Source organism: Lichenostomus cassidix, chromosome Z (genome assembly GCF_008360975.1).
Source record: "Lichenostomus cassidix isolate B80296 chromosome Z, HeHo_3.0, whole genome shotgun sequence".
NCBI lineage: Eukaryota > Metazoa > Chordata > Aves > Passeriformes > Meliphagidae > Lichenostomus > Lichenostomus cassidix.
Window position 1 is genome coordinate 36,058,633 of NC_139511.1, and position 52,917 is coordinate 36,111,549.

At 39.0% G+C, this 52,917-nt stretch overlaps 1 protein-coding gene and 1 long non-coding RNA gene across 3 annotated transcripts; both read left to right on the forward strand.

Annotated features, from left to right (window-relative positions):
• The first annotated feature begins 16,396 nt into the window (after positions 1-16,396).
• On the forward strand, positions 16,397-25,605 carry LOC146424699 (protein FAM240B-like). Of its 2 annotated transcripts, none has more exons than XM_085043154.1 (3): positions 16,397-16,484; positions 23,715-23,859; positions 25,147-25,603. In XM_085043154.1, the coding sequence occupies exons 2-3, from the start codon at positions 23,720-23,722 to the stop codon at positions 25,223-25,225; spliced, it is 219 nt and encodes a 72-aa protein (XP_084899280.1). In that variant the 5' UTR covers positions 16,397-16,484; positions 23,715-23,719; the 3' UTR covers positions 25,226-25,603. The 2 variants fall into 2 exon arrangements, with proteins under 2 accessions (XP_084899280.1, XP_084899281.1); XM_085043155.1 differs by lacking the exon at positions 16,397-16,484 and adding an exon at positions 20,763-21,039 and having other exon boundaries at positions 25,147-25,605.
• Positions 25,606-39,273: 13,668 nt separating this feature from the next.
• On the forward strand, positions 39,274-47,640 carry LOC146424700 (uncharacterized). The gene is made up of 4 exons (XR_014847053.1): positions 39,274-39,335; positions 42,110-42,195; positions 45,114-45,221; positions 47,253-47,640. It is a non-coding gene; the product is annotated as an uncharacterized LOC146424700 (long non-coding RNA).
• Positions 47,641-52,917: the final 5,277 nt, after the last annotated feature.

Genomic DNA, 52,917 nt, shown 5'->3' on the forward strand with positions numbered 1-52,917 from the left:
TGGCACATCCCAGCAAAGTAGACATCTGTCGCTACAAGTTCATGCATGTGCCTTCTCTGTATGCAGCCACATTTGGGCAGGGGGAAGACCCTCAAAGAGAAGTATTTATCAGATGATCCACAGGGCCCCAGAGCCCTAGATCTTTCGCTCCTCTCAGTTGACTCCAGAACTAAAACAAATGGTGCTGCCCGCAGCTGGCCTTCGTGGTTTCACCCTCGCAATTGCTCCAGCTTCCATCACTTCTAGGGGCATGCCACAGCTGATAAGAGCCAGACTGGGGAGCAGTGTGGTGGAGAGGCTGTGTTCTCAGAGGCCAAGAGCCCTGGAGCTGGAGCTCTGCTGCTAGGCACAGACCTGCAGGGGGATGCTGCCATCTGCTCTTAACATGCTGCCTGTTTAAAGGAAGGGATTCATTTTGCATAAGGCCATGTAGTGCACCAAGGTGCACATACGAGCATGGAAAGATAACTTTCAGGTACCAGATACTGAGAAACTGTCACTTATCTGTCTCCTTGAGTATCTGATGGCTATCTCTTGAGGTGACTTTATTCCCAGCCCAGGAGATCCGAATTTCTGTAGCCCCTGAGAAGTGTTAATGGTACCTATAGGTGCCAATAGCCTTCCCTCACCTAGAGAAAAAGCCAGCCAAAACAGAATTAGAAGTCACTTCCCACACTTGTTTATCCAGAGTTATTTGTTTGGTTTCTTTTTTTTTTTTTTTTTTAATTGGCATATTTGAGATTGCTAAGGTTGGATTTTGCTATTCATCTTTTATTGATTCTAACAGTGTGTCAGCAGGCTGTACATCTGGGTCATTACACCCACAAATTTCACATGCCTGAGCAACTATACAGTAACTTTATATTTTGTCTTCCATCCATTGGAAGGGTAATATAGTACAGCAGGCTGACTCATGCATTGAGCAGCCCTGTGAATCAGAATCACATAATCATAGAATATCCTGACTTAGAATGTACCCACAAGGGTCATCAAGTCTGACTCCTGTATCCATGCAGGGGAACCTAAAGTTTAAACCATATATTTAAGAACATTGTACAAAGATGTAGGTGTATGTCTTGTGTGGGCCTATCTAGACACCCTGAAATCATCACCTGTAATTCACTGTCTGCCTCATCTCTTACAGTTTGGTCATGTACAAGCATGGGAGACTTAACGACAACACAGCAGCTGTACACTTGCCCTCTGCAAAATTACCCAGTGTTGTGAGTACTCCCTGTGATTGCTAAACACCTTCTTGGTCAGATAAGATATTAAAACATGTAATTCCCTCTACATCTGGCTGATTGACCTTGCCCTTGGCTGATGCTGCTGTGAGGGTGACTTCTTGATAAGGTCATGAAGTTGCCGTATGTCACTGGAATAAAACCAGATGCCTTATGCATGTTGGGTCTAGCATTTGTCTTCAGGTACATGCTGGCACAGAACTCACTTTCATTAGCAGCTGGCTTCATCTGCTGTACTCCAACCATATCTTTACAAAACTACGATTGATAATACAGCCTGTGAGGCTTCAGTTCAGATACTGTTTGTTTGATAATGTCTGGCTGAGATGCTGGGAATGTACTACCAGGACAGAAGCACTGTTAGAGGCTCGAAAGCAAACAGCCAGAAAGGCATTGGCATTAGAATTAAAGGAAGCACATTGTCCAGCTGAGCCTCCAGCAGCTGGTCCCATGGACTCAGATCTCTTTCTCTGACAGCTGAGACACTTCTCTGAGCTTCACACATTGCCTGGGGCATAGCTTGTCACCTTTCACTGGCTTTCTGTGAGCAGAAATAGGTATAGAACCTGTGAAGCTCCAAATCAAAAGACTGGTTCTGGCAGGACTGTGAGAGACATTTTCAACTCAACCATACAGAGTTTTCTGTCATTGGACAGCAAATTGGACATTAAATTCCTTTATGGGCATGACACATAACATCCTGCATCTCTTATCAGCAATGCGTCTTTTTGCCTGTTTTCTACAATGTTTTTTCTTCCCGATAAACAGAAAGCTTCATGTGATTCATCCTACTTATAAATCACTACAAAAGGTTTCAAATAAGAATAAATCTCATATATATACACTAAAGAAACAGATAGTTCTGTCTCCTGTGCTGACATAAAAGCTCTAGTCAAATTATATAAAGTTTTGTGGGGAAAATTGTGCTTCATGTTTTTGTATCACCAAGATTATGTGCATTCAAAAAGTATGAAAAGGAGTATAAGAAAATTAATTAAAGATAAAGAAGTGGTACAATGCTGAAAAGCCCATTTTTTGCAAGAGCATCTTTAAATAGTACAAGCAGAGAGTCAGGATCAAAAAGAAAAATTGGTGTCAAGGAATCTTCCCACCTAACTCTGTACATGAACTCTAACTCTGTACATGTGGAGTGCTTCTTAGACCAAAAACATTTTTTAAAAGACAAAACATTATCAAACATGTCTCATCCTGTGCTTACATGTCGGTCTTGTTCTTCCAGTCCCAGCATCATGCTTCCTCACCTCAAATCTCTTTAATACAGCACCAGTACTGAAGCTGCTTCTTGTACATGGAGGAAATCTCTCCTGGAAAACAAAGTGCCAGTACTCCTTAATTAGTTTTGAAGGTACATTATGGAGGCCATGTGATGTTAAAATGAATTGAGTTCTGTTTTCCTGTTTGCCAGGCTGGTGTTGGTTTGCTAAATTGTGTCAATCACATTTATGCCACATATTGGTAACAGAGCTGGAAATTTTTTATTACTTTTAACATCAGTCTTTAGGGGAAATAAGAAATACAGAAACGTGCTCCCTGCTCTGTGTCTCTGCTTTTCACTGTTGTTCACAGAGGGTATACCCCAGCACTCTGTGTGAATACGTGAGAAGCATCTCTGTGGAGAAACAGACTTGTGCAGATACACTGGGCAGTACATCTCCAGCAGTACAATAACACGCAACAAAAGCCAATTAAGTACACTCCTATGCTGTGCTCTTCTTTTATCTGAACACATGCAATATGCCTATCATTAGCTATGCTTACCAAAAACAACTGCAGAAGTTCAACAGCGCTAAAATATGTGTAGGCAGAACTCCAGTTCAACAGCTAGAACAGGGAATCAGCTATGCAGGTAAAACTAAGGAGCAAATGTGAATTCCAGAAGCCAAGTGTATACTCAATGCTGCAACTTTTTCAAGTAGTTTGAGCTGATAACAAGACCACAAGGGCGTGTACCCTTTGCGCTGGTATCATCCCCGGTCAGAGAGGTCCACTCACTTATGTATCCAAAGTGTTCTTTTCTCATTCTATTGGCCTGATTTCCAGATAGACCATCTTTGCTGACAGAGGGATGTAGCAGAGACATGCAGCAAAAGTGAAGGAGAGCCGACAGTTAGACAAACCAAAACTGCTTTAATGTTAACAGCTTAGTTAGTTAGAGAGATCATCGGTCTTAGTTTTGTGAGAAAACATCAACATGCAGAGATAATGTAAAAACTAAACTCCAATGGGCTGAAAATCTGCTCATGAATTTCCATTATAGTATCTAAACAGAACAAAATCCCAAGAGAAAAATACCATTATTTACTTGGCAGTAGTGACACCATGGAATATTATATTTTGTCATCTTCACTTTCAACGTCCTGTAAAGGATATTGAAATTTGTAGAAGTTTCAGGGGAAAAAAATAGGCATCTTTTAAGATATAAAAAATAGACACTACAATGAAAAACAGAGCAAATTCAGTTCATTATGAAGCCAAAATTATGAGTGACTTGTTCCCTCAGAGAATCACATGGGAAGATACTCTGTCCCATGGCTTTGTTGAACTGACAGAGCCATTCTCACTGTTTTACACAAAATACCCCGGTGCAGACAGTGTAGCTTTCCCCAGGAGACAAACATGCCGGTGTTAACACCAGTGTTAAGAATTTAGATTCACCCAGTATTGCAGAAAGACTGCTTGTTAAAAGTCTATGAAGCCAATTAAATGACACTGTGGCATTCATGTTGGTGTGTGCATGTATGTGTCCAGGAAATTAGGGCAATTCTGGAGCAGGCTTTGGTGTCACAACCACTGGAGGTTCCACAAGTGAAGAAAGAGAAATCCCAAAGAAAACAAGCGAAGAAGATGAGGCATTATTAGCTAGCTGTCCACTGATTCATTGTGAGCAATAACATTAAAAGCCCTGTACGTGAATTGCAATCAACTTCACTGATCGCATTAAAACACAGCTATTATTATTTGCAGTGTGTAGTCTTTTGTGTGCCTACAAGCCCTCACCAAGACTGAGATTTTGCAGTGCTGGGCATTGTACAAGTGCACAGGAAGAATGAACCTGTCCTCATCTCCTGACACACTGATGGATTATTTTCTGACAGGTAACAAAGTATCTGCCACCACAGTCTGGCTCCCTACTCCAAGGCAAAGCCCTTAGTGCGCACACACTCCTACTTCAGTCGTGTTTTCATCAGTTCCTGTTGGTTTTACTGTTTATTTTCCATCTCCTCTGTACTGCTCCTCAATAATCACATCAGCACAGGCGCCAGTCACCAGGAGATGGCATCATTAGAAGTTAATAACACTGACTCCTAAACTTTGCAGTCAGATACAAGTGTGACACTGAGTATAGCACTAATGACTGAATTCCTGAGCCTCACGGTATTGATAAAAGCTAACATTCCCAAAGCAAACCATAGCAAGTCTTTGAATTCAAGGTGTGAGTTTTTAAACATGATTTTCAAAAGGTGAAGCTTTGGCTACAAGCCGTGTATCTCTCTGTATGAGCTAATGCTTAGCATATTGTCAGCACTCAGCAAAGACTATTCTTACATTTACTATAGAATCAATGAGAGACAGTTTTTCCCAGACAATAAAGAGAAAGAAAAATCTTAGGCTGGTAAAAGGAACACACAATTACATAAGTGTTTTCACAGATAACATTTATAAAACTTCTAGGAAATAATAATTTTTTTTTCAAGTGGTTTTCATATCACCATTCTACTCATGTTAAATCAAACTTGCAGCGAGTGAGTAAGTTTGATCTGACCTACTGCAGGGATGAGTAGTGATTCTTGTATCACTGTGCAAAGACTTAGAGAAAGTGAAATAATTACCCTTAATCTTACTGTTCTATCAAAGAGACTGAGGAACCCACTTGCTGGGTTAAGTGTGTCAGAAAGACAAATTATACCAGCTCTGTGTGCATGGATTCCAAGGTGTTGAATACTAATTTTAAAGGAATTTTATCAGATAGGCAGATGAAAAGAAGTAACGGAGACTTGTTACTTTTCAAGAGTATATGCTTAGCCTGGCTGCTGGCAATTAAAGTTTGACAGCTTTTCAAGATAAACATATAAAATAGGCTTGGAAATATTTGTTTGTAAAATATTTGGATCTTAGGATATTTTATAGAGTGGGGGTAGAAAAAAAAACTATTGTATTTTGATAGCATCATTTGGAGACACCATAAATAAGTACATGATGATAGGTTAATTAAAGCACTTCACAGAACTCAGTCTTATAGATTGATGATAAAGAGGAAAATGTGTCAGTGTGTGAAATAACATTCCCAAGAGATAAATTAGTTATCTGTGGCATTTATTGTTTTTCCTTAACACTCTCATGCACTGACCTTGATATTCTGCATATGTGAGTATCTTAGCTACAATAAAAATATTTCTTTAATAATTCAAAATGTAGTGAAACAGGCACTGTCATATACGCTGGTTGGTCTCTTTTATTGTCTCTTTCTGCTCCTGAATACTGATGAGAGCTGCTGCTGGGCACACTAAATGGTTGCTTTAACCTTATAAAAACCTATGAGTAAATAGCTCTGCCTATGATCACACTTAAAGGAATTAAGAGTAAAATAGACTGGTACATTAGTTATGCCAGTGTACCCCAAATCACAGAAACATTAAGATGAGGAAAAATTGTATTATACTCTGGGTGGTGAATTTTCTACAGTGAGCTGATGAAAAATCTATGCAGGATGCCCATTTTCCAACTTCATACAATATCTTTAAGGGTACAGCTAGGCTAACATCACACCTGTGCACCCATTGAAAAGAAGGCAGTACAAAAGCCCACAGTGTTATCTCTTCTTCCAAGAATCTTTCATATACTGCTCTAATGTTGTCTCACTACCTATTTGTTCTCTTCTTGCCGTAGTCTACCTGCAAATCTACATACATCCCACAAGTGCTACCCGTTCATTTCCAAATAGCATAGTCAACTCATCTTCAATTTTGATATATAAAAGTGTTTTCTGCCCAAAGTGTTTCTGGCTGTCACATGGAGCTGACACTCTCACAGATCTGTGAAGGATCATCTCCCACAGCGTATACTCTCTCCTACAAATTCAGATTAAACTCAAAAGATCCCAGATCTGAATTCTACTCCTTCTGTAAAGAAAAAGTACCAAGGGAGCCAAGGGAGCTGAGTTTCAGGAACAGACTGAAGATAAAGTAGGCAAAGATCAGCTCTAAGAGACAGTTGATCAAAGAAGGAATTGAGTAAATTTTCTTTTAAAGTCAGGTTTAAGAGGTAATTTAGAGGAAAAAAAAGGAAGGAGCAGTAACATATTTCTAAGCCTGGTAAATGCTACTCCTCATCCTTAATCCAGCCAACAGAATTGTACCATAACAGGAAGGAATTTTTCAGTTATGGCTGAAAAGATCAACAGATGATTTTATGGATAGTGGGTAGGATTTCATTTTGGTTGAAGGGTCTATACTTCTCCATAGACTGGCTTGCAGGACATTTCTTTGGTCCCCTTTTTATTCTCTGCCAGCATTTGTGTTTCAGGAAGGAATAACAACCCAGAATCTACAACTAATATGTTTTTAACCATTTCTGCTGTAACCTGGTTAAAAAATCGCCCCAAATTTCTCCCTGCTGAAGTGGTTGCGGCAACCACAAGCCTGGAAATTCATTCCAGAAGATAAATCTGGAAAGGAAAGGCCAGTTTCTTCATAAAGAGGATGTACTGCCAATCAAATTCCCCAAAAAGGCTCAATGTCCTTGAAAATAATTTGTGAGCTCCCTTAAAATATTTTAAAATTTTAGTTTCAAAATAGTGGCAGGACTATTGAAAAACACCTACAAATGATGAACATAAACAAGATCTGGTTTTGTGATGAGAATCACATATGTCTCCCAAAAGCCTACACAAGATTGTAAGCATGAAGTCAAATGGGGGAGTAACAGGAGATTCATGCCGCCCTCTTGCCACTGGCAGCCTTCTTGCCAGGATCAGAGAAACCACTGGTACTGATTTCATGGGGCTTATTTTATATTGAAGGAGGTTACTATTTCAGGCCTATTTCTTTTATAGGGTCATTGATTTATTTAGTTACCTTAACACCAGCACGTAAGAGGGATTTTTTGCACTTTTTGCATTAACAGTCTCCTTGGTCCATGTGGTTTTTCATTTTTAGAGCTGCTAAGCACTCATGACTCACCAAAGTGAGTTCTGGTTGCTGATCCCAAGGTCCCAAAAATAGCCACATAACTTGTGGCACAATTTGAAAAAGGAGTAGATGCAACAGGAGAACAACCCACTTACTGACTTCTCTCAGAGATTTCCACACTTTCTTGTCTTCACCCTACTAGCCCAAACTACTCAAGTTAATGCACTTCTACTAGGAACTTATACAATCATCCAGCGCTTCATCTGTGAGGCAGCTGTCTGACAAGAAAATCAGTGACTAATTCAGATGCCGGACATGGATTTGAAAGACAGGTACAGCATGTACAGAAAATGTACAGCATTAATGGTATTCACAGCCAGAAGGCAACTGATATATAATTCAGTCCAATGGGGTCAGGTTCTCTCATCCCTTAGTTTCCCAGAAGAGTTTGACATGGTAAACCTTTATGTATATGTACAGCATAATAGCCAGAATCTTCGAACAGTTAGAGACCACTGGAGAGAGAGAGGGGGGAAAAAAGAAATAAAAAACTTGCTTTGCACATGAAGTAGTACAGCAAACATATTTGCTGGGTGGTGAAGTCCCATGGGTACTGTGTTGTCCTGATCAGAAGTGACAATGACACAAATGCTGACAAGAGTAATCTTCCCTTCAGGACAAAAATTTCTAAACACAGGTGGAAAGTAAAAAATATATTTCTTCCTGCTACTTACAGGTCTTGTTCCAGACATAAAACCCTTTAAACACCTAGAATTTCCTAATTTTGCTGGTTCATTTAATGAAGTTATTAATTCTGCAAACCTTCTTCCGCTAACCTGGCAGAAGAAGGTTGTCCTTATCCTCTTCTGTCAGATGGAATCACAGAATATTAGAATACTTTACATTGGAAGGGATTTTCAAAGCCATCTAATCCTATGCCCCTGCCATAAGCAGTGACACCTTCCACTAGTTCAGGTTGCTCAGAACCCTGTCCAACCTGATCTTGAATGTTTCCAGGGATAAATCATCTACCATGTACCTGGACAATCGGTTCCAGTGTTTCACTAGCCTCACCATAAAAGAATTCTTCCTTGCATTTAGTTTGAATACACTCTCTTTCAGTTTAAAACCATTGCCCCTTGCCCTACCACAATATGTCCTACTACAAAGGCATTAAGATAGATGACATCCATGGTCCACGGATGGAGTCACTCCATCATAGAAGGCCACTGGATTGCTCAGATAGGACTTGTCCTTGGTGAAGGTGCGCTGGTTGCCTTGAATCACCTTCCCTTTCTCCACATGCTTTAGCACAGCTTCCAGGAGGATCTGTTCTGTGGTCTTCCCAGGCACAGAGGTGATGCTGACCGGTCAGTATCTCCCAGCATCTTCCTTTCTACCCATTTTAAAGATAGGTACATTGTCTCCCTTCTTCCAGTTACCTGGGACTATATCAGACTGCCACAACTTTTCAAATATCATGGAGACTGGCTTGGTGCCTACATCAGCCAGTTTCCTCAGGACTCTGGGATACATCATGTCAGGTCACAAAAACTAATATATGTTCAGGTTTCTCATGTGGTCATAAACCTGAACCTTACATACATTGGAAGGGACACTGCTCCCACAGTCCCTGTCTTAAAATCCATTTGTGGCAGAGGTGCGGGAAGAGAGATGCCTGTTGAAAACTGAGGCAAAAAGCTTGCTGATTACCTTAGCTGCCATTTCCCAGTCATGCCAGTCCTGTCAGGACAGGATGCATCCAGACTTGTAACTAGAATAATAAAAGGCAGACTGGTCTCTCCTGTCAGAGGTATTCTTGGGCCACCTCCTGGTGGCTTTCTCCATATGTGAACCCTGTGCTTCATCCATCAAGATCCATTAATGTACACTATGCAGCAAAGTGCTTAGCCTGAGAGTAGCAGTGGACACAAGAGGGACACAAACACAGGCTGGGAACAGGATGTTCAGTGTCCGCCACACATGCCTCTCCACTAACACTTCTGTGTACACAAGGAATAGGAAGGAAGTAATCCAGAGAGCAGAACTAAGTATGGGGATGTTCTTTGAGAACACACCTACACACTGACATAGCTAGCTCTGAAGAATTTTCTGAGACTATTCAATCATTATTCAGTTCCTGGAAAGAGAGATTATTTCTGGGTAAACCAACTCTGGATCAAGCTTCAGCTTAGGTCAAACCTATACTGAAGAAATTTTGTCTTCAAGTTAAAGACTTTGTAAAACACATCCTGTGAAGGTTCTTTTGGAAATCACTCGGGATAAAATAACTCCTTACATGAATTTGATTTATATGTCTGACACATTAAATATTTTAAAATTTTATCAGCAATACATGTGTATACAAGAGACAAGGAAAGAATTTATTCTGTTCGTGTTCAGAAAAACGTTCATCGCTGATGCAAAATATAATTCCTTTTTTATTGCATTTAAAGTTACTGTGGTCCTCTTTCAACAACTACAAACAAAAGATTAAACTTCTGATACATAATAGTATACATTTAAACCATACTTAGGAAATTGTCTAAGTGGTCTAATTTGCCCTAGGACTCATACTTAAAACTATTTATTTTCTAATCCAGTTTGCATCAACTATACACCTTCATGCAAAGGGAAAGAAATAGAAAAAACCCAACATTTCTGTTGGCTTTCATCCCTCCTTAAAATTTGGCTGTTTCACAGATGGCAAGTCTGTCTCAAAACTGGTCACACAGCACGTCTTGGCAACTAAACAAGCAAAAATTTTGTGTTGCTGGGCATGCCAAAGTCTGCTATTTTGTAATGGCCCGGGCCACTTGTTGCTCGGGTGTAGTTACATGATCTTAATCTGCCATGACTTAGATTTTATTTAACACATACCTGGCACCTTTGTAATCTTGCCAGCAATCTTTGCCCGCTGAGGATTGTTTTAGCAAGAGGCTTTTATAATAGCAGGTTCTGGGAGCTAACGACCAGTTTGGGTCTCAGTGTTTACAAGTAACATATTGGTGACAACCTTTCATATCCAATACTACTTTTCTTTACTGAATTGAGTTCAAGAGTTAAATCAGACTTCTTCCAGGAAGCACACAAAAGGCAGAATGGGCCCTCAGACCTCATACTGGTGCTCAGATTCGAAGGCCATCCAGAATAAAGTCTGGTCTGTTTTTTTAATGCTGATAGAGTCCCAACAGGAGCCAAGAAGCAGCAAAAGACAGCCTGCTTATCATCTCAGTTAATTGATGTGGTAAAGCCCTGAGATGCAGTGCCGCCAGATCCCTTCCCTCTGTCACATTGGTGGAAGCAAAGTGAGTACATCTGAGTACATCCATGCTTGGTTCTGAGTTGGAGTTGCATTAAAACTGAGGTTCAGCTGGTACACAGCAGGCATGCAGTCACACTATTCTTGAGGTATGTACAAAGGAATTGCAACCACAGATCTACCCATGACCAAGAAATTTACTTTTAAAAGCAAATAGGAATGTATAGGAGCTTTTATCATCCTTTTTACCTTACCTTCTTCCCAAGTAAAATAGTTCAAACTTATCCAAAGATGATTTGAGCTGCCATAAAGAAAACAGTGAAGTAGCATTTGCTTCTATCAGAGTGCTTGAATGAATTCTACAGAATGCTTGAACACTTAAAATCTATGGGATAGTGAAAGAAGATAAAAAGTCATGCAATTAATACACTGTCTTAACTCTCTAATTCCCTATCACCAAAATATCTGACATCATCCCATGGAAATTAACACCAATAGCAAAGCCTCTTGTGGACTTTCGCTAATTTTTTAGCAGCAAGTGTGATACCTCCAAAAGCTCTAGTTCAACCCATTTAACTTTTCCTAACTGAAACACCTAAAATTTGGATATATATGAACTACAATGCTATTAGAAAAAACAAAACATAAGATGCTGATTTACTCCATAGAGACAGTGTTTCTCACTACAATTTTTATGCCCCAACCCCAGCTCAAACTCTATATGCACTGGATCAGGATCTGCATTGGCTGATTTTAACAGAGGATCAAAAACCTCTTTCCTACACTCATTAAACTGATGCCTGAGGGTGTCTAGAGCAATTTTATTCCTAATTCCAGTGCCATAAAAGGGTGGAAAAACATTCATGTTGGAATTGCAAGCAAATTCAACGCATCATAGAAGCCTTTCTGGACAGGTCACTATAGAAATTCATTTGGACTCTAACATAGTGTCAAACACATAGAAATGCTAGGAGAGAGCAGGTGACACCAGAGGTTTTTCCTTTCTTTGCAGCAAAATTCTCCCCTGCAGTGCACAGAGCCTGGCTAATTACACTTCCATGGGGAAGCATCTGTGTGTCTAACAGCTCCAGTGTGTAAATTTAAGCTTGATGCAATTTAAACTGCTTGAAAACTTTACAGTCCTGGAAAAAACAGAATCATGAAAAAGCTGCAAGCAGGCAACAAACAAGAGAATTACAAAAAGGTACTAGAGGATCTTACATATCTAATTTTTCTGATTGCACAAAGACAATACCATGATTATAATAAACACTAAGCACTCTCTGCAAATGTTTTGGGTGCCATGTAACTAGTGTCAATAAGCTTCATTCTGCTAATAAAATATGTCAGGTCTTCAATCTGCTACTTTACTGGCCTTGAGATTATCTTATAAGAGGTATTTATAAAGAAAACAATTGTGTGTCATACGCATGGATGATGTGATGTATGCACCATTGAGAATGCACTCAGAGGGAAAATCCAGTTTAGATAAACGGTATTCTTGTAAGCAAAGTGGAATTCCAGCTCCTACTTAGTCCTGATTCTTTTGGTGTTATTTACACAAGTCCCCACCACCCAGTCCAGGGCCTGGCCCAAGAGAGGAAAAATAAGTTTATAAATCTCATTTTATATGAGTTTATAAATATGAGGTTTTAGATATACATAAACCTTATTTAAACCTCAGTGAAATTAAATGACCCCTTCATTTGTCCAGTCATGACAATTTTTTTCATATACTCTAGTCCAACACTCAGTGTCGTATCCAGCAGGCAGGGCTAAAACCTTTAAAGCAGGTGTGTACTCCAGACGTATTCTCAGAGGTATCAACACAACACAGCAGGGTTCAAATCAATCCGTGTGCAACAGGGGACGGGAAACACCATGCCCCCAGCATGGTATTGGCTGCAGGACACTCCATCAAGGAACCTCCTGCTGACTTTTTCATCCTGAAGTACTAGACCTACTAAAGAACTACTACTGGTTTCCCAAGACAGATTTTAAAAACCTCACACTGCAAATATTTACAGAAGCATGGAAACCAGTTAACAATCAGCTTTCCTGTGAAGGTAGTGTGTTGGGTTTCTGTGGCCAGGTTTTGGTATCAGGGAGGGACACAGGGGTGGCTTTTATGAGAAGCTCTGTTTCCAGCAGAGCAAATCTCTGGCAGCTTCAAAGATGGATGTGCCACTGGCCAAGGTTGAGCCAATTACAAACGGTGGTAACACATCTGAGATAACATATTTAAAGGAGAAAAATTCGTTGTACAGATGTAATTGTGGCCAGAGAAGAGCAGAGCGACAATATGCAAAAACGCTGCAGACACCAAGGTCAGTGGAGAAGGAGGGGGAGGAGGTGCTCCAGGCACCAGAGCTGAGATTCCCCTGCAGCCCCTGGTGCAGCCCATGGTGAGGCAGCTGTGCCCTGCAGCCCATGGAGGTCCATAGGGATTCAGCCCGTGGAGGAGACTCATGACGGAGCAGGTGCATGCCTGAGAGAAAGCTGTGAACCCACAGGAGGCCCATGCTGGAGCAAGGTCCTGGCACACCTGTTAAGGGAGCAATCCACACTGGAGCAGATTGTCTTGTAGTACCTGTGACCCCATGGGGGAGCTTGTCCTTGAAGGACTGCACCCTGTGATCCACATTGGAGCAGTTTGTGGAGAACTGTTGTCCATGGGATGGACTCACATTGGAGAAGTTTGTGGAGAAATCTCTCCTGTGGGTGTGACCCCTCACTGGGGCAGGGGAAGGACTACTGTCCCTGAGCAGCAGCAGGAATGTGTGATGAACTGACTGTAACCCCAATTCCCTGTCTCCCCATATTGCTGGAGGGGAGGAGATAAAGCTCATGAAGAAGGGAGGAGTAGGGAGAAGGTGTTTTTAAAATTTATTTTACTTCTCATTATCCTGCTCTGATTTTGTGGGTCATAAATTCAATTAATATCCACAATTCAAGTCTGTTTTTCCTGTGATGCTATTCAGTAAGTGATCTTGTGCAGTCCTTATCTCAGCTCATGAACCTTAATTATACTTTTTTCTCCCCATCCTTTTTTGAAGGAGTGTGGTAAAGAGGCTTTGATAGGTGTCTGGAATCCTGACAAGGTCCAACTACAGGTAGACACCTAAACTAGTCAGAATCCTACTTACCGTCTAAGTAACCTGCTCCATTCTGGAACTTGTGAAGTCTGGAGAGGGCTGCTAAAACTGCTGTGACCTGTGCTGCTCCTTGAATAGAAAAGACATAATCCAGTATTGACAGAAATCCCCCTTCACGACTTTCTAATGGCCACTGCATCCATCCAGAACAAGAAAGATGTGAATAGCACATGGACAGTGAGTACCAAAGGAAGCTGTACCCAATCTGTACTGTACCCAATCAACATGGTACAGTATTTGCTTTAAAAACTTACCCCTCTGGATTCTATTTTCTCTTGCATCAAAGAAAAGAGGCACGAGATATTTACCTAATTGGCAAGATTCAGTGAAATACTTTCTCCTTTCACATCCTCTTCTTCAGCATCCTGTCTAAGAACACCCACAGAGTGAAGGGGCCAGGCTGACAAAATATAGGATAAATGTACCAGGATTACTGGTGTAAGACCTGACTGCTACATCTGTTTCCAACTCTCCCAGACAAGAACAGCACACAGTCAGAACACCAAGGCAGAACTGGATTTCTGTGGGTAAGTAACACCTCAGGACCTCCCAAAGGTTTACATTCCATCAATTATTTTGCAGATTCTTCTGTGGTCTCTGCCAATGACATTAAGCAGGTGTTAACAAGAACTTTTGCAAACTAGAGATGGGAGCTGTTACACAAGCAGGTTCTGGTAAGTGGCTCCGAGGTTTGCTTATGAAGTAAACAAGGGCTGAGGTGCACAAAGAGTCTGAATAGTTTTCAGTATGTAAAAGCTTACTTGACAGCTGCCCTGCTTTTGAGAGCAAACTATGTCTTTCCAGTCACCTGTCACCTGACCTTTTTTTCAAATATGGGTAGCCCAGCAGGGTACTAGTTCTGTCCAGGATTTCTGGATGCACCATTTGTCTTGCACAAGAGGTCACTGTGAATGCACAAATGAAATGTTCTTTGTAAATATGGTCAGTAAGTATAATAAACAATGTGTGTAATCTACTGCAGATGACCAAAGCATGTGCAATGTCTTATCACATTTGGCGTGTCCTTTATATCTAAACTGCACAAATGTCAAAGGTTCTACAGAATATCTGACCAGAAATACATGTTTGGGTTTGATGAAGCCTGGCCATTGAAGTTCCCTCCTGAAATTAGGCCTTTGCAAATGTTTATGGAGGGCATTGCCTCATTGCCTACATTATAACATTAAAAACAAATCAAACCCTTAAATTCATTTCAAATTTAGCTAGATGGGTTTAATAAGAAGGGAATGTTGCAAGCTCTGAGTCAAAGTGCACAGAAGCAGTTCTGTTGCTTTGCAGCACCATGGTGGTTAGCACCACTGCTGTGTCAAGCCTGGGCTTCAACTTCTTTTAATAATACCATATTATTTTAATATTCACCCAGCAGATTTTATTTGTCTGTGATTTCCAAAGCTAGATAGAATCTGAGCTGGTTTTCCAAAAATAAAGCAATCAATTCTACCTATGATATGTTGTTTTTTCCTTTTTTCAGTGCCACATATGTATAATAGTCCTAAAGCTCTGAGACTATATTACCTTTGTTATCACATGTGGAGGGAAGAGTTGATTTCTGTGTGCTTATATGATATGAAGTGGAATGGCACACTCATTTCTCTTTCAGAGGAGAAAGTTAACCGGTACTGTTTCTAAGGAGTTAAATGAATTGACCAGTTTTTGGAAATAGCTTGAATTTTCCTTCACAGAGAAAGGCAGCAGCTGCTAGTTTTTACACAGGGTTTTCTGCTGCAAAGAAAACTGCAGAAAAAAATAAGTAAATATGAACTACAGAAAGCATCCATCTAATGGCTGTTGCTTTTGCTACTTGGGGTCTGAAAAATTACAGCAAGGGAAGGTTAAAATAATCAGCAGTTGTATAAGAGCTACTTAAGCCAGCAGACACATATGGTATATTAGCAATGTAGATGGATTTAATGAAAACTGAGATAAGTGCATGCATCTGTCATCAGCCAAACCTACCAAACATTTTCCTCAGAAAATGAAATGTAATGACATAAGCATTCATCTGTAATAGAGTTATAACAACCCCAAATGGTAAAGCTAGTGCTGCTTTAATGCATTCCGTCAGTTAATGCTAACCACACAGACAATTCCTGTGACAATTGCCTTGAAGAGAACAAACTTTATGATCGGTCATAATCAAGCACACATCCTTAGATTAACAACTCCAAAGTACTGCATACTTCTGTAAGTCACCCTGTAATGCCAAACCAAGTGTGATTTGTCACACCATTTCAGCCTCCATTACAGCTAAAACAGTTATGTGGAATTTTTCAAGCTTCATAGGAAGATTATTAAAATGGATAACACTAGCAGGCATTTTAAAGAAAATTCTCATCACTTGCCAAGTCATGCTCTTTGAGGTATCTGCCAGTGTGGGAGGGATGCATGCTCTCAAGGGGGCCTGTGTTTCACAGTCATCTCAGGCAGGGGGCTGCAAAGTTCATTAAACGATCTTATCTCGCTGCTGGTTCTGTTCAAAATAGCCTTGATATGATGAAGGATTTATGTTACCCCCACTTCAAATAAAAAGTACCGAGGGATGCATTTCATTACTGCCCTGTGACACTGGAGAAGCCACTGCTGGAGTGGTAATATTCCTCATTTGTTTGTGTCATACAGAGAATTTATTTGGAAGAAGAGTCCAGCTCCAAAGGTAAGGAAATATTTGGTTTTTTTTAGTGAGTTTTCCATAATAATGTCAACAAGAAATGCGTTAGCTCTCTAACTTTAATTCTCGCAAAAGGATATTCTAGGAAAGATGAGAGTGTGAGGAAAATGCCAGGGAAGAGTGCCCACTTTAGCAGAATTCTAAGGAAGCTGAGTAGCACTGATACAGAAAAAATATTTACAGATAATTTCCATGTCACAATCCTGAATAAAACACCAAGAGGTACGGCTGAACATTCTCAACTGATGGGCTAAATGGTTACACACACACACACTCTCATTTCTCAAAGGTTTTTAACAAGTGATCTGCTGCCGAGAGGCATTTTAATTCGGTGATAGACACCTTCACATGAATCAGGATAGGTTTCTCTTGCATGTTTTCTCTGAACTGGATGATCTAATAAAGAACATGAGCCCTGGGCAAAATTTATGTTCTTTGATCCTAGACCATTGAGTCTTCCTGTACTCAAAAATCAAACAACAAAGCAAAGTGCATTCAAGATCCTTGACTAATAAATATTAATTTATTCCATATAAATATGGAATAATTGATCTTATGAATTCAGTAGTTCATAGGATCAGGCTTCAAATGTATCCAGCAGTGGGGAAAGTCTAATGATCAGACACAATATTTGATCTTGAGCGAATTACAGCCACTTTAAGTATTCCTTAGACATTGAAAATTAAAAGTCAAAAAAAGTAAAAAAATCTGTAGAAAGCTCAGGAAAGACATTTGGACATTCTGTGTTGCATATCTCACATAAATACCTGTTCACTTAATGCTCACCTCTATGCAATTGCCGCCTTACTCCTGTTTCTGTGTGCTGGTAGCAGGAGGTGTGGGAATGCTGGCAGCCACTACAGAGAGCCAGAGATGCAGGGAATAGGAGAAGCTGGGGAACACTGGGGTGATGAAAAGGTTCTCCAGGGATCGTTTAGTGATATCTGCATAAGTGCAGTTTTGGGCACCACAAAGTAAAAAAGATATTAAGCTATTAAAGAGCATCCGAAGGAGGGCAGCAAGGATGGTGAAGGGTCTGGAGGAGAAGCCTTATGAGAAGCAACTGAGGTCACTTTGTCTGTTCAGCCTGGAGAAGAGGAGACTGAGGACAGACCTCATTGCAGTTACAACTTCCTCATGAGGGGAGGTGGAGGGACAGGCACTGGTCTCTCATCTGTGGTGACCAGTGACAGGACTTGAGGGAATGGCCTGAGGTTGTGTCAGGGGAGGTTTAGATTGGATATCAGGAAAAGGTTTTTCATCCAGAGGCTGTTTGGGCACTGGAACAGGTTCCCTAGGGAAGTGATCACAGCACCAGCCTTACAGAGTTCAAGAAGTTTGGACAATGCTTTCAGGCACATGGTGTGACTCTTGGGGATGATGCTGTGCAGAGCCAGGGGTTGGACTCAATTATCCTTGTGGGTCCCTTCCAATTCAGCTTATTCTATCATTCTGTGGAATGCAGCTCCAGCAAAAAGTGGAAAGAGATTTTTCAGATGGAACTACAGAGCTGGGGAAAGCAGCCAGAAAGGTGTTTGAAAGCAGAGGTCCAAATCAGTCAGGTTAGGCTGGAGGGCTGGCATGGGAGGTGAAGAGTACAGGATGAGAAGCTCAACAAACATGATAGCAGAGGAGGGAAAAGTAAAGGGAAATCCTTGGCTGTAGGCTGAGGGAGAAGAGACAGAGAGAACTGCAGTATGGAAGACAACAAGTAACAAAATAAGGCATGGGAACAGAACTAAGATTGTAACAAATAAATGGATGACCTGGAGGGAAATGAAAGTGTTGATTCCTCAAGAACTTTGTTCAAAAAGTTCTAAGAATTTTAATCTTCACCTGGGGGAATGCTGAGTTCTCTAGTACAGAGAAGCAAGTCAGAGAATTTGTTCTCTCCGTTTTGATAATTCCATTGCTCAGGTATCAGATATCCAGAGAAAAGTGAAAGCAGATAAAGATAACTGAAGCCCATCAGATGAGAAGGACAGAACAAAACACAGAGCATGGCATTCAAAGGCATTGATATTGACATGGTAGCAGTATGAGATGCAAAAAACCATAGTTACCACAAACCTTGTCTTACATATTTGCTTGTCATAAAGGTATCATATGAACAGTGGTCCAAATTTTGTACCAGCGCAAAGCATTTGAAAAGTAGGTATTCTCCATATGAGAAAAAATAGGCTCAGATCTATCTGTTTCCACAGAAAAGCAATAAAGGATTTTGGGAATTAGGAAAAAACATAATGGTCTAATTGAGACTGCTATATAGTGCTTGAGTGAAAAAATTTTCAAATGTTTTCATTTGAAACCTTTTAACCTGTCTGTTAGAAATAATTTGCTAGATGCACACCTGTAACTACTACTAGTACTTCTCAGTCACATGTCAATATCGTTACAATTTCCATACAAAGAAAATTCACTATACATGGAGAAGAGGAATTAAATTATTGAAATTTACACCCAAAGAACAGCCTTACCTGACTGAGTACACATCCCGGTAAGAGCATGTACTTCAAATTCTGTCAAATTAGGAAATACTGTTGGCTGAATAAATCACTTGCCTAGAATTCCCTCATTTCATAGCAAACTCCAGACAATACTGTTTACAAAGGAAAAGCATAGATTGGTAGTCTGTAATGCCAAACTGCAAATGAAAATAAAAGCTTGCAATATACATAGAAAGTCACATATCTTTGCTGTTGAGACACAATAATGAATTTTTGGAAGGCACTGGCACAGTTAGGGACTTGCATGCACCAGGAGATAATACCAGCCTTCCCCATCCTCAGGCTGGTGCTCCAGATCATCTCCTGTTACTGCTCACAAATGAGGCACCAAGGAAGAAGAAGCTGTGAGAGCAAGCTATGAGAAACCTCTCTCCCAAGCCTCCCTTCAAGGCTCAGGCTGCTTGTGAGATAAACTGCACCGTGCAGCCTGCCACACAAACCAGAGGGTACAGGGGATTAAACTAAGCGCTTTCTTCTGCATCCAAAGAGTTTTAGCCAGAGTCTGGAGACCTAAGTTAGATTTCAAAGTGGCACGCTTCCCTGGGCAGCATCTCAAAAACAACATCAGTCAGCCCTCTGAGAAGTGAATTACTGCCAGCTGTAGAAGCGGAAGTTAAATGACATACCCTAGACCCAAGGAAAAAGAGGGGAATCATAGCTATGATCACCAGTCCTATCTTGTAAAACAAAAAAAGATTTCTGATTGTTTTTACATCAAACACTATTAAACACCATCAAACACCATTAGCATGGATAGTCTTCTCTCCTATATATCATTCAATCTTTATTATTCAATGCATATATAATAACCATAGTCACAAAGCATGGTCCAAATAAAGTCAGATAAATAAAATGTTGTATCATTTCTAGGGAAACACCTAACACCCTGAAAAATCTGACCGACTGTGCTTTGTGAGAAACACAAGAAGGGGAAAAAACAGCTCTCTTGACTCATTAGATGCTTTGTAAATTTTAAAAATACATTTCATATAACAATGTGTTCTTCTACAGGAAGAAAATCCACCCTTTTCTTTACATGCTGTCTTCTAGCTAAGAAACTTTTGACTCCGAATTCTCTTCATGAAAAATTGTATTTCTGGTGATGGTAATGGTTTCTCATAGAAACAGTGAGTTTCAGCCTCAAACTATCGATTTTTTTTTTTTTTTTAACAAAGAAGTCGAGATGTCACATCAAACTGATCTTACAGTTCTCTTTTGTTCTACCAACATAATTTTAGAGTTTCAGCTAATAGTGCTAGTGTCTCAGCTTCCCTAACTATGTAGGACATCCTTTAGCAAACTGAGGCTAGATAATACCAACCTGCTCTAAAATTATTAAACCTAAAAATAAGCAATCATCTTCATCATGTGTGGGATAAAACCTTCGTAGAGTTTATTGTGTTATTCCATTCATTTGAGAGCACCTACATTTGCTCATTGGCTTGCAACCAGAGCTCTGTCAGAGAAGATTACCAGAAAGAGCCTCTCATTATTGTTCTCTTGAAGGATTGTCACTAGAGGCTTAAATAAAGCTTCACTTAGTCCTAGATGTGGCAGGGCAGTTAAAGTCAGAACTAACTGCAAGATTTATAACAGTGCATCACAACAACCTATGTGCTTTAACAGTATATTTCTGCCCACCTGTTGCGTCATGGTGAGATTGTTTGTTCAGGCTGCCTTGGAGGCTGCTTCCATGAAGTCTTTTCCATCCTTCTCTTTCCCTATTAAATGAGGTCCCTTATCCTAACTACTTTGAATAGGGCTTCAAGGCATGAAAATAAACTGTTTTCAGGTGATAACTGCTGCTGCAAAGTTGTAATACGGACTTAAGTCCTGTTACTCTCCTCTGAAAAAAGCTGAAGTAGGAGGGAAAAATATGAGGTAAATACTAGGGAAATACTGATAGACTTGGTCCAATATCCCTGACTACTCACATGCCCTGAAGGTTTATGGCAACATTTTTGAAATGGATGGCAGGACAAAGGTGAATTTGAAAGTCTATGCACATGATGCATAAAGACAAAAGAAACCAGGTGTTATTTTGGTGAAGGCATTGTGCAGTTGCTACAATCACTGTGTGAATGCACTCAAATAGATAATTCAAAATAGGTAATTTAGGATAAGGTCCAGAGAAGCAAAATGCTGGCGTATTTACACATTGTGTTTATTAAGGGTACATAAGGATCAGTAATGATGCAGAAATTCTATGTTCAATAACTTTGATACCTACTTGTACATATTTGTGTGTTCTCCAGCACTAGGAGGAATGAAAACAAAGAAGAATATTAAGAACTGAAGAAGAGAAAATTCAGCACCAAAATAACCATATGTTAACACAGTATAAAATGTTAGGAAAGAAGAATGACTTGAACAATGGTCTTAGTGTGCCTGATCAAGCACTCACAAAGAAAATACCCCAGATGACAGACAGAGAAAAGCACTACTTCCTGTCCCTGCCCCACCTCGCCCCCCTGCAAAGAAAATATGACACCCCCCACAAACCTGTAATGGGTAATATTATATGCACTTTGTAGTCTTAACAGGGTTCTTATGTCCTAAATACTGCCAGCACCAGATGTAAGGTGAGTAGCAATGAAAACTACATCCAAATATCTCTTTTATTGACTTTAAATTTTTTCTTTGGGATTTTTAGCTGTGGGGGCAGGTGTTGGAAAGACACATCTATAAAATGCATTAAAGGCAGTACCAAGAACATATACAATCAAATCAGGAGGCGGAGCATTAAAAAACAATAAAGGTCATGTGTGTTCTGGAAGTATACATTTGGGCTCCATTACACCTCATAGCAATGAGTTTCATAATTTTGCATTATTCAGGAGTGATATTTATATATATTTACCCGCATATATCTATGAGGGTAAACATATACATATATGATGCATCCACAGTATATTAGACAGGAATTCATAATAATTCAGAAGGATGAAGTTATTATGCTTCAGTATGTCTTCTGACAAAGAAACCCGAAGATATTATTTCCTGGCAGTTTATATTGCAGGCCCAGGTATACATGGGAATTATTCTTCCTGCACTCCAGAAAGAGTTATTCTTAGAGATAAACTCATAGAGTGGAAGGCCCATTAGTTTTACTTAGATGGCTTTTACCATATCTTTTTCATACGTTTGTAGGTTACTCCTGGTACACAAAAAGTTTAAAAGGGTACTAACTACCACCTGGGAAGAAATATTTGGGTTGGCATTGATATATATGTAGATATTTATAGAATACATATATTTTGTGAGAACATATACTTGTATTAAGTGAACTTTTCGACTTTGAATCGGTTATCCCCTAGCACAGCTGGAGATGTTCAGCAACACTTGCAATTCACATTACAGACTAATGTCAACATTTATACGTGCAGCTATAATTTGTTCAGGACCTGAAAATATGCTCAGTAATTCTTTTCTGCAAGAGTCAGGCTCAAGCACTGAGATTCTATCGTTTGTAGGCCATAATTTTATATATGAGGGTTTTATAGGGAACACAGGGGAGTAAAGGAAATCCTAGCAAGAAAGAGACCTCTTCAAAAGGGTTGGTTTCATCCTCTGCTCATAGAGTCTTTATAATTTGTCTATCAATTTTTCACAAAACAGCCAATTATGTAAAGATTATCAGTTCCTAATTTTGTGTTTTCTTATGATGCCTGACAGGGGAATGGCAACAGTTTCTTCAAGCTTTTCCAAGTTAGCCTTGAGGGGCTTGTTTACTATCTCTCCATGGCTCTGTTTAAAATAAGTTACAAATAATTGCCATAAATTCAAACAATGCATGAGAGAGCCCTAAATACTTGTTAAAAAATTAAATGTTCTGGAAAATATTATAATGGCATGCTCATGCAAAAGCACATAGCAATTTGAAAGACAGCATGGATATACTAGTTTCATATCTAATGAAGTTTTGAAAGTAATGATAGGATTTTTTGGCTGCAATGTGGCATAAAGGGAATTTACCATTAGCCCATGAAGAGTCATTCTGAGGCAAATATTCTTTCCCTAGGATAAGATTCACTCCAGAATTTATTTTAAAGTTACATTAACTAAAGGTGAAAGTACAGAATTGTCAAATATACAAATATATTCAATGAATTTTCTCTGTTTTGAAAATTGAAGAAGGACAGAAATATTTTGTAAGGAAAGTAGTTTTTGCAAGTCAGCATTTTATTAAATTATTTGCATTCTTTTATACACAAAAATTTTGTCCATTTCCAAATAAAGCTAAACTAAGTGTTAGAATGATCAGAAGCAAATCATCAGAACAATAGCCATTTTATCATTTTAGAGACATGAAAATAATGAGGCCAAAAATCCCATTAGATTTTTGGCAATTTGTGTATATTTTTTAATTTGTGAGTACAGTAAAAGGTATCCCAATTGCTAAATTACAGAACACAGCAGAACTGTGCTGATTGTAAACATAAATGTCACAATCAGATGAAGGTGAGAGATATTTTAGGTACTCAAGTAAGAATTCAGATCACTGTAGACAGCATATCCTCAAGTGTCAGAGCTAGGAAAGAAAAGCTCAAGCAGTGAATCATGCCCATGGTTATCCTGGTCCTACTGACAAAAGGACTGTGTGACCCTAATGCTGTGAAAATCCAAAACATCAAGAGTGTGCTTTAGCCGTGAAAACAGATGAGGAACCAGTAACTTGTCATATGATTGTTTCAAATTTTTCCTTTAGAGAAAATGAATAGCCAATATATGCGCCATGAAGTGCGGGGCTGTGAAACCAGTGACCTGAGGAACTTCTGGGAAAAGACCATTGAACAACAAACTCAGTATCTGCAAAATGAAAAAGAACGTCAGCGAAGAAGTGCTCTGACAAAGTGAGTAAACTGCATTGAAAAAGGTTACTTGAGTTTGCATTGTAATGTTTTTTTTAAAAGTAATACCTATACTTATTATACCTATGCAATGAAAATTACAGTAATTTAGATTCATAGAAAATAATAGAGCTTCCCAAATTAGGATGTTAATGCTAATGTGTCTAAGCTGTGACTTCATAGGATAGGAGAATAATTCACTCTTGTTCCACAAATGAGTCCAAAGCATAGAACTTTCTGACGTTATCAGGACAACATTTAACAGTGCAGTCTTGTCTTGAACATAAAGGCTGCCGTTCAGAGCAAAGTTAGCACAGATGTGTACCTGGCCCACATTCTTTCTCTGTGGCCTTGTTTTCACAAGGAAATGGTTTGAATTATTTAAAATTGTTTAAACTGTGTAAGGGAAATCCATTATAAAGCAGATGGTCCAAGCATACTCACCAAGGCAACCACCTTTCACAGTCATATCTACCTTATTCAGTCACATTCCCCTTGATCAGTCACTGCGAGAAAGACCAATCTGCAGCAAGATCAGCACAGTTTTACTTTATGTGAATTCTCCATAAGTTGAAAATGTATGCAAAGATATATTCTTTTGTTATTTATAATAGTTATTTTGTCTTGAGTTCATTCAGTGAGAAAGCAGTTTTCCAAAGTCTCCCTCATATGCCTTTTTACATTGATTCTTGAAAATTAAGATCAAGAATGGCCTTACATTACTAACCCTGGAAAAAGGAACACTGGACTTAGTCTCTAGCATGTTTTATCCATTTGTAACTGACCTAATCTCAATGTTACAACTCCTCAGCTGGGAAATTCCTCCCTTTTCTTATTGAGAAAGTCTTTCTGTGGTACCTAGATACTATCAAAAAGAAAACAAAGGGCCACCTATCACCTGCTATGGGTCTAACAGAAGTTTCAACATGTGCAGTGTCTCCAGGCCGAACAGGGAAGAGGAAGAGGGAGACTGGGGAAGTGCTGGGGAATGTGACCCAGCAGGTGGCAGCAGGCAATGTCCAGTGCAGGTGACAAGTCACTCTGGCACACAGGCACTTGAGAGGGGGCACACTGGAGATGGAGATGAACCACAAAGCTCAGGTGAACCTTCATTTGGATTTAAGTGCTAGTCCTGAAGTGCCATCCAGCAAAGAATTCAAAAGGGGCAGGAAAATTTGCATGACAGCTGGGAAAAAGCACCAAAGAATATCATCAATAAAAAAGACGAGGAGTATAAATTTGCTCCCTGTAAAAATATGGGGACAAGCTGATCCGTGTTTCTGTCCCTAGGCTCAGAAATGAATGGATGGAGAGGCTGGAAAAACGGATAAAGATGTTGAGGACCCAACCTGAAGACTCATCCAGCTGAAGAGCCCACACTCATAACATGGAGAAAAGAAATTTGTTTTGTAGGAAAGTATGATGCAAAAGCTGCAGTCAATTTTACTTTGTAGCTTAAATGAGCTATAATTAATTAGCTGTCATTGTTAGAATTTTAATATGTGAAATGTCAGTTGCTGTTTTTAAGATTATGCATCTGTCCCTTCATTTGATAAATGGAGAATGTAGTACTCTGAAGTATTTAACATTAATAAATCATGGATCACTGAGATGTAGATGCCTGTAAGAAGAGTTTAGTTACACACTTGTGCTCTCCAAAAGCATTTCCTCACATTTTAGATTTCTGTGTAGACTGACTGTAATATAATGAATTTAAATTGTTTAATGAATAGCTGAGATTTTAATTTTTTACACAGCACAGCCCAGCTCAGACTAAGAAGGATGGGACATGCACAATGCCACCACATCCCACTTTACTAGTGAAGCTCAAATTGGTGGGAGCTACAGATCCTAGCTGCCATGTTAGAAGTTGCCTGTGGAGTTGTTAACACGTATATACTGATAAACAGTCTCTGTGAGACACCTACAAGAGCTGCCTCATTAACCTGCCTGCAATAACTTAGTCAACTCATATGAGCTAACTTGGGACACTGTGTCAGCAAAGACAGAACAATTTTGAGACTGTTTCTGGTACCTGATCTGGCTTGTCTATCAGTGGATTGATAACGGTTACATAGAGCAGCTTGGAGCACTTTCAAAGCTGTCTGTCATCATGAGTGACAAGCACATTTTCTCTTCTAGCCCTTTTTCCCTTCTAAGACCTAATGTTTGTTCCTTAAAGACCAGCACTTTCAGAATATAGCTGTTTTTCTCTCCCACATTTGTCATTAGTCAGAAACGTTTCTAGTTCCCTTCCTAAGGCTTCATTAGGAAACGTGGCATTTCCTCCAACAATATCAAAGCATTTCAATCGGATGGTGTAATCAGATCACTTCCTTTATAGGGTGACTGCTTTGTTACCACCAGAATGGCTAGGGTAATGTACTGCAAGATGGGTTGTTTCAAGCATGCTAAAAAACTCTTTCCTGAATCACTTAACCTTTTAGTCCCTTTTTATAACACCGTTTCACTACTTCTCTGGTAATTTATGTTGTTTCAAAACAAAGAATATTTGAATTGCCAGTGGGGCAAAAAGAGAACAATGGAAGGGTTTGACATTTAAAAACATATAGAAAATCTGGTCTTCTTAAATCTAAACAAAAATTTGAAGTGCTATTGTTTCCCCATTTTATCTATCACCTTTTAAATCCACCTTTATGTGTCTCAAGGACAAACAAAATTATTATGGGAATTTAAATATATAAATAGTGTTTGGAAAGCCCGAGAAATTCCTATAATCATGAAAAAAAAAACTGTTAACCTGGAGTATTTACTCAGAAGTCAAGGTGTCAGCCAGTATGTCCCAGAACTTGAGAGAAGAGTTTTCCAGACATCTGAAAAAAACCTGCTAAACCCATGTTCTTTGGTTTATTCTTTTTCTTAAGCAATTTTAAAAGTAACATCAACTGTCAATATGAAGGCTAGCAGTGTAATTACAATAAGGTTGTGCTTAAATAAACAATCAGAAGATAGGGCCACAACTTAATATTGTGCTTTAGAAAAAAGTACATTTCTTTGAAAACGTCAGTTAACACATTTCAAGTCCCCCATCCCTTGTCTGTGCCTGGTGCTTAGTGAAGCTCTAGCTGAACCTCATCATGAAACAGCTGTGTGTTTAATACCATTTTTGCTAAAATTAGAGCTTGAACTGAACTGAGGGAAACATTTTCCAGCTTCTCATTCATTGTGTAAGTTATTGCACAAGGTGCAAAACAGAGGGAGTCAGAGTTGGCATATTTAAAAAATTAAAGCCATACCCCTGGAATAAGCTTTTGTTTGCTTCTCACATCAATGAGATCCTTTTTACTACTCCTCTCATAAGGTGAATCAGAATGAGAAGAAACCACAGAGAGCAGGGAAAAAACATGCCAGGAAATTACTTCCATCTGAGTTCCATGTATGGTTATGTGGTCACTCAAGAATGCTTTGTAATAAGTCCCTGTAATGATAGAACACCCTAAAATCATCTCTTTAAAATTATAAAAGGGAACTTATTTTTTACAGAATGCATCTGTTCCAGCCCGAGGCCAAGAGGAGTTCTGAAAATGTGTTTCCAGAATTAAGCTTTACCATTTCACCTTTAGTGTTTGGATTAATTATTTCACGCTCACTTTCCACGGCACTAGATTCAGGACTTTGAGTCTTGTAATCTTAATTTATTTGAATACTAACAACATGTTTTGATACAAAACCCACCAAGGTAATGCAGGGGTAATCTATTTAAGAATTTTTTATTCTACCACTCAAAAAATAATATATATTCAGGAAATAAATATAATCCAGAATCAATCAGAAAAAATAAAGAGTGCAGAAGCATGAAAATTTAAATCTAAATGTCAAGTAACAATCAGAAGCTGGAACAGACTCCAAGACAAAAATGGTTCTGGCAATTTCAAAACAAAAATATAAATCTTTTCTTTACCTTGAAGGTCACAAGAGGCATTAAAAGGAGGCAAAAACAAAACAAAACAGAACAAAAAAAACCTCCAAACCACTGCAGTATCTGTGAGACTCAGAAATGAGTCATGACATTATAAAAAGGACTAGAGAAAAATTACTGTAGGGCTGGAAAAGTCATCAGCTAAAACCTGATAAAATCAGCTGGGTTTTATAAAATCATTGTGGCTAGAGAGGATGCTTAGGTGTTCTTCAGACAATTTTCCACCAATATGCAGTTTCAGAGTGCATTATTCAGCTAAACAGGTTAAACTTAACTCAAGTGTTTATAAAATAGCTTCTTAAAGACACTTCATGTCTCTTGATTTTATTTTTTGTCTATCCAGATTTTCATGTTGATTTTGAGTATAACAGCAAGAGATTTTAACTTATGCCAACCTGATTATATTAGCTTTGCAATTAAAATGTGGAAGACACTTGCTTATCTTCCTAGCTTCCTTTATTTTTGCCATTCCTTTGCTTCATCTTGACACTGAGTAGCAAGAAAATGGCTGTCACTTTCTCGTTACAAATGTGTGGTACAGAACTTTTTTTAAAAGCTTGCAACTGTGACAAAAGTCAAATGTAGTAAAATTTTACCATCTTCTGAAGCAAACACTGAACAATTGGGATCCAACTCCCTTTAAACAGAATATATGGGAAGTATGCTCCCTGCTAGCACAAGAGTGACAGATGCTCCACTTCAGCCATATTAATGATCCTCCTAGTCTATGGATAAGGGCTGACAGCTGTGAAGAATGAGTCTGTCAGTAACTTAACTGACTTCTTAGCAGTTTAGCTGAAACTGAGATAGCTTAAATACAGTTCTTCACTCAGTAATCCTTCCTGATCAATGTCTTTCCTTAACGAAGGATCTCCTCTCTGGAGCCCTGTAGTTAAGGAGCAAATAAGCATAAGACAGTCACTGCAGCCAGATTTTGATTTTAAGCAACTGGCACAGGTCAGGTAAAAGGCAAGACGTCTTTCTGTTGAAATGGATCAGGGAGATGGTCCTATAGACCAGTGCAGTATCACCCAGCAGGCTGTCTTCAGCATGTCCCCAGAATGTTTGGTGCTTCTTATTACACAACCACTTCATGTCTGTGCAGCTATGCCTCTTTGGGTTTCTGCCCACATTCAGTGAAGAGGAGACTGATGTATTGGACAGTTCTGGGGTGCCTGAAATAGCCAGCAGTGAAATAGATCCAACATACAGTACCAAGTTCACATCTGATGTTCTGTGTTTAGTGTAGCATTAAGTACAGAAGAGTTGTTTTGCATTCTAGAAAAGCCTACAAGCTACCTCAGAGATTTTGATCCATGATACACAAGCAATGTGAAATAATCACAGGCACACAGAGCTCACTGTGTAAACAGTTCAGGAGCAGTGGAGGGGGAGTGGAAAGTTGGGCCAGAGCCAGGGGTCAGGGAAAAGCCATGGTACCTGTGCTGGGTACAAAGTTAAGGTCCAATTGCTCTATACAGATAATGTGATCCTTATACACAGCAGCCCAGTGCTTCAGTTGGAACTGAAATCCATAGACAATTTCTTCTAACAAACAGGTCTGAAAGATAAAAGTATCTTGAACTGGTCCAGGAAAGGTGCCAGAGCTGTGGTAAAATATACTGTAGGTCAAGGGAATCATTACTCATGTAACTGGATTCTCACCACAAAAAGTTGGAGAAGCAGGGTAGATACCTTTGGGAGGGGAAGTTAAAGAAGATTAAGATGTGATGTCTTAAACTGAAGAGTTTTGAGGAGATTTGGCTGACAGCCCAATGCTGATTACAGCTTTTATTGTTTTGAACTCATCCTCTCACCTTTCCATGTTACACATGGAGTCTCTCCCAGACATCACGGCTGATGTTAGCCCACCCATGTGCACATTAACTACACATGATCTGCAGCCACTGCTCTGCACAAATTACTTTAGAGATAGGTCTGGACCCTAAGTCAGGGCATAATGTGAGTTTTCCTATACTCTGATAAGACATTTCCCCAAGCCAAAAGCTGAAGCCTCCCTCTTCTCACATGAAAAGGACTCATTTTGGGTCAAATTGACTCAACAGCCTATAAACAGGACTGGTTAGGGAGTTCTGAAGTTTCAAGGTTGATGAGGAATATTCGCATCCATTGCAATATATGACAAAATATAGATAGCTTTTTGAATGGCCTCTGGATTTACGAGTCTGATTTGAATTCCATTTAGGATGTGAATCCCATTCTGAGAGTGGCCCTGTGTGTCAGGGCAACCCCTGTACCAATGTAGTGCTTGAGAGCAGCCCTGCCAAGAAAGAGTTGGGGATACTGGAGGATGGAAAAATGGACATGAGCCAGTAATGTGCATTTGCTATCCAGAAAACCCTCTGCAACCAAAGCAGCATGGTCAGGAGGGCCAGGAGGGGATTCTGCCCCTCTGCTCTGCTCTGGTGAGACCCACCTGCAAGACTGCATCCAGCTCTGGGGTCCCAGCACAGGAAAACCTGTTTGTGTGGGTCCAGAGGAGGCCAGAAAGATGGTCTCAGGACTGGAGCACATCTCCTATGAAAACAGGCTGATAGAGTTGGGTCTGTTCAGCCTGGAGATGAGAAAACTCCAGAAAGACTTTGGCACAGCTTTTTATTATTTAAAGGGGACTTATGAGAAAGATTAAAAGAGACTTTCTTCTGGGGTCTGTAGTGACAGGACAAGAGGCAATGGCTTCAAACTGAAAGAGGGTAGATTTAGATTGTAGATGCCAGTGACTGTCTTTTTAATTAGGATCATGGGGCACTGGAACATATTGCCAGAACAGTAGTGGATACCCCATCAATGGAAGTGTTCAAGGTTAGGTTGAATGGGGCTTTGGGTAACTAAGTGGAAGATGTACTGCCAGTGGCAAAGGAGTTGGAATAGATGATCCTTAAAGGTCCCTTCCCACCCAGCCAGAATATACGTCTATGATTCTGTGATTTTCTGGTTCTATAATTAGAGCAAAGACCCCCAAAGTGCTTGCACTAAGAAGGAAAAATCAAATTATGCTACCCAAAGCCATATTCTTTCTATAAGGCTCCAGAGAAAACAGCTGTGCTACACTTACCTCACAGCTCTTTAGGTTTATGTTTTACATTTGCAGGGCCATTCTCTATTGACAGCCTGCTCTCTGTAGCCATTTGGAGAGTTAGACCAGTACAGGAACTGTTTATAAATTACTGTCACAGGATACCCTACTTACATCTCTTAACTCACTCTTCTGCCAACACAATCTTTTTTCTAATGAATAAGCTCAACCCACCCTACACAATTCACCCTAGACAATTCATCCCACTTTTAGGATACGTGTTACTAATGTGAGCTACCAGAGCATTCCTGACAGGTAAAAAACTCCCTCAACCCTTCATCCACCTCTGTAACCACTTTCTTTTTTGTGAACACAATGTGCAAGATCGGTGTAGCTGCTTTTAAAGCATTGAACCTTTCCCAGAGGCTTGTTTTTATTCCCGTCTCACTCCTTGCACATATTCCTTTTTACAGTCTCACCACTCTTCTGTGTCTGAGGATTCAGTGCAGTAGCCCTGGTGTCAGAGGTCACTGGCAAAGTTTACTCTGAGATTTGAGTGCTTTGTATTTGTGACCCTTTGTCCCTTCTCTGCTTCAGGAAGAAGAATGAACAAATCCACCAAGCAGACTAATAGCAACCTGCCAACATTCACTGTAGGAAACAGAGCTGGTTTTGAATTGCAAAACTGGTAGAGAATGTTCAGGCACTGACTGGCTGCTTTAAAATGCATATACTATCTCTAAAAGCAGGAAGCAGTCACCAAGTGTTTAAATAGTTTTTCCTCTCTTTATCCCAGTATGAGAGCTTAATGCCACATTCTATCCTAGAACAAATTTTTATGGACAAGTAATAAAATCTTTTAAAATGATGGGATTATAATAGAAATGCTGACTCAGCCTTATCCATGGACAGGAAAGAACATTGCTGGTATAATTATTGAATGCAACCTATCATCTTCATGGTGCTCTAAGTCAAAAGGAAAATGAGAGGCTTTGCATAATGCTGAAAATCTATGAGGGCTTTGATGTTACTCTAATCCTCCACTACCTAACAGTTCATTTGATGTCCAAGTGATGTGAATGAAACTTCATAGGGTGTTTAAAGTTATTGTAATTGGAAAGTTTAGAGCAGAAACCAACTGGAAAAAAATGTGAACTCTATTTGACTTGATTTACCTAGATTAAATCCTGTTGTCAGGATATTTAAGCAGTGTTTCATGATTTAGGTAATCTTTTAAAGTGAAGGCATGGGTAGTGTATTGAAAAAGAAAAGTGAACTGAAATCAGCCTATATAATCCTCATATTGTTTGCAGGTTATTAATAGGCAGTGCTGCACTGAAGGCCAAATTCTGGGGCAGCCTCTTTGCCCACAGTGAGCAGCTTCAAAGAGGAGGATCAGCTGTGTCAAAAACAAGAGCAGTGGGACTCTGTGGGTCGTGAAAAGGTACCATGAATTTTATCAGCTGCCCCCAAAAAAGAGCTCTGCAAACACCTCATCAGTGTTCACTACAGATACACATGTACACGTTTGGTACTGAAATAGCACCAAAAGCCCTAGGCACCTGCAGTTGGCACTCATGTATCGCACAACAGCCCAAAAGCTGGCAGATTAATAAGGAACAGCGAGTTGGAAATACAAAGGTTTTTTATAGCTCTTGGGGACCTCCTGACCTGAAGGAATATAGGGACCTTTTATCCTGGCTGATGCACAGTGTAAAAGAAGCAGCAGATTTCATGAGGATGCTGCACAGCACAGCCTCTCAACTACAGAGCCTGTTTGCTCCCTGTCCATCTCTCAGTCCACAGCCATTTGTGTATTGCAGGATTCTCAAGAAGGGTTTTGCTTTCATCCTTAAGGTTTCACTTCACTGAATGGAAATCTTGGAGAGCCAGAAAACCAGTCTTTTCCTGAAAATTCCTCAAAGCAAGCTCACAGGGTGATCAATGGTCTGCAATTTAACAAGTGAGCAAGCAACCACTACTTGACATGAGTCTTGCTCTCCCCTCTAGTCTACTCACCTCCCTCCCTGAGCTGCTGGGGAGGCTGTGCAGTGAAGCAAGTCAGAGAACTCATCCAGCCAAAATAAACAGAAATACATATATTTTTGTCAGGTGGCTCATGGCTAGATCTGCTCCCTGATGTTATTCTCTCCCTGGTCACGTACTTGCACAGGAGACAGAAGAGTGCCAACAGCATGGCTGATGAAGAGCAGAGCTGTGCAGCACACCTCTCATCCTGGCTATTTAACACAGATTCTGTTCTGTCCATGTCCAGCCTATTTAGCATGCTAAGTCTCCAGTCTGTTTCGATAAAAGTATTTCACTAATAACAGTTCCAAATCCTTAAAAAAAAAAAAATCATGCTACTAAACAGTAACCCATACCTAAATTTCAGATAGTGATTTTTATTAATAGATCTCAAAGCATGTACAAATGAGAATTGTTTCTTCATTCATTCACTGACAGGGAAAATAAGGCAGGGAATAGTTGTGTTTTAGGGCATATAACTGGCCAGTGCTGGAGCTTGGTTATAGTTGAAGCTCTGCACAGAGCACCAACCTGCTATCCACCAGGAAACACAGCTTGTTTGCCAAACACAAGCAAAATGCATGCAGAATGGCCAAATATTGCAAACTTTTAGTGTTTATGGCTTCAGCTTATTTGTAAATCACATGTCCCAGAACTATGATTTACTCCATTCATTGTTCCCAGAATACTCTCTATCATAATCCCTCAAATAGCAAATCTGTCCTGGATAAGTTCTTCAGCTCTGTTTAAACCCATGTTTCATTGCCATGCTCAGATGCGGAAGAAACAGCATCTTCCCATCCTTTTTTTGCAATCTAAACCCTCCAGATTTCTGGGGGAAAAACAACTAAAAAACCAAATCTGGCATATATAAAACATGAAGTTAAGAATCCCTTCTGAAAATTGATACACAGAGAATTTTTTGAAGACTGTGTGTGGAACTGCTTTGTTGGAAGCTCTTAGTTTTAGGCACCTTTTGTAGAAAGCATTTATTCATCCAATACATGTTCACATTAAAATTCAAGAAAGTAGCCATCAGGTCAAAGATTATTATATTCAACCAAATAATCCTTCTTCACATAAAAGTTATGAACACCACAAATTACTTTCATGATTATGATGACATTGATCTCTTCTTTCAAAATTTATTTTGGTTCAACAGCAATATTTTTTCAAGAAAATGGAAATAAAGCTTCTCAACTTCACAGTACCAATGATCTGCAAGAGTCTTTGCTTTACCTGACTAGATGGGCTCTCAGGAGCAAAAGATTTCCTCCTGGTGCAATATTGATATAAAGTTTTTCTACTTTCATAGCCTCAGCTAAGATTGAAGAATGATTTAGGTAAAGGAGGTGCTACTATTTTTTCTTCAGAACACCAAATGCTGGAACTCATCTTGGACTTGTCATTTAATTTCATCTTTTTTTTCCAAAGGTTCAGGAGACCCAACATGCAGAACCAAAAAAGATCAGATTAAGACATGAGAAGACACAGATTCTCCTCAACAGATTCCTGACTACATCTCTGTGAAGAACAAAAAAAAACAACAAAGCAACAAAACAAAACAAAACAAAACTCATCTGGTTTATGGTATTTAAATTCAGTTAAGAAAAAACAGATTCACTGACATGAAACTGAGCATGTGTATGTATGAGCAAATGTGAAAAGAAACAAGCTTTGCTAAACCTATGAGTTGCACTAAAAAATCTTTGTATCATTATTATGTATATACTAAGAAGTTGATGGAAGAGGACCTCCAGGATACCCCAGAAGTCTCACAGCTTCATTTTGAAATGGGGCACAGCAGTTCTATCTCCCTTACAGGAAAGCATCATCCTACCCTTCTTTGCTTCCAAGCACAATCCTGCTGATTGTGATATGATAAAAGCCCAAATAGAGGCTTAAGATGTTCAAAAAGCTGGGGCTGAGATCATAAAGTGTTAGTATTGACAATTTATGACTGCAGTGTTTCAGCTTTCAGAGGCCATTTTCTTTACTTTTGTTTTATCCCATCTTCACAAAAGTTGTCAGCTCACTTGTAACAGCTGTTTTTTATTAATGGGCAAACAACAACTTTTAATCAAATAATGAATGTACAATGTACTACTCCCCATGATAGTTTAGTAATAAGGATGGTGACCCAGTAAAATGTTTTGACATAAGCATCTTCTTTAGAAGACTAATTCCCATTAATTGCCACATTTAAAAATTACACAGAACTCACTCTAAGAGGCAATTAGTAAAGAACACCACAAGTGAATGACTTGATGTTTCCTAATATTAGTGTCCAAATTACACTAACCCCCACCATCAGTTTCTCCTCAGAGAGAGGACCTGCTTCTGATGCAGGATGAAGAGGAGCAGATTAAACTGAACATGATCCCTATTAATGCAAAAGCAAGGCAGAGAACAGTAACTGTGGCTTAGGCATTTGAGTCATTGAGCCCCTTACATAATTTGTCTTTTTGCAACTTCCAGCAGAATTTTCTCCTTTCTGGGCCCCAAGGCACTTTCCCAGTTCAGTTTTAGCAGGTGACTACTTGGCTGTCCTCACCAAACAGCCCCTCTTTTTTGATCTTCATCAGAGGTCCTGGACCTATTCCCATCTTCCAGCAATTCTTTGAACTACAACGTTCTGAATCTGAGAGGAAAATTAGGTGAACTCCTCATCAAGTTCAAACTCATCCTGCCTCAGTCCTTTGGTGGTTATCAGGGTCCTCTCCTTTAAATGTGTGAATGTTTATACTGTGGGGAGACAGGACAATGATTTACCAATATGTTTGATACCAAGACAGTGTCATTAAGGCCATAGCTCCATGGCAATATTACATAAATCTACTTTCCTCACTTACAGAAAATAACAGAATGGTTAAGCATAGCAGCATCCACCACACTTTATCTTACCATGCAATGTTTTCCTAGTAAATCCTTTGCCTCTTTGCAGTTCTACCTTTGCTCATATTAACTGGTTTGGACTACAGGCAGAAGTCTCAGGATGGGGAAGCCACCTCTTGCCATTTTTCTCCTCATGATTGCAGCACATCTATGAAAAATTATAAAAATTATATGAAAAGTATAACTAATATATCCCTTTGATTGTCTTCTTGGGATTCATTATTTTTCCAGTGCCATTTCTGCACAGCTTCTTTGGCAGCTATATCCCAGTTCTGGATGATGTAAATTTGACAGCCTTTAATAAGAAACAGATGGTAAATGTATTTGCAGTGATGCAGGTGGCTGGCTTTGACTCTGCTGTTTCATAGGGATGCAGATGCTACTCTGACTCAACTAGCAGAAGCAGAAGAGGAGAACAGGTTCTAAACTGAATGTTCACTTTGGCAAACTATTTATCTGGACCAATCTGACTTGGAAAGTGACACATCAGGATGCTGCCATCTAGAACCTATTTACATGAAAGAGTAGGGTAGTCACGAAGAGCTGGAAGATGTGCAGAAACAGAAAAACTTCTGGGTTACAAAGTCCAAATGGAAACTTACACCGGGCTTAGCCGGGAGATGTAGCAACAGAGCACTTGCCATGAAATCTCTCCTTAATTAAATAAACACAAAAGCAACCTTCTGCCTGTGGTCAAAGTACTGCAAACTGGCTGCAGCTGCACTATAGAGAGCTCAGCCCCTCGTCATGTCCTGGTGGTCTCAAGACTTAATGATTGTTGTAAGGTGGGGGATAAGAGGGAGGGAGGGATTGAGCTCCTGGTTTCTCTGTTAATGTGAGGGACCCTTTGCAACCAAATGAAGAGAAGTTTTCCTCATTCAGCAGAGGTGGTGTCTTTGAACACTCTGGATAGGGTACAAGAGTTGTGTGGGAGTGTCTGGAAACACAAAGTCTTTATGGACAATGTTGGAAAATTTTGGCATTGAAAGAGATAAACTTACAGGCACCTAGCCTAAACATCAAAAAATCCTGAAGATGGATAAGATATGTATGGAACAGTAGCACATGTCCTCAGCATGGGTAAGAGGAGCAAAAGAAGTGGTGGCTGCCTGGTCAGTACCAAAGAAAATGTTCTTTTCCTCTCACAGTTGTGGAAATATAGACAATTGTTATCAGCATTAATAAGCAGAATTCCTTGATCATTGTTCCTAGCTGAAAATATCTGCAAGGATATTGACTTCAGAATTCTTTAATGGAATCTTAACCACTGTAAACATTCTGTGAATTAGTGATGTTTGGGTACTTTTGAATTTATTGTTAGCATTTAAGGTCTTTCTCTATATCTGCTTACTCTCTAAACATAATACCAAGAGATACATTTATTTCATTGTCCAACCCACTAATACACATTTTCTACACACACATGGTCAGGGATTCAGTGCATAGACTGGAGGTGTTGGAATAGGCAAAACAAGAAAGAGCAAGCAAAGGCCCTAAGTATAAACATGGTCAACTTAATATACCAGGGAAATAGGTATGAAACTTCAAGACAATGATGGAGATACTATTGAGGTTTATACAGAGAGAATTCAGACAAATGTTCTTGCTTCCATCTCTTATAGCAGTGCATAATTAATCCCTGAAGGAAAAAGCTGAAAACCTCAATTTTAGTTGTGCTGTAACATTGCACAAAGCACTTGGAGAAAAAAGTTCCCACTATAATATTTTCACACAGGCTGTTACTGAGATCTCCTCTACATCTCATCTTTCAGACAATGTGTAAAATTTTTGTATGTGGTCTCTGTGTCACATCCTACAGAACAGTAGAGATATACTTACATGTTTGCCCCAGCCAGCCTCACAGACAGAGGTGAAGGTGGCAGTGGCTGATATTAGACATGTAGATACTCTTCTGTGTTCTCTTGGGCTGCCTGTTTATTTGTGAGAGAAGACATGGCTTAGGGTAGCAAAGGCTGTGCACACAAGTGTCAGGAGGGTTCACTTACGGTGTGAAGCTGCAGAGTATGGGTGGTGTCTGGATCTTTTTGGATCACCAGTACAAACATTTGTGGGATCAAATTGTGACATAGATCACGGAAAGAAATCTTTGTTAAAACATTTCAAGTCCTTATATCTATGTTTTCAAATAACAAATTATTTGTTTTAGACACAGCATGTGTGAGCCCAAAGGACTTCAAAAAGAGGAAATCATTGACATTTCTGTGATAAAACATGACTGGGTAGGAAAAAAAACAAAACTGATTGCTCTTCTCCACTCTCATCTGCTTCTGCAGAGACATAATTGAGCCCTAAAGCTATTGTCAGTTTGACATCTTTAACAAGAAATTAACTCTCATTTTACTTGTGTCAGTACCATGCATGACTTCTCCTTGAAATGGGGATCTCTTGAAAACCAAGGCATTATATTCTCATTTTGAACTTGACCGGGAAATGGATTTTTTAAACACAAACGAGTAGTTTCAATTTACATTTGAATGGACAATGCCAGTAATAGATCAAGACACACCACTTCGGCACTGTGGTACAAAATAACAAAGCACCTGGGTTTTACCTGCATTTAGAACAGATATATTCCAAGAAGAAAACACACTAGCATCCATGTTCAGTTTTACAAAGTGAAGTCTTGTGCAGACTGAATGTACCAGCTTTTTCATTTGATGTGTTCTTTGTTCTAATCATGAAGTCCTATTGGATCAAACACAATGACTGACTGAGCAGTATTGATAAACACTTCAGTATGAGCCAAACCTGAAAAAAGCAATGAGGTTCCTAAGTATGCTCATAAAGAATCTCTCCTTAATTTACCCCACTGAAAAGAGATTTTTTTCAGTTCCTCTAAAAAAGTTTGAAAACAGGAAGAATCATAAAAATATATTTAAAGTATTGACATAATTTCATATATAATTTGACCTTTACCTCTCAATTTTAACCTTAATATTTTGGGGGTTTGTTGTTGTTTTCTTTTGCTTACCTTGACCATGAACTCACCTGGTACAAAGAGACTGCATTTAGACAACTGCAGCCTTTTAAAACTTTTTCTTCTCCTTCTCTCAAACCCCAAATGACTCCAGCATCCTAGGAGACTTATCTCTTTCAAAGAACACATGCAGAAATGCCTAGATAATGACTCCACTGGGCTGCACAAAATATGCAGTGGATCTGTAAATTATCTCTAGCCAAATGCAGAATATGAACAGGTATTTGACAGCAGTGACCCAGGTAAAATTTCCATCAGCTTATGGAGAAGAGAATTATACATGATCTTTACAAGGTCCAGACAGACGCTTTTTCCTGGTATAATACCTGTATCAAAAAGATGAAAAACATAATCCTAGCAACCTGTTTAGAAAATGGTTTCATCCATTAGGTAGCAGGCCCATTATCCTGAAGTCATTTATAACACCACTTTCTCAGCAATATGTTTATGAACACCTTTATGTAACTCATCGTGTTTATGAATGAATATAGGCTCATAACATTTTCCTGTTGCAAGGGAATAACCTCATCTGTGTTTCATAAAAGGTGAACTGAACCACAGAGATATGTAACAACATTCAGGTAGGGGAACATCAGCACTTTCTGAATTATGTCTTTGGAGGAGGTGCAATTTACCAGCTTTACTCACCTTACTTATGCTGTTGTGGGTAGAATGCAGCTGAGGGGTTTCAATCACTGCTGCGCTACAGAACACTAGATTTGATCATACCCTTGGCATACAAATGTGCCAACAGGAGAGAAGCTGCAAAATTCATGTAAGAAGTAAGAAAGTTAAGGAAATTTGTGATTTATACTGATAAAACTTTGGGGGGAAAAAGTCTACCCTATTTTGTAAAGTTCTTGAAATTCAATCTGTGCTTCTGGGAAACCAAGATGATTTCACAGAGTTGGGCAAAGGGCAAGATCATGTTGAGACCTAACAATGATAAACCCCAACTGGTTTTGTGTTAACTACCTTGCTGTTTCATCACCTTCCACCCTTACAAACACATTCTCACTCACACCAACTTCATTTAAAAATTAATCCCAAAAATAAACTTTATTTTTAAAGAAATCTTTATTGCACCCATCCAAAAGCACAGCCTTTCTATTTTGCCTTACAGAAAAATAGAAAAGCAATCCAAAGAGCAAGCAGGAAATAATTATTTTCATTTTAACATGAAAGCAGGAAAAAAACCCCAAACTTATTGTTGAGATTTGCTGCTTTTTGGTCATCAAAAAAAAGAAAAAAAGGAAGTTTAAAATAATTGTTAGTATTTCAAAACAGTCTTCAATATCCTGATTTTACATGAAGTTTTATAAGAAAATACTTGGTCAATATAAAATTTTTACTAGCATAATAAATCCTAGCAAAAATCAAAGTTTAAATAAATGACAGGATAACAGAGAAAATTTTGATTCAAATAGTGTGGCAAGGACTTTGAACTTCTTCATAATGACTGGTAACTGCATAAGCTCATTTTGCACTTAGTATTCCTGCAGTAACCCTAAACTCCTCAGGGCTCACTGCAGCAACTGCATATTTATCCTAACTTTTAATTAAATATTAAAAATAGACAGATGTTGTAAAGAATCAAAAAAGAAAATCTAGGTTTTGAAATTATTCATCATATGCTGGCAGAATTTTCATCTTGAGAGGTGAAATGGTGAAGCAGTAATTCTCACAAAAGAAATGTGATAAGAGGGCACTGAATCACTTCCAGTGGGATTATTCAAGGCATGCAAAAGCATGGATTTCAGCCACAAATGCCTCTCATTTGCCTTGAAATAGGTGAAACTGTTCATCTAAATGACCTAGATGTGCTGTAATCGCTGGGGAGTTTTCAATGATAATGTGTTCAAATACCAACTACTAATTATTATTTGCAATCATTAAACTAAATCAAAGTTGATAGAACTACTTCAATTTGCAAGTCTCATTCTTCTTAAATTGTTCCAGGATGTTAAGGATGGTAATTGCTTCAAAGTCCTTTCTATGTGTGTATGCAGAAGGTATTGTGGGAAGAGATAGCATCAGTTTTGGGGAGTAAACCCTTAGAGGAATATGGAATTGCTCCAGGAGATTAGTCCAGCAAAGCAAAGATACTCTGTGCTTGTTATATGTCTTAAATAGGTGCTCTTTCCCGATTGAACTCCAATGGCAAAACCAATCAATCAGTAGGACTGTTACATCTGGTCCCCTCTCTGGTCAAGTTTCCAGAATCTAGCAAATAAAAAGTATTTTTTACCTATTTTATAAAAACCTGTATGTAAAGCCCATATGCCTTCTTCCTGGCATGTCAATTTAGTGTTAATCTTAGTTCCTGGTATGGCACAGTCACATAACAATCCTGTTCTTCACTGAGTAAAAATTCAGTGACTGGTCTTTTTGTGACTACAGAGCAATCATTGGAAAAGTGAAAAAGACAAAAAAGAAAGCAGCGTCAAGAATCAGAATTCAAAGTTAATATGGAGGGTCAGGCCTAAGTCAGCTGTTTGAAGAAGGTTTTGGCTTCAAAAAGGTGGAGATTTGTCATTACTGCAGATGATACATGAAAGACATGCAAATACACAGGAAGGTCATAGTTTCCCTTGTGGTTGTTTCCACACAAACTTGTACCGGTTTAGTGATGTTTGTTTACCGAAAGCAAAGCAAATTCTGGCCCATAATAATGTCATTTTGGTTTAGATTTTTTCACAATAGACTAGGTTCAAAATTCCTTTTCACAGTTACCAGGACAGTAATATTCAGACCTTAATATTATCAAGCAAAAATAAACCAATCTTAAAAATAGCACACAAATATAAAAAATGTACTTTAAACCAGAAAACCATATAGCAAAAAGAAATTTTTTTAATAGAATCAAAAGTAAAATATTACCTTTCAAATCGATTAATGATTTATTCTAGAGATTATAGTACATTGACCATCCAGCTCTATATTTATGTCATTAACAAAACCTGAGTCATGGCAATGATATTGCATTTTAAGACAAGAGAAAACAAAAAAGGAGAAAAAAGGAAAAGAGGCTTTCACATGGGAAATTCAATTTACTTTTGGCTCTGCTGCTGCCGGAGACCAATTTGAAGCAGGGCCTGTGATAAATCCACCACCCAATGCCATTGCAAATTGCTGGGTTAATGAAGAGAATTCAAGTAGGGAAATGAGAGGCGAGAGTAGCAAGGTGCTGATCGTCTGTAAATTACTTGCTGCAGGGCGTATAATGTTAAAGCTCAGGGAGTGAAATACACCATTTTTTTCTTGGATGATAAGCAGAGGATTTACTTCACTTTCATTACTATATTTCACCAAAACTTCCCTGTCAAACTAATTCTTTTTTGTGTGTACCCAGCAGTGTAAGGTTATGGCAGAGGAATTTCATGTGCAAAGAAAGGAGTGAAATACAGGAACACCAGAGAGAAAACATATGAAGCTGTTTAGGTAAGAAACTACTTTTCTAAAATAAAAAAGTGCAGTTTTTAGAATAGCAGTTTGGCACTGCTTAGAGAAAAAAAAACTAGCAATTTTCTTCAGTAAATTCTTGTCTACTGTACCTTCACACTTCTTTTTCTAGTAGTAACTTAAAAGAGGGGTGAATCACTTTTCCCATGATACTTATGCTATCTGTAGAGAATTGTTTACTTCCCTTCCCATGTAAGTTCCAAAACTAAAATTATAATTATCTTTCACTAACTTCATAAGGTAATTTAATAATTTTTTTGTGAATTCATTGTTCCTGTAACTTTATCTTTGCATTGCAGAGTTCTTTTAAGTAAAGCAATATGTTTACAAATGCACCAGTTCGAAACTAGTAAGACATAACTTTTATTTCTTGATTTGGCTTTGGGGTTTGGGAGTCTTTTTTGGGTTTTTTTTTGTTTGTTTGTTTGTTTGATGGTTGGTTGTTGGTTTCGTTACTGTTTTAATAGGTGGTAGTCCTATTAAGGGAAGAAAATACTAAAGACTGTTAACTCCCCTCCTCTAAATATCTAGCATTGAATTAACTACTGCCTTATAGCCTCAACTTTCAGATATCTTCCTGCATGAATGGAGTTCCTTTTGTGAGTGGCATTGCTGTCATGTTTGTAGGGTTAGGATTTTCTCCAGTGTTGCTCTCTTTGGCTTTCCCAGGGAGCCAGGCTCCTTTGCATGACAAAGGGTGCAGGATATCCACATGAAGTTTTAGAGTGAGCAGAATCTGGTTATGGCATCTATTTGTTACCTGTTTTGGAGCCACTTTGTGTGTCTTGATCCCTTTTGACTTTTCTTGCAAATAATTAAAAAATAGTTTAGACATTTCAATGTTTTTTGTTTACCATTCCATGTCCTGAACCAATGTAACAATGGTGGTTTGAATACCGGTTTGGTGAAGCAGAAAGAAAAAAGCTAATATAAGATATAAACAGACATAATCTTCTCTATCATTTCTAAAATTACAGCTTTGATGCTCATTACTTTATAGAAATAACTTTATGTTGTCAGTTTTTCTAAGTAGTGTCGTGTTAATTTTGCGTCTTAGTTGTTACCGAGAATGTTGCTGTCCTTTTTTAATTTATATGTTTAAAGGTTGAAAAGGGGAAACCTGTAACAATTCCCCAAACCAAGAAAATAACGGCAAATATTTAAACAATCTTAGGAAAAATTCCTCTGTACCAAGAGGAAAAGAAGAAATCCTCCTGTCATATTTTATTACCAGTTAACACATGGTAAATTGTTCATCATGTGAGCATATAAGTTGATTTTTCATATCCACTGTGGAGAGGTTTCTAGCAGAGGAAAAGGGCAGGAAGGCCATGATAAACAGGCACTGGTACACACTGATAGCTATATTAGCCAGAACCAAAGAAAAGCTCTTCACGTTAATGGAAATACGCAGGCCCCGTGCAAAGGATCTTGACACCACAGTGCAGCTTCTTTAGCAAATAGCAGGGAGTCCTTGATCCTGTGAAGCCTGATAAGAATGCAGGCATCGTAGTTAGCAAGTCCTTTCACGAATAGAAAGACACTCTTCTGTGCTCCTAATGTCATCGCTAGTGCTGGCTAAAATATCCACTGAATTACTTGCAATATGTTGGTCCCATGGAAAAGATGGGCAATGAAACATCGTGATTTCACTATTTTTGAAAATTGGTGTAGAAAGTTAGAAAGCGCTGACGATTTTCATAAAAAACAGGAAGCAAATGTAGAGGTGAGTTCCTAGAATTGTGCCAAATCCTTCCCACTTCACAGGTGATGCAACAGCTTCAGGTTGTATTGCCACGTAAACACCAGGTGGTACCTGATCAGAAAAACACTTTTCAACTCGTGCTTCTGTTTTGAGATGTGAGGGGAGCTTCAGACTCAAGAAGCTGCTAAAGAGCAACAGCTTGTGTTCCACACACAGGGCCCAAAATGCCAAGCTCAGAAACCCCATGGTCAGTGCCTATTCCCTTGCTACATGTACCAGCAGCACTGGTTTTCACCACCTGTAAATGCTCTTCTTTCCTTCACGCAGGGAGAAGACAATTTCCAAAGTTGTAGTTTTTTGATTCTAAATTTCCAGAGGACAAAACAAAATGGCAGTAATAGAGATGTCTGTCATAGCCTGCTCTCAGTGCTGTTACCATAGGTGAGCCCTTTATTTTCGAGTGGACTATGAAAGAATCTAAGCTGAAAGCTATTGCCCTGCATCAGAGAGAGCTGTTTAGTTTTGTGTTTCCTAACATGCCCCCAGCTCCCATGGAGAGTATAAAGATATAATACTTTTATACCCAAAATAAGATGTGTGTTTGCAGCATCAGCTGCAGATGTATGTGCAGTGCCTGCTCCCTAGATACACGTGACATTTGTCTCTCTTCACTATCTGGAAGCATCTTCCAAAACATTTCTGTAAAGATACACTGGTAAATAGAGTTGGTGTGACTTTCCTACTAGCCCAGACAGGACCTAATCGAGAGCTGTAGCCATCTGTTCAGACACCCGGGTTTACATGCCTTTTCCAGACTTGGTAGCCAGAAAACTGGATCTAAGGAAGTAATTCCTTCTATGTTTTTAGAGAACATATAAAAGGTCAGGTCCTTGAATGAGTGCCTCTACAAGCTTTAATCTCTGATTAAGCACAGGAACAACAAAAGCCTGAAGGCAATTGTACTTCTCACTGAAAGATTAATTAAAACCTATCAGAATGCGGCTTAATTTAGTCTTTGACCTTTTGGATGTGCTAACAAGTCAGAATAACTGTGTAGAATCTTTGCAATAGACAACCAAAACAAATTGTAAAAGCATCAAGCTTAAATTGGTGGCCTGTGTGTATGCAGCTCAAGTGGGTACCTTATTTGCTCAGAAGATTTTCTGCAATAACTTCTAATTTTTGGCTGTAGGCCTGAAGCAAGAACTGCTGCCAAAATGGAGGAACCGGTTTCCTGGGGAATTTTTAAATATGTCCAAAGAATTTTACTGGTAGACATTGGGAACATGTTAAACACGAGGTGAGTAAAACGTGGAGTGTTTTTTTTCCTCAGAAATAATAACAAGCTTAATTTCAAGACATGTAATTCCAATTTCTAGGCTATTATTATTACTCTCATAATCGTTATTTTTGCTATTGCTCTTATGTCCTAACATTGCAGAGTCGGTGGCATGGTGAGGCACAGGGAGTGGACCAAGGACAGCTGCCTGATCTGCCAGTGTTACCAAGGGGTCTTTGCTGTTTTCCTCATGGTCTGAGACATGGCTGTGGTGAGAGACACAGAACCCCGTGTATGATGGAAATCCTTAAACCAGCACCCAGCTGTCCCGTTCTTGTTATTCATGACCAGTATCTCTGAGTCAATTCACCTGCCCAAAACAATGACAGCCTATTTGTGGAGATCCCTTCACATCCAAGTGTTAAACGGATTTAAATTCCTCTACCCCCACCCCCCAAACCCAGGTGCCCCTGACACTGACTACCAATGCAATGGACAGTTACAAGTGCTACAAAAGTGGCACTTACTTCTCCCCACAGAAGAGTGTGCATGTGGTTCGGGGCAAATTAGAGTGGAGCAGACAGCGTTCAGGGCTGTTGTCTGTGTGTGGCAGAGAGCTTTTTGGGCATGTGAGGACAGGCTCTACTAACCAGCATTAGTCCCATTAAAGACCAACTTTTCACTACTACTTTAGGTTTAGGTTTTACAAGTTGCCAAAACTTTTCTACAATAGGAACAATGACATTTGACACATCGCAGTAGCGGAGAAAATCTTTCAAAAACAAGAGCAGTCTCTTCTGCCCTACAGTGACCTCTTTATATACAGATTTGAGGCACATGCAGGACATTGATTACATAGTTCCCGTTTATTGTGGCAATTTCAAAAGAAGTAGAGGCTTGGGGGCCTTTTAGTGGGTTGTTTTCACATTAAATTCACTATGAAGTATGAAAGGCTTGGATAAATCACATCAGGAGTTTGTAGCTTTGTCCAAAGTTTGAAACTTATCCTTTGTTGGAAAGTAAATAGAGAACACTTCAATTTTCCTACCTCCATTAGTAAATAATTCCGATTGATCTGAGCTACCAGAAATTTAAGAATGAGATCTGATGAGTAAATGTGTTTGTTCAAACCCATATAAATATGAAAAAACTACATACACATGAAGAGACATGAATACATACTTTATATATCTACTTAAGTACATAGTGTATAATATACACAATATGCTAAAATAAAAAAAACCACTGACTTTTTATATCCAAACAATGATGTTGAACAAATTTGATTCATGAGCAATGATGGTGAGCTTCTTTCAGAGGCTCTTCAATTTAAACAAAAGTCGTCTAAATGCATGAGCTTATCTATGTTTGTGGGTGACAAAGAGGGCTCTTCTTTGTTAAACATTTACCATGTTAAGCTATTAATGCAAGAATTAAGCAAACAAAAAACCCAACAACATTCGGATTACTAAATTTGCTAATTTACTTAATGATTTTACCAGGTTAATTGGATTCTGTTAATCTCTCTAGAATTAATTTTTCTACCCACGTTCCCTTGAGAATTTTACTTGCAAAGGAAGAAAAAAAGCCTGAGAGCTTTAGTACTCTGACATTTTTGTTTCACATTAAAACAAATTTCAGAGTCTCTAGGGGGAACATTACCTCCAGCTACTTACTCCATATGCACTTGCAAAGAAAAATATGGCAGTACTTAAAATGCAACATTCTAGTGAATATCTGAGATTTACATATGAATACTCAGATATTTTCTCTCCTAAGCACCATAAAATCTCATCAGTCATTTCTAAAACGTTCGGAGTGCTGCTGTTTGCTGCTCTTTCTGAGCTGTGAACACTGTATTTAAGGGCCCTCCATCACTGCCCTCTTCAGCTGAAGTATTTTCTGGGAGAGCCGAAAGGAAGTCGTTTAGAGCAATAAAGATCTTGAAACAACACAGGCAAATAATTCTTGTTCCTGCTCAATTTGAGCTATTTAAATGGAAGGGTTTTTGTTTGCTCAGGTCTCAGCAAAAAAGCCCCTCTTTTTTGACAGGGGTGCAGATAGGACGCGAGTCTGAAGGACAGAACGTTCATCATGAAGCCTGTTTCCTCTCTGTGCCAACCCCGCTCCCACCGCTCTGGCAGCTCCTCCAAGGAGTGACAGGGACAGAACTGTGGTCCTTGGCTGGCAGAGCAGTTTGTCTGTGGAGCTTCAGGTAATTGGCAGATCCTCACCTGTCTGATGTCACAGCACCTGGCTGTGGTGGGAGGATTGTAGGGCACCTCCACGTCTATCTTCTCCACAGCTCCACTAATGGAAGGGCTACAAAACCGGAGGGCACCTATCCTGGAAGCTGAAAGAAAGGTGCAAATCCCCCCACTTCTGTGCATCTTGAAATGGCCTTATTGCATCCAACAACTGGCATGTTGTTCAGTATTGAAAGATTAACTCTTCCAGTAGAAGAAAGTAATCTTCATATACTTGTTATCTATTTTAATAATTTAGTTTTAATTGCTGCCTGTTTCAGCCTCTGAAAAGATAAACTTGAAGCTGTTTTTATAGTGTTTGTGTAAAGTTTTTGCTGTTGAAGGCTATGGGCTCGTTTTGTGGGGTTTTTTGGGGTTGAATTTTTTATTTTTATCCCCAGGGATAACCTTTCTTTTGAATCATGGTTTTTAGGTTTGCATCTTAAATACTAATGGGGTTTTAGGTCTGTATGGCACCTTTCTAGTTACTTTTGACTGCACACAGAAATTTTTACTTCAAAGCTAATTCTAAGATTTAGCATACTCTATTTCTTAAAAAATGCAAAGCATCATGTACTTGTCAGGATTTTTAAACTACATTTTCAAACCATGAATCATGTTAAAATCCATCATGTTCAACCAGGCAATTCAGAGTAAAGAGATTCCGAGCTACTAGAACTTTCTTTCAAAAACAAAAATAACATTATTGATTTTCTTTCCTTGAACACTTTTATCTTGGGGCCTCTTCTCAGTAACACTTATTTTCAGAGATGGACAATTCACAAAAGAGGTACTAACACCTTAAGATAAAGATATCTTTATTTTCATTGTGCACATTCAGAGGCTTTTCAGGTCTGATAAGTAACTAACTGATCAAATTGTTTACATTCTACATTAAAGAGTTTCATTTGAAACTAAAAATGGAGCAGGAAGAATCACAAAATTAAATCTCATTTCCACTTTTCATATGTTTTTTTTCCTCTAGAGAAGAGTCTGGGTTTATTGCAGAGCAGATTTATACCTATGCTCATCACAACAGAGCTAGCGTATGATTGAAGACAAATGCTAAAATATATGCCCAATGACAGTTTATTATCATTTATTTATTAAGTCTCATGTCTTTAAAACTAGCACCAATTGAATGAAAACCAGATCTTTCCATAAATCTTAGGAATGTATCCTTGTGGCACATAGATACTATGTAGCTTTTGTAATATTAATATTTATCTAGAGCACATGCAACATCGTTGGGTCCTGATTATTTCATTAATACTCAACATTCTCAGTGACTGATTTCTTTACTCTAGAGAAAAGGTTTGGTTTGGGTTTGGGTTTGCTCTTTTGGCGGCTTTTTTCCTTTTTTTCCCTCTAAAGTACTCAAAGGAATAATAAGATGTCTTTGCCAATCCTAACATAGATAGTTCAAGGTACCTTATGCAGTACCAAATCTCACAATGCACTTCTACACACAACAGAGCTCCACATTTGACAGCCTCACAGTCAGTGAGGGACGTGTGTGGAAAAAATCATATGTTCATACTCAGGAGGGATTGCTGCATAAGCTATGTTTTTCTTCCAAAAGTCTTTCCTACATGGGGAAACTTACTCACCTAAGTGCTCTTGCACAGACCACCAGTGACACAGGTATAGCCTACAACTGGGAAAATGGATTCAGGTACAGAACCATCAAGCACAGCAATAGTAATTTTATTCCTAAGGTCTGTATTTCACCTCTCAGAAATCTTGTTTAAAAACAGGTCAGATAATCATGATAGAGCTGATGTAAAGGAATAAGGTCACGAATGTCTTAACCAACATTTTCTTCAAATACTCTCTGCTTCCCCATAGCACTTCAGAGTTTTTGTCTTTTCCTCTATTAAGGAAACGTCCGTCTTTTTTTCCGTATTTTTTTCCTCCCTCTCCACCCCAGCCTAATATAGGGTAAGTGAGTTCTATGTTTATGTGGGACAAGTTCTATTTTAAGCTAGATTTTCAAACACAGCGTGTATGGTTTTATCACTCAATTAAATTTGCCACCAGTTTTTGGCTCTACACTCCCCATCCCCAGCCACACAAACATTTAGCAATATCCCCAGTCTTTCTGATATAATAACAGATTTACATTGCTCCAGGCAAAAAAACCCAAAAAACCAACATCTTATGAGGCACCCCATAAAACCCCAGCTGCTCATCCATATCTTACCTTCTTATAACATAGAAAATACTGACATATACTTAATAGAACAGCAGAACGTTTCATTACTCATTTTTTTGCCCTTTTTTCACATTCTTTCTAGTAAGGTTTAAGTTCTTAAAGGGTTATATTTTATGTATATTTTATTTTCGTATCCTTGTACATATAAGCCAAAGTATGAAAGGAAATAGAACAGTTAATTCTCCACCCAGTGTTCACTAGATGTGAATGTGGGAAGAGCAGTTCAGTGGAGTCCAGTTTTGGATATTTTTTCTCATGACAAATGGAGAATCAGAGTTACAAGAGAAAAAATGCAATTTAACTTAGTCACAATTAAATTCATTGTCACACTATACTTAGTACGGTATTCCATCATTGAATGATCCTTAGTTTTTATTAGACAACAGAGGGCGATGCGACAGAACTGCACAAGATTAGGGTAGTATTAGTCAAAAGACAGCAAATAATGCACTTTGACATTTCTCATGAAATCTATTCATTACAACTGGTACTCATTAACACTTCTGTTACCAAGGCCAGTTTTCTTATTCTTTCAAAAGACACCTATTTTTCTATTCATTGCCTTACTTTAAGTATTAGTTATATTGAAATAAGGGGCATTTTTCAATGTCTATTATTCTTAATTTTTTTCTCCATGTTCTTCTTCATGGCTTGGTGAGAAAAGGCAAATTGCTCTACAACAGTCATAAACAAAGGCTTATGTCCTCAGCTGGAATTCTATCCTTTTCTCTCACAGAAGCACAGAGACCATTTTGTCTCTGAAGCTTATCGTTCTCCTGCACCAGGTTAGACAAATAACAGGCTCAGATGTGGGTTTGGACCACAGATACCTCTGTGAGTGTCTTGCCAATGACGCAGACATGTGCCGGCTCCTGCAGTCTCTAGCCGAGAGTGTTACCATAATGTTTGACCACGAAGGTATGCCAAAGCTCCTGGTTTGCTCAGGGAGCCTGGAACTGACTCACTCACAATTAATCTTGGTAAAATTACAGCCTGTAAAGGACACCAAGTAGCCCTTCTCCGAGTGTTGTCTGCTGAGACACAGTGAGAGACACAGCGCGTGGTTAGAAAGTGCTGGCAGCTGTACACAAGATCTGAGTGTTGCTGATGGTTGTAGAGAGTGTCCATCTCCTGGACAGACACAGGAGCGGCTGTGTGGCAGCCATGAAAATCCTGAATGGGAATCCAAGTCTTTCTGTCTGATTTAGGCTCTTCTCCCAGTGTCGTAAAAATACGGATTTGTAAAAGAACACACACTGCAGCTCTCACCAGAAAAGCTATCTTGATAATGTCTCTCTTACCTGATACAACGGGAACAGCAGAAATTTCAACAAAAAAAACTGATGTTACCACGGGACAAAATCTGGGACACTTTCTTCTGTGAAAAGGGGTCATGAACTAACAGGTCTTTGATTTCTTGATGTCCTTTATGAACATTTAAAACAACCTGTGGAAGTTATTTGAGAAGCCACCCCTACAAGTGAGGTCTCCTATCAAATTTTTATTGTGGAATTTACAGCTGCCAAGTGTTGCAGCCGTCACATTGCAAACCCCCGTATTTTAAAATGCCCATCTATGAAGAGGACAGCTAATTCCCTGTACCAAGATATACTAACTCTCTGTGTTTCTCTTTGTGCATCTGAAAATCTGACTTCAGGCTGTACTTGCATATGGTTGCAGTGAAGGTCAAGAGGGATACTGGTTTTATGACTGGTCTAAAGCCACAGCCCAACCTCACAAAATTTCCCTGTTCAAAACTCCATGTCCTTCAGCAGGACTTTTGCAAAACATACAGTTGTAGGTTTAGACCTCAGTAAATCGTACTGTCGTTATTATTTATACTATATCTGCGCTGTTGGACACTGCGATAGCCAGAATGAACAGATGCTCAGGAAATTATTCAGTGGCATATGGCTGACCTTGTCATCTCATAGAAAGTTTTGAAACACTGCTTATATTTCTTTTTTATATAATTACAGAAAACCATTACATGTTTGCTCATGCTTGCTGAGAATAAGGAGGGCAATAAATCTGGATTACAGAGGAACATGAGTACAGCTTACAGCAGCAGTGTGGTTTAAATGAAATGTCTTATCATTTGACTCGGAATTACACTATTGTAACATTTTGGAGGCTTGAGTGAGCAATTATAGAAGTAATATATCTGCAGCACTACAGAAACCCAAGTACTTACAGAAAACGAAACCAAAAAAACAAAACAATTTTCCTGAAAACCTCTCCCTGGAAGTATTGCATGCATTTTCAATCACCTCATAAATTCTGCTATTTCTTATGGTTGAACTGAGTCCCAAGGATCACCTTACATAATATCAAGCTGGACTAGATGCGAGAACTATCTCAGCTTTAAGCAAGGACAAGAAATTACAGTGGACAGAAATCACAAAATGTAGTACAAAAATCTCTTCAGAGAAATGGTAATAACCTGTTTCTGGTATGCACTTTTTTGTCACCCAGCTTTTTCTTCATGGGCACATGCCAATGGATTATTTCTCAGTCACAGAAATGCTACTGTTTTTATACCAATTATCTTTGACTGTTGGCCTTTAAGTCATTCATTATTTTTCTGTTCTTCTGTCAAGTTTTGGTCATTCCATCAAGAAATAGGCTGAGAGTTTTGGAACTTAGATCCTTAGTTACATGAGAATAATTAACAAATTGAAACTAATAACACTAATATTTCATATATAAAGGGCTAAAAACTATTCACGTAAACTGTTTGGACCTCTTCTTAAAAAATTGGCAATACAGTTAGCCACTTTTTCATAGTTATTATTTCTGCCTGAAAATTAGCACATTCTGAGATGGTGATGAGTGACTATGAAACTGTGAAGGTTGCCAGCTGTAGTGAGATCAAAGACCTCTTTCCCTGCCTGTAAATTGCCACCATAAATGTACTGTCACAAACCACAATGCTATAAGACATGTGTTGGCATTTCTCTGGTCAAGAAATTATATAACCTCATATTAGTTTTCAACACCTGCACTATTTACAAGCATTTGAGTCCTTGCCGGCTCAGTCCCTGAGGACAGCAATGCAGTCTTATGATCTGTTAACCGTGAGGATTCATTTCTGTTGTCATGTTTTGCTATAATTAAAACTGCCTGTTCAGTCATTTATAGTAAGCCTGAAAACCCAACTCAAAACAGAGGAGCTGGGAAGGTAGACTTTCCAAGCCACGCAAGGGCTACTCAGGGTATATAAATAAAACACTACCTTCACTTTTTCCACTTTTGT

Excerpts from the sequence above, each read along its gene's own strand:
- LOC146424699 (XM_085043154.1), top strand. The coding sequence starts at position 23,720 with ATGAATAGCCAATATATGCGCCATGAAGTGCGGGGCTGTGAAACCAGT. Across the intron at positions 23,860-25,146 it reads CGAAGAAGTGCTCTGACAAA|GCTCAGAAATGAATGGATGG; the intron begins GTGAGTAAACTG and ends TTCTGTCCCTAG.